This window comes from Harpia harpyja, chromosome 2 (assembly GCF_026419915.1).
Source record: "Harpia harpyja isolate bHarHar1 chromosome 2, bHarHar1 primary haplotype, whole genome shotgun sequence".
Taxonomy (NCBI): domain Eukaryota; kingdom Metazoa; phylum Chordata; class Aves; order Accipitriformes; family Accipitridae; genus Harpia; species Harpia harpyja.
Genome location: NC_068941.1, coordinates 90,396,267 through 90,457,782, shown reverse-complemented (window position 1 = coordinate 90,457,782; position 61,516 = coordinate 90,396,267). Strand labels below are relative to the sequence as shown.

General features: G+C 71.2%; 11 protein-coding genes across 25 annotated transcripts; 6 read left to right on the top strand and 5 right to left on the bottom strand.

Annotated features, from left to right (window-relative positions):
• Positions 1-1,844: 1,844 nt before the first annotated feature.
• On the bottom strand, positions 1,845-11,774 carry TTC31 (tetratricopeptide repeat domain 31). 12 transcript variants are annotated; one of them, XM_052780968.1, is made up of 17 exons: positions 7,201-7,367; positions 6,304-6,365; positions 6,138-6,186; positions 5,777-6,037; positions 5,471-5,554; positions 5,166-5,234; positions 4,829-4,996; positions 4,602-4,733; positions 4,372-4,513; positions 3,945-4,035; positions 3,725-3,866; positions 3,497-3,598; positions 3,331-3,421; positions 3,025-3,157; positions 2,760-2,834; positions 2,441-2,543; positions 1,845-2,310 (listed from the first exon to the last, which is right to left on the bottom strand). In XM_052780968.1, exons 4-17 carry the CDS (start codon positions 5,984-5,986, stop codon positions 1,984-1,986), a joined length of 1,869 nt encoding a protein of 622 aa, XP_052636928.1. In that variant the 5' UTR covers positions 5,987-6,037; positions 6,138-6,186; positions 6,304-6,365; positions 7,201-7,367; the 3' UTR covers positions 1,845-1,983. The 12 variants fall into 12 exon arrangements, with proteins under 12 accessions (XP_052636928.1, XP_052636922.1, XP_052636918.1 ...); XM_052780962.1 differs by lacking the exon at positions 7,201-7,367 and adding an exon at positions 7,015-7,141; XM_052780958.1 differs by lacking the exon at positions 7,201-7,367 and adding an exon at positions 6,627-6,976 and having other exon boundaries at positions 4,372-4,474.
• On the top strand, positions 7,029-11,815 carry CCDC142 (coiled-coil domain containing 142). Of its 3 annotated transcripts, XM_052780954.1 has the most exons (11): positions 7,035-7,153; positions 7,507-7,621; positions 8,079-9,533; positions 9,642-9,728; positions 9,813-9,977; positions 10,078-10,235; positions 10,330-10,482; positions 10,628-10,742; positions 10,831-11,008; positions 11,092-11,303; positions 11,520-11,815. In XM_052780954.1, the coding sequence occupies exons 1-11, from the start codon at positions 7,106-7,108 to the stop codon at positions 11,777-11,779; spliced, it is 2,946 nt and encodes a 981-aa protein (XP_052636914.1). In that variant the 5' UTR covers positions 7,035-7,105; the 3' UTR covers positions 11,780-11,815. The 3 variants fall into 3 exon arrangements, with proteins under 3 accessions (XP_052636915.1, XP_052636914.1, XP_052636916.1); XM_052780955.1 differs by lacking the exon at positions 7,507-7,621 and having other exon boundaries at positions 7,029-7,153; XM_052780956.1 differs by lacking the exons at positions 10,831-11,008; positions 11,092-11,303.
• Positions 11,816-12,146: 331 nt separating this feature from the next.
• On the top strand, positions 12,147-15,996 carry LOC128139046 (programmed cell death protein 4-like). Its single transcript, XM_052780953.1, has 11 exons — positions 12,147-12,297; positions 12,606-12,888; positions 13,131-13,228; positions 13,357-13,470; positions 14,020-14,241; positions 14,480-14,577; positions 14,641-14,755; positions 15,107-15,214; positions 15,293-15,403; positions 15,489-15,628; positions 15,714-15,996. The coding sequence occupies exons 1-11, from the start codon at positions 12,244-12,246 to the stop codon at positions 15,763-15,765; spliced, it is 1,395 nt and encodes a 464-aa protein (XP_052636913.1). The 5' UTR covers positions 12,147-12,243; the 3' UTR covers positions 15,766-15,996.
• Positions 15,997-16,182: 186 nt separating this feature from the next.
• Positions 16,183-19,131, top strand: MOGS (mannosyl-oligosaccharide glucosidase). Its single transcript, XM_052780952.1, has 4 exons — positions 16,183-16,570; positions 16,717-16,937; positions 17,028-17,221; positions 17,302-19,131. Exons 1-4 carry the CDS (start codon positions 16,222-16,224, stop codon positions 19,007-19,009), a joined length of 2,472 nt encoding a protein of 823 aa, XP_052636912.1. The 5' UTR covers positions 16,183-16,221; the 3' UTR covers positions 19,010-19,131.
• Positions 19,132-19,779: 648 nt separating this feature from the next.
• On the bottom strand, positions 19,780-21,405 carry WBP1 (WW domain binding protein 1). The gene is made up of 4 exons (XM_052780950.1): positions 21,212-21,405; positions 20,979-21,081; positions 20,723-20,884; positions 19,780-20,584 (listed from the first exon to the last, which is right to left on the bottom strand). The coding sequence occupies exons 1-4, from the start codon at positions 21,278-21,280 to the stop codon at positions 19,926-19,928; spliced, it is 993 nt and encodes a 330-aa protein (XP_052636910.1). The 5' UTR covers positions 21,281-21,405; the 3' UTR covers positions 19,780-19,925.
• Positions 21,406-22,048: 643 nt separating this feature from the next.
• Positions 22,049-24,112, bottom strand: INO80B (INO80 complex subunit B). The gene is made up of 5 exons (XM_052780949.1): positions 23,983-24,112; positions 23,642-23,840; positions 23,354-23,472; positions 22,909-23,090; positions 22,049-22,682 (listed from the first exon to the last, which is right to left on the bottom strand). The coding sequence occupies exons 1-5, from the start codon at positions 24,026-24,028 to the stop codon at positions 22,218-22,220; spliced, it is 1,011 nt and encodes a 336-aa protein (XP_052636909.1). The 5' UTR covers positions 24,029-24,112; the 3' UTR covers positions 22,049-22,217.
• A 303-nt stretch (positions 24,113-24,415) lies between these two features.
• RTKN (rhotekin) lies at positions 24,416-33,081 on the top strand. The gene is given in 13 exon segments (XM_052780948.1): positions 24,416-24,787; positions 28,735-28,934; positions 29,041-29,102; positions 29,229-29,282; positions 29,363-29,480; positions 29,651-29,704; positions 29,706-29,876; positions 29,954-30,048; positions 30,352-30,458; positions 30,792-30,923; positions 31,003-31,168; positions 31,274-31,378; positions 32,184-33,081. Coding segments are annotated over 13 exon segments (1,731 nt in total). The 5' UTR covers positions 24,416-24,676; the 3' UTR covers positions 32,540-33,081.
• A 54-nt stretch (positions 33,082-33,135) lies between these two features.
• LOC128139041 (drebrin-like) lies at positions 33,136-40,114 on the bottom strand. The gene is given in 15 exon segments (XM_052780947.1): positions 33,136-33,505; positions 33,588-33,645; positions 34,038-34,156; positions 34,268-34,355; positions 34,357-35,546; positions 35,666-35,786; positions 35,933-36,007; positions 36,082-36,136; positions 36,428-36,579; positions 36,740-36,817; positions 36,986-37,120; positions 37,637-37,711; positions 37,835-37,947; positions 38,028-38,080; positions 39,990-40,114. Coding segments are annotated over 15 exon segments (2,499 nt in total). The 5' UTR covers positions 40,076-40,114; the 3' UTR covers positions 33,136-33,404.
• Positions 40,115-42,946: 2,832 nt separating this feature from the next.
• LOC128139039 (rho-related BTB domain-containing protein 2-like) lies at positions 42,947-49,091 on the top strand. 2 transcript variants are annotated; one of them, XM_052780944.1, is made up of 9 exons: positions 42,947-43,249; positions 43,369-43,472; positions 45,227-45,412; positions 45,522-46,450; positions 46,824-46,942; positions 47,262-47,412; positions 47,650-47,738; positions 47,870-47,975; positions 48,075-49,091. In XM_052780944.1, exons 1-9 carry the CDS (start codon positions 43,058-43,060, stop codon positions 48,242-48,244), a joined length of 2,046 nt encoding a protein of 681 aa, XP_052636904.1. In that variant the 5' UTR covers positions 42,947-43,057; the 3' UTR covers positions 48,245-49,091. The 2 variants fall into 2 exon arrangements, with proteins under 2 accessions (XP_052636904.1, XP_052636905.1); XM_052780945.1 differs by lacking the exon at positions 43,369-43,472 and having other exon boundaries at positions 43,177-43,249.
• Positions 49,092-50,473: 1,382 nt separating this feature from the next.
• WDR54 (WD repeat domain 54) lies at positions 50,474-56,956 on the bottom strand. Its single transcript, XM_052780946.1, is given in 11 exon segments — positions 50,474-50,705; positions 51,031-51,105; positions 51,282-51,326; positions 51,328-51,445; positions 51,635-51,735; positions 53,760-53,887; positions 54,208-54,264; positions 54,661-54,727; positions 54,962-55,024; positions 55,954-56,173; positions 56,899-56,956. Coding segments are annotated over 11 exon segments (1,026 nt in total). The 5' UTR covers positions 56,919-56,956; the 3' UTR covers positions 50,474-50,573.
• Positions 56,957-57,466: 510 nt separating this feature from the next.
• C2H2orf81 (chromosome 2 C2orf81 homolog) lies at positions 57,467-60,254 on the top strand. Its single transcript, XM_052811359.1, has 3 exons — positions 57,467-58,066; positions 58,223-58,429; positions 58,935-60,254. Exons 1-3 carry the CDS (start codon positions 57,524-57,526, stop codon positions 59,844-59,846), a joined length of 1,662 nt encoding a protein of 553 aa, XP_052667319.1. The 5' UTR covers positions 57,467-57,523; the 3' UTR covers positions 59,847-60,254.
• The last annotated feature ends 1,262 nt before the right edge of the window (positions 60,255-61,516 follow it).

The window sequence follows — 61,516 nt, the reverse complement described above, 5'->3', positions numbered from 1 at the left end:
CACCCTACGGGCCCACCCAGGGCAGGGATGGGCGAACTGGCTTGTTGGAAGGGGCTCAGACCCCCGGGATCTTGTCCCGTCCCCGCAGTGCGAGCCAGTCCCAGCACCTCCGTCCCCTCTCGGTGCAGGGCGGCTGAGGGACACTGAGTTCCCTGGCGCAGCACCCTCACCATGGCCTCTGGGCTGCTGCCCCCCCCAGCCCCGGCTCCACCACCCCCTCCTGCCCCGTGCCAGCCCCTCCTGGGCAGCTAATCGCGGGTGGAAGCGTCAGCCTGGCCGGGCAGTGTCTGGCGTCGCCGCCGGCCGCCCCACGGGAGGTTTTGCTGCGGGAGATGGTGCAGGCGCCGGGCACGCTGCCACCGCCAGCCCCGTGTCCTGCCAGTTCCCACCGCTCCGCACGGCCACACAGCGAGGCCTGCCGGGACCACCGTTGGCACGGCCAGCCCACCCGCACCGCTGGCACAGGCACCGTGCAGGGGACACGCGGACACATGCATGTGGACAGACACCAGGACATGCACACACAGGAGCCTGGGGCTGTGAGGCACCGCATGCGGGTGCAGGAGCACCCACAGCAGAAGCACCCATGGTGGCCACATGTCCCCCCCCAGCCAGCACCCGCCGCGGTTCCCTGGGGACCACTGACCCCTGCCCGGGGGGAATCGGCCCCCAGAGAGGTTCGCCCCGGCTCAGCGGCCTCGGGGCAGCGACCTGCCGGACCCCAGGGCAGGCCGTGCCCATCACCGGGGCCTCGGGGCGGCTCCCACGGCGGTGGGCGCTGCTGGTGCCCGGGGCTCTGTCAGGCTCAGCCCCCCGCCTCTCCCCTCCCCACGCACGCTCGTCTTTTTCCTCTTCCAATTTTCTGGATGATTAACTCGACTGCTGTTTCCTGACAACCTCTGCTGTTGGTATTAATTTCTTTTAACTAGTGATTAATTACTTGCTGTCTCCCGCGCTCCTTCTCCCTGTTGCCTATTTGCATATTAATCAAATTCTACTTGATGGCCTGCCTGTCACCTCCCTGCCACGGCCCCTGCGACTCCCGTCACCTGCAGATGACATTACAGCGGGGCCGGGGGCCCAGGGCGGAGGCACCGGGCTCCGTCCCCCCCCAGGGCCGCGGCACAGGGCGGCAGGAAGGACGTGCCGCGGCTATCACCGTTGCCTCGGAGCTGGCCCAGCCCCGCAGCCCGGGTACCGGCCCTGCCTGGCCCCCAGCCGAGCCCCGGGAGCCCCCGCGGCCGCGGAGCTGGGGGTCCCCGTTACTCCCCGGGCTAAGGCAGCCCCCGGAGCGGTCCCCGGGCAGACCCGGGTTCTGTCCCCCCCCCCGTGCCCCGAGCGCACTGTGGGGCTGCTACGGCCCCGTGGGAGGGCGGACGGGTGCAGAGGGCTGGGGGGGTGGGAGATGAGAGGTGTCCCGGGGGCGTTCTGCACTGGGAAGGGGGGGGAGTTACTGCACAGCCGGTGCTGGGGCTCCGGTACCGGCGCCCGGGGCTGCCCTGGGGCACCGCGGGGAGCCCTGTCGGGGCCGGTGGCGGGGGGAGGCAGCCCCGTCGGGGGGGCAGGGGCAGCCCCGGGGGGGGTCGGGGGGGGGGGGGAGCAGCCGCCGCCCAGCTCCGCCCCACACCGGAACCGGCCCCGGGAGCCGCCGCGCGGGCCGAGGCCGCCCCCTGCTGGCCGCCGGTGGGGCAGTGCGGCGGTCCGGGGCGGCGGCACCGGGATGGCGGCGGAGGGAAGGGGGGGGGGGGGAAGGAGCTCCACAGACACCGGACAGTCACCCGGGGGCGGGGGGGGGAAGGACAGACAGCCGGGGGGGACACGGAGGAAGGACAGACAGCCGCCGCTGGCTTTCAGTTTTATTAAGAACCCCAAACCGGGTACAAATCCCTGAAGGAGCCGCAGGGAACGGCCGTCCCCGGGCACAGCCCCGTCCCGCTGCCGGCAGAGGGAAAAGGCACAGGCAGGGCGAAGGCAGGCCCCGGCTCAGCCCCGGTGCCGGGGGGAGCGGGGGTAACCCGCTGCCAGCCCCCCTGCCCAGCAGAAGGCACCCCACAGCGGGTGCCCCGGCTCCTCCCGGGCTGGGCAGCTCAGGTCCCGGGCCCCCCCCGGGGCGGGGGCAGGCAGAGCAGGCAGCCCCAGGCAGGGTCTGGCTCCACTGCCATTAAGCCGAGGAGACCCCCCGGCTACAGGAGCCCCCCGAGGGGGGCACCCACCTTGCCACGGGGCTCTAGGTGCTGCCGGGGGGACGGGGGTGGCGTGGGAGGGGTGCTTGAGCTGCAGCGCCAGCCTGCTTCCCTCCACCTCGGCATCCTGGGGGGGGGGAGAGGGGGGCACAGACAAGGGCAGGGGGGGCTGAGCCCAGGACAGGGCACCACCGGCCCCCTCCTCTGGCCCTGAGGGGCTGCGGGGGCCCAGGGCGCGGTGCCTACCCCCAGCTCACCTGCATGGCGACATAGGCTGCTTCCGCCGCCTTCTTCCGCGTGTAGTTGATGAAGGCGCAGCGTCGCTCCGGCAGCATCCGGATGAAGCGAATCTGCCCAAACCTGGGGGGTGGAGCGTTAGCACCCGCCCCAGAGAGACCCCCCCCCCCCATGCCTCCCTCACAGGGCCAGGAGCACCGGGGAACGGGGACGGGCACAGGGCTGGCAGGGCACCAGGGCGCAGGATTTTGGCACCAGGACGGCGACGCGAGGCAGGACGGGCAGGGGGCTGGCAGGGCACCGGGGGGCTGCGGGGGCTCAGCAGGCAGACACGCTCACCGGCTGAAGGAGCTGTGCAGCACCTTCTCGCTGATCTTGGCAGTGATGTTCCCCACCCAGAGGGGATAGCAGTCCCTGCCAAACCACACCAGCGTCACCAGCAGCCAGCTCTGTCCCACGCACCAGTTTGAGGACCCCGCCCCAGCACCACCAGCTCCATGGGAGCTCTGGGATACACCTGCTCCTGCCCACCACCCCCAGCGAGCACCAGTCACCGTCCCAGAGGGGCACGGGGCCACCCCGGCCCCACCAGCCGCGGCCCTACCTGGCAGGATGGGTCGGAGGCAGCGTCTGCTGGCTGCTGGCCACAGCCCGGCTCTGGCCTCTCGCCTGGCTCCTGGAGCTCCCGACGGTCACGAAGCCACCCGTGTCCCAGCAGCTCCCGCTTGCCCACTCCCCTGCCGAGAAGCAGGGATGGGCTCAGCTGGCTCCGCAGACCGGCGTGGCCCCAGCAGCCCCCCAAGACCTTCTCCAGTCCTGAGACCACCGCCCAGGTCCCCCTGCACCCCGTGGCTGCCAGCTCTGCCAACAGCTCCAAAGCAAAACCGCTGCCGACACCGAGGTCCCTTACCTGAAGGAGGCAGTGGTGGCTCCCCAGCCTCCAGCAGGGACGGGGACAGGGGGATCCCCCCCGGGCTGCGCCGGCCGCGGGAGCTGTTCTGCTGTGGGGCGAGAAAAGGTTCAGGCCCTGCAGTGCGGCAGCTGGGGATGCCGGGGATGCCGGAGCCGGGACTCACCCGCAGCAGGGCCCGGCAGGCCTCCAGCTGGGCGGCCGCATCAGCGTTGGCGCCGTCCAGGCGCAGCAGCTCCTCGAACGTGCTGACGGCCTCGGCGTAGCGCTGGGGCCAGCGGAGAGGGGCTGAGCTTCTGCTGCCCACTCTGGCCCCCCACCCAGCCCTGCTGGCACCCAACGGTCTCCCGTTCAGCCCCACCGGCACCCCATGGCCCCTGCCCAGCCCCGGTACCTTCAGCCCCCGCAGTGCCTTGCCCTTGCGGAAGAAGCCTTTGGGCCAGCCGGGCTGGAGCCCCAGTGACACCTGCGCGTCCCTGAGCGCCTCCTCGTAACGCTGAAGCTTCTCGTAGCAGTAGGAGCGGTTCCCGAAGAGCCTGCAGGGAGACCAGGGTCGCTGCTGCCCGGGACCCGCAGTCCCTGGGGAATGCTGCTCCCCGGCCCCCGTCGCTCACCGGTGCTCCCTGGGGTTCAGCTTCACAGCCTCCGTGAAGGCCTGCACGGCCTCAGCGTAGCGGCCCTTCTGGGCAGCCTCGTTGCCACGGCCTGCAGGGAGAGCATCGGCCGCTGCCGACCCACCGGCCCGGCCAGGGAGCAGAGCTGTGCCCCCGCCCGCAGCGGGGACATGGGCATTTGCTGGGGATGAGCAGAGGGGAGCGGGACGGCGGAGGAGATGGTGGCTCTGCCGTCACCCAGCCATGGGGGAAAGGTGCCTTGGGGACAGGCCAGAGCCACGTCGGCCTGTAAAGAGCCGTGCCGGAGGGGAGCCCTGGCACAAACCTCCCTGGGGCAGACCTACCCACAGAGCCAAGAAGCAGCAGGGCAGAGACCCCATGTGCCCACCCCATTCCCTCGCTACCTGGGGGGGCCTAAGGCACTGACCCGCGATAATCAGGCTCTGCTCCACCACGTTTGTGTCCAAGGGCACAGTCTCGGGCTCGGGTGCCTGCGGGGCGGGCAGGCAGGGCAGCGAGGCCTTGGGTTCCTGTGGGGTGGGCAGGCAGGGCAGCGAGGCTTTGGGTTCCTGTGGGGTGGGCAGGCAGGGCAGCGAGGGCTCAGGTGCCCATGAGGCGGGCAGGTCCCTCCCCAGGCCCCTGTGGGCTCCAACTCACCTTCCCTGGTGCTCTCCTGCCCGGCTCCGCATTGTCCGTCTTGGCTGGCTTCTCTTTCCCAGGTGCCGGCAGCCTCACGCCTGCTTTCTGCCGGGCTTTGAAGACGAAGGTGCAGCTCAAGTCCAGCTCATCCTGGGAGAGGCAGGGTGGGCGAGGCGGGCAGAGCCCCAGGCCGATCCACAGGGCAGACCCCGCACCAGGCTGGCACCCACGCCAGAAGCTCTCACCTCCATCTCCTCGGCCTTGGCCTCCTGGCCTCCTCTCTCCTCTCCTGAGGAGGCTGCGCTGCCCCCGAGGCACGGGGAGCGGCTGGGGTCCGGCCAGCCCTCCTGCTCCTCAGCATTGCTGTTTTGCGGGTGCTCAGCACCTGCAGCGCTGCTCAGGGATGAGGTGCTCTGGAAGGAGAGAGCAGGAGTGAGACAGCAGCTGGGGACAGTGGGGCTCTGCCTGCCCACCCCTCTCCCCACAGCGTCCCGCCTTCAGAGACGTACAGGACCCCTGAAGGCTGCCGCGGCACCCACAGCCAGGCAGGGTCTGGGGTGAGGCATCAGCGCAGTCACTCACCAACTCGGCTTCCTTCTTACTTTTCAGCTCTTGTCCCAATTTCTCTCGTTTCTTCCGGTCTTTCTGCTTCTGGAAACCAGAGAACGAGCCATGAGCAGGTGCCAGGCAGAGCAGCGCAGACCCACCCCCAGTCCCATGCCGCAGCTCTGCCTCAGCGCTGCTACGGGGGTGGGAGCGAGCCCCGGGCTGCCCCCAAGACGCGCTTCCCTCCCAGGGCAACAGCAAGGCTCAGGAGGATGGGAAACGTGGGCAGCTGCCTGCATGCTGTGGGCTGGCAGGGCAGACCCCCCGCGGGGTGCACCCACCTTCTTCTTCAGCTTCTTTTTCTCTGCCTTCCTCTTCATCCGTTCCTCCTCCGCCACCAGCTCCCGCGCATTCCTCTCCGCTTCCTGGGGGAGCGACGCTGTGAGCGCCAGTGCCTGGCACCGTGCCATGGCCAGGAGAGCGGGACGGCCCCGGGTGTGTGACGGCAATGCTGCCAGCCCCCGGCCACCCCCCCAAGGAGATGGCAGAAGAGGGACTAAGGATGCGACAGGGCCGAGGCGGGGGCACCCTGGGGAGCAGAAACAGGCAGCAAACAGGCAGCTCTCGGGCAGGGAGGGGCCCCTCACCTCGGCTGTAAGCTGGTGCCTCCAGGGCGCGGGCAGCCTGTGCATCTTCACCTGGAGAGCGCTTGGCGGGGGGTGAGTGGGCAGAGCCCCCTCGTACAAGAGGGGGCTCTTGAACCCGCAGAAGTTGTAGGGGGGGGTCGCTGTCCTCGCTGGAAACGTCCCAGTGCTGGCTGAAGTCAATCCACTCCTCTTGCTCTTCGTCCTCATCATCCTCCCCGCTGGACTCCTCCAGCCGGCTGGGGTAGTACCAGAAGCCCGGGCCTGCGCAGGGAGAACCGGGGCCGTCAGCGGCAGCTCCCGAGCGCCGGGACCCCCGGCAGCTCCCCCCCCCGCCCCCGCCCGGTGACTCCTCCCGACTCACCGCGGCCGAAGACGGCCCGGGCCCCGGACGCTTCCCCCATCGAGGCGGCCTGCGGCGGCACCGGCAGCTGCAGCGGCGGCGGGGGAGGCGACGCTGCCTCCCGCGGGGCTCCAGCCGCCCCCGGGAGCCGGCCCCCGGCCCCAGCCCCCGCCGGCCCCCCACATACCTGCCGCTGGCTACGCTCGGCCTCGGCGGCGCCGGGCAGGCAGTGCCGGGGGCAGAAGGGCGCTGCGGGGAGCGGAGCCAGCCCTCAGCCGTCGGAAACGAAACCGAAACGCGGCGGCGGGGCGGGGACCGGGCTCCTCCCGCTCCGCCGCCCCTCCTCCCCAACCCCCACCGGCACCGGGCACCCCCGCCCCGCCCCACCGAGCACCGGCCCCGGCGGGCCGGCTCACAGCGCGGCTCCCGTCGCTGCGGGACCCTGTCCCGGCCGTCCCGGGACCCGCCGGTCCTGCCCCCGGATCCCCCGGCCCCCTCCCCGCCCCGTACCGCCGCTCCAGCCGCCGGGGCCGAGCACACAGCCCCAGGGACAGGCGGCGGGGGCGGCCCCCAACCTGGAGGCGCCCAGGCCCAGCCCGGCCGGGTCCCGCGTCCCGCCCGCCCCCCGCATCGCCCCGGGCCGCCGCCGCCGGAAGCGGGGCAGGGCGTAGACCGGAAGTGGGACGGGAGCGGACCGGAAGTGGAGCAGGGCGCCGGCTGAGGCTGCCCGGCCGCCATATTGGGTGTGGGCAGGACGGCGGCCCGCGAGGCCCGCACCCAGCAGCACCGGGGCTCCGCGTCCCCTCCCGCCATCCCCGCCTCCCCTCAAGCCGCGGGCCCGGCCGCCTCCCGCTGCTCAGGACCACCCCCAGCCTCCGCCGGGGACGGCGGCGCTGACCTCGCAGCGGGTCAGCCCTGCCCGTTCCTCCGGATTAGCGCGGGCGCGGCCTAAGCCTATTTCCTCCCACCGCCCCCGGCGATGGCCCAGCATGGAGGACGGCGGCCCTGAGCGTCGCGGCGGGGAGCCCTGCCTGCAGGTGAGGCCCCGAACGGACGAGGAGACCCCCGGGCTCAGGCCGCTCACCGGGGACACTGCCTGGGCCTTGGGCCCGGTGCCGCCGGGCGACGGCACCGGGCCCAAGGCCGCTCTCGGCGTCTCCTTGACAACGGCCCTGTGGGGGCGAGGCCTAACTGGGAGGCGTGGCCCCGGCGAGGCGACTCCGCGGTTGCCAGCGGCGAAGGGCGGGGGCCGCTTTCACCGGACCACGCCTCCCTCACCGCTAGCCCCGCCCCCTTCCCCGCTAACCCCGCCCCTTCGCCGATAGCCCCGCCCCTGCCCCCTCCCGGGGCCGGTTGGGGGGGGTCCTGACCCGTCCGCGGACCCTCGTAGGTGGATGAAGGCGATGGCGCCGGTCTGAGCGGCCTCATCTTCCTCCTCCGGACGGCCCGCCCGCCCCTGCCCCCCCTGGGGGATGGGGCTGCCCGGGGGGAACCCGCCGAGACAGGTGAGGGGCTGGCCCAGAGCTGGGGGGGGGGGACAGAGCCCGGCCGTGGGACCTTCTCCGGTACCGGCCCGGGGGGGCTAATCCCCTCCATCGCCCATGGACCCGTGGCAGCAGGGGGGCTGGAGGGGAAACCCTGATGAGGTACAGCTGCCTGAGAGGGGTGGGCGGCTGCAGGGGGCAGGACAGTGGACAAACGCTGCACAGTTAATGTGTAATTAACGTGTAATTAACGTCTAACACATCCAGAAGTGTCGCTGGCACCTGGCAGCCCGCTGGGACAGGTCCTGTGCCAGGAGGGGCTGGGGGGTCTCAGTACCAGCGCTGGCAGGGCTTGGGTGGCTGCAGAGCGGCGTGGCTGTCCCGCCGTCCCCTCCGGGTACCGGGGCAGAGCCAGGGTGGCCGTGGGAAGGGGCGGCCCCCCCGCCTTGCCCCACACCCAGGGTCCCCGTCCCTGCAGGCAGCAGCTCCCTGGGGGGCCTGGCCCGCTCCCTGCAGAAGGCGGAGGCCATGCTGCGCAGCTGTGTCAGCCCTGGCCTGCGACGCCTGCTGCCCCCGCGGCCCCACCAGCGCAGCTACGACGGCAGCGAGGATGAAGAGGAGGAGGAAGAAACGCTGGCCCTCCTGGCCCCGCTGGAGCAGAGCTTCCAGGGGCTGCGCCGCTGCCTTTGCGTCTGGGAGGACCCCCGCACTGAGACCTTCCGGGGCCACGTGCGGCCCCAGCCCGGCGACGGCACCGCTGCCTTCTCCTACCACCCCGTCCACCCGCGTGTGGCCGAGCGCGGCGCCGCCCTTCACGCCCTGCTGCAGCACCGCCACCACCTCCGCCTCGCCCGCGACTACAGCCGCCGGCTGAAGGCCGCCTCCGACTTTCTCCGCCAGCTCCTGGCACTGGTGGAGCAGCCGGAGCCGCCGGCGGGGGAGCTGGGGGCCACCTGGCCGCTGCAGGGGCTCTGCCAGGAGCTGCGGATGCACGCCGGCCACTGGAGCGGGCTGCGGCGGCGGATGCGCAGCGACCCGTGGCTGCGGCCGCTGCTGCTGCGCAGGCACGAGTCGGTGGCGCACATGCGGCGGGCGCTGCTGCTGCTGGCGCTGCACGCCACGCGGCTGGCTGAGCGCCATGCCGAGGTGCGGCTGCAGGGGCTGGCTCGGGCCAGCCCTGCCGTCGCCCCCTCCCCGGCGCTGCTCTCCGACCTCTTCCAGGGCCTGGAGATCTACAACCAGGTGGTGGGCGACTTGGCCCTGGAGCTGGGCACTGCCAGTCGCCTGCCCGCTGGCGTTGCTGGCTGCCACGGGGTCACGGGGGACCGCTCCCATGCCTTCCCCGCAGCCAGGGTGCTGGGGATACTGGCAGCCGAGCGGGGCTGGCTGGTGGCCGAGCGGCTCCAGCCCCTCCTGCAGCCATGGGATGGTGGCGGCGGGGCAGAACACGTCTGCTGGGAGGATGCCACAGTGCCTTGGCCCCTGGAGCGCAGCACCACGGTGGCGGCGGACACGGGACCCTCTGGGTGGGAGGAGCTGCCGGGCCTCGCTGGGGAGCTGAAGGCACTGTGCAGGGAGGACGAGGAGCTGATGGGCCTCATCCTGGGGGGCCTGGTGGCCTCTGCCGACAGTCTCTGGCACCACGTCCTCCATGGGCCCAAGCAGGAGAAGCCGGCGGCAGCGAGCCCCGAGCCCCTGGAACTGCCAGCATCCAGCACGGGCACGGCCGCCAGGCCAAGCTCTGCCGGCTGGAAGTCGGTGCGGTGGCTGGACGCCTCCCGCGCGCCAGCGGCCAAGGCCCTGCATGCCCAGTACCGCCCGCTCTTCTGGGGGGCTGCCGGTGCCGCGCTGGGTCACCGCCTGGGACTGCCGCACTGCGGGGCCGGCAGGACCGTGGCCGCCGCGAGGGAGCTGAGCCGCACTCTCGCCCAGGGTAGGTGGGGGCCAGAGCGGTGGGGCGGTGGGGGCGAGGAGTAGCTCCCCAGTATCCCTCCAGTGCCACCATGGGGTGCACTGGCCCTCACGCCCCGTTCCCCCACAGCCCGTGTCCCCCGGGAGTGCGAGGAGGAGCTGGGACGGCTCTGCCTGCGCCTGCTCTGCTGGGGCGTCCTCTGGAGCTGGGAGAGAGGTACTGGGCGCAGGGGGGGGGGTACAGGGTGGGGGGTACAGGCAGGAGGGTGGTGGGGGGCTGCTGACTGGTGCCCCCCTGCAGACTTCACCTGCGCCCTGGGCTCGGGTCTGTCCGACAAGTGCTCGGGGGAGCCGGCGCTGGCGGCAGGACCGGTGCGGAGCAGGACGGCATGGTGCCTGCAGCGGCTCTACCCAGCCCTAGCCTTCGCCCTGCGCTGCCTGCGGCCCCTGCCTGCCTGCCTGCCCGGTGAGTGGGGTCTCGTGGGATGGGGACGGGCATCTCCGGGGTCCCCTCTGGGCTCCCCCCCCCGGCCCCTGTGACACCTCTCATCCCCTGCCTCCCCCAGGCTGCCCCCCCGGCTCGCCCTGCCTGCGCCTGCAGGTGCTGGGCCGCTGCCTGGCCACGGCGCAGGCTGCCTGCTCCTGGCTGGTGGGCAGAGCCTGCCGGTACCTGGCGGCCTGGGCCCTGCCCCAGTTCCTGCTCGTCACCCAGGGGGACCTGCAGGTACGCAGGGGACAGGGACCCATGGGTGGGTGCAGAGCCTGCGCTGTGGGGCTGGCTGCTGGGCAGGATTCCTCTCACCTCCTCTTCCCTCCAGCTGCTGAAGATGGAGACAGAGAGGCTGGTGGTGCTGGTGAGTGGGACCTTCCCGGAGCCTGGGGATGCCCCCCCACAGCTGCCCCCGGCCCTGCTGTCCCACCAGGAGCACCAGCTCTGCCAGCAGATTCGCTCCATGGCTGCCAGCATTCAGGTACAGCCCGACCATGGGAGCCGGCTGGAGCCGTGCCGTGCTGTGCCGGGCCCCAGTGGTTCTGGTCCAGCTGGGCACGGCCGGGGGAGCCGCAGGGTGCCCTGGGGCCGCCGTGCCACGCTGGGTCCCCCCGCTCTGCCCCCAGCTCTTTTCAGGGGAGGTGCTGAAGATGTTCTCCACCGACTGCAAGCGGATGTCGGCGGAGATCTTCGACCAGACCATGCCGCTGGGCAAGCACTGGAGGGTCGGCCTCCGCGCCGGTGGGTAGGGGTGCCTCGGTGGCGGGCAGGGCTGCGGGCAGGGCTGCGGGCAGGGCTGAGCGGGTGTCCCGTCCCCCCTGCCCCGCAGACCTGCCCAGCTCCCCCAGCGCGTATGCGGCGGCGGCGGCCCAGGCGGTGCTGGGCCAGGTGCTGCAGGGCGCCCAGCTCCTGCCCCGTGATGCCCAGGCGCCCGCCCTGGCCCGGGTGACCACGGCTTTCCTGGAGGCTTGGATGGATCACATCCTGGCCCAGAGGATCAAGTTCAGGTAGCAGGCGGCGGTGGCGGCGGGGCTGGGCCGGCATGGGCAATGCCGGGGTGGCCGGGCTGAGCGCCGCCGGTACCCCCCAGCCTGCAGGGAGCCTTGCAGCTGCGGCAGGACTTCGAGCTGGTGCGGGAGCTGGTGGGGTCGGAGCGCTACGGGCTGGCCCCCGAGACCCGGCAGTCCCTGCTCTCCCTCCGAGTCTTCCAGCAGATGGACGGGGCCATCCTCTGCCTCCTGCAGCAGCCCGGCGGGGCGGCCGGGGGGGCCCCCCGCCCCTGGCACTCCCTGCGCCGCTGCTGTGAGTCACCGGGGGGGGGACAGTGATGGCCCCCCGCACCTGCCACGCTTGGCTGCCCCACTGGCTGTGGCCGTGCCAGGCCGCGGCAGACAGCAGCGCCGGTTTTGGGGAGCGCGGGCTGGGGGGCAAAAGCTGCTTCTCAGGGCAGCCCCTGCCGGGAGGGAGGATCCAGGATCCCTCGGCCCCCCCCAACTTCCATCTCCTCTCCCTGGCCAGGCTCGGACGACGGTGCCCACCCGCAGGAGCTGGGCGCGGGCAGCCTGCACGGCCTGGAGACCCTGGAAACGCCGGCGGCGGCAGCAGCGGGGACCCCTCCGTCCGCCGCCGGTGCCGAGGTGCCGGCGCGGCTACGGAGCGGCATCCCCGAGTCCTACCTGTCGGGCAGCCAGCAGCAGTGGCTGTCCTTGCGGCTTCACCGGGCCCGACGCTGGCGCGTACCCGGACTGCCCTGCGTCGGCAACAGCCCCGAGTCCTGACCGCGCGCGGTGGCAATAAAGGGGCTGAGCCGGGGGTCCCCGTCTCTGTGTCCGTTCCCATCCCCTTCCCTGTCCCCAGCTACGGGTGGGAGCGCATTCCGGCACCCGGATGGTTCCTGCATCCCCAGCATGGCCGGAGCATCGCTCCAGCTTTCCTGCCTGCAATCACTCCTGCCTGCAGCACGCTCGAACCGGCCCCGGTACGCGGTGGGGTGGGCTTTAACCGGTCCCCGACCCCCTTGCCCGGGCCGCCGGGCTTCGGCAGCGGCCCCGGGGCCGCTGCCGAAGCCCGGCGGCCCGGGCAAGGGGGTCGGGGACCGGTGATACCGGAGCCGCCGGTGTGACTACGGCTCCCATGATGCCGCCGTTCCCGGTCACTTCCGTCACGGGGCGGGGTCCGGCCGAGCTGAGCTCCCCTTCCCGGTCCCGGTCCCGGTCCCGGTGCGGCCCCGGTGCCGCCCGTCATGGCCGTCCCCGCCGCCGAGCTGGGCGCCGCTGACCGCGTCCCCTTCGCTACGGCAAGTAACGGCACCGGGACAGGGACCGGACCGAGCAACCCCCCCCCATACACCCCCTCCCCTGGGGGCTGAGCCCCGCTTGGGACCGGGACCGGTGGGGGCTCTGGGGGGGGGGGGGGGTTATTGATTGGGGTCCCTGGTGGGGCAGTCTGTGGGCTCGGGGGTCCCTGGTGGAGCTGGATGGGGGGGGCTCCCTGGCGTGGCGGGGTTCCCTTGGGGGTCCCGGGGAGAGTGCATGGCGGGGGTCCCATGGGGGGGGGTCGTGTCGCGGTGCCCCGGCACGCGGTGACGGCGCCCACGGTGTGCAGGGCCCCTGCCCGGCGGCTGCGGAGGAGGAGGAGGAGGAGGATGGGGACGAGGAGCTGTTGGGGGCCGGGGGTCCCCGCACCTGGACCCCCCAGGAGAAGCTGCTGCACGAGGCGCGGCTGAAGGCCAAGGCCAAGCGGCGGCTGCGGCGTACCTCCTCCCGGGACTCGGCCCGCGAGTCGCTCTCCGAAGGTGCCGAGCCCGGCCCCGAGCCCGGCAGCCCCAAGGGCAGGACCCACGACCGCAGGTCCCGCATGGGCAAGGGCCGCGGGCTGCCCAAGAAAGGTGAGGGGCGGCAGCGCCCGGCAGGACCCCTCCCGTCCTCCCCAGTGGGGCTGGGACCCCACATAGCTCCGTCGCTCCCCTCCTGACACCCCCATGGAGTTGGGACCCCTCCTGCGTCCCCTGTGGGGCTGAGCTCCCTCCCAGTGCCCCAGGTTTAGTCCCCACCTCGGGGGAGCCCCCACTGGGGGCCTCAGTGCCCCCCGCCACCGAGCCCCCGCTCACCCCGCACGTGCCCGGTGCAGGCGGTGCCGGAGGCAAGGGCGTGTGGGGTGCCCCCGGCGTGGTCTACGGCTACCAGGAGCCTGATGCCCGTGACCCCAACTACGACGAGGTGGCTCAGGTACGGCCCCGGGCTCCCCCCCCTCCCCAGCCCTGCATCGTCCCCCACCCTCGCAGGCAGCCCCAGCGAGGGGCCGGCCGGCTGCAGGCAGTGGTACAGGCAGGGGTGGCATCGTCCCGTGCCCGCAGGGGGACACAGTCTATGCCACCGTGGTGCCTGAGTTGGAGGAGGGGGAGCTGGAGAAGAACGTGCAGCCCATGGTGCTGGAGTACTTCGAGCATGGGGACACCAGCGAGGTCATGGTGCGTCGGGGCAGGGGTCTGCGGGACGGGGTGGGCTGGCATGGGTTGGGGTCCTCGGGGAGGGGACAGGGGCCCCTCAGTGACAAGGACCCTCAGGGACGGGGCAGACTGGGATGGGAAGGGTCCCTTGGGGAGGGGTTGGGGGTCTGTTGCTGATGGGCACCCTTCGGGAAGGGGCAGGGTCCCCTGGGGAGGGGAGTCCCTTGGTGGTGGGGACCTTCAGGGGGGTCAGACTGGTGCAGGGGAGAAAGGGGGTCCTGTGGGAATGGGGAGTGTCCCTGGGGGAGGGAGCAGGGGTCCCTTGGGGACATGGACCCTCAGGGATGGGACAGGCTGGGATGGGGAAGGGTCCCCTGGGGAGGGACTGGGGGTCCATTGCTGATGGGGACATTCAGGGGTGCCAGGCTGGCGTGGGGCAGGGTCCTGGGGGAGAGAAAGGGGGTCCCTTGGGGCTGGGGAGTGTCCCTGGGGGAGGTCAGGGGTCCCCTGAGGAGGGGCTGGGGGTCCCCTGGGGCAGCCGGCGGGGGGTAACTAACGTGCCGGGCACAGGAGCTGCTGCAGGGGCTGAACCTGGGCAGCCGTCGGCATGCGGTGCCCTCGCTGGCGGTGGCCCTGGCGCTGGAGGGCAAGGCCAGCCACCGCGAGCTGACCTCCCGCCTCCTCTCCGACCTGGTGGGCCACGTCGTCACCCCCGAGGACATCGCCTGGGCCTTCGACAAGATGCTGCGGGACCTGCCCGACCTCATCCTCGACACCCCCGAGGCCCCCCAGGTGTCGGCAGACGTGGGGACGGGATGGGGACGTGCCGGGGCGGGGGACGTGGCTGTGCCGGGGGATGCTCTGAGGTGCCGGGGGATGCTCTGAGGGGACGTGGCCATGCTGGGGGATGCTCAGGGGGGCCACGGCCGTGCCGGGGGGGCCGTGGCCGTGCTGGGGGATGCCCGGCGGCTGCAGGATGCAGACGGACGGTGGGACTAGGCAGGGCAGGGTGCTGACGCTCCTTCCCCAGATGCTGGGTCAGTTCATCGCCCGTGCGGTGGCCGACCACGCGCTGCCCCTGGATTTCCTGGAGCGCTACAAGGGGCGCGTGGACTGCGAGCACGCCAGGTAAGCGCCGCCCCGGCCCCCACCGCCCCCGCCGCGTGCCGCCCTCACCCGCCTCTCCCGCAGGGCCGCCCTCGACCGCGCTGCCGTCCTGCTGCGCATCAAGCGCGACGTCAACCGGCTCGACAACGTCTGGGGCGTGGGGGGCGGCCAGCGCCCCGTCAAGCACCTCGTCAAGGAGGTCAGCGCCTGTCCGACCCCCCCCGGTTGCGTCCCACACTGTGTCCCCCAGCCCTGCCGGTGGCCTGGTCCCCCCGGACACATCCCCCTGCTCCATCTGTTGTGCCTGCACCCCCTCGCCTCTGGATCTGCCCCCAGATGTCCCATGGACACCCCCCTGCTATGTTCCTCGGGACGCGACCCTGGCTGTGGCGTCCCCCCAGACACATCCCTGTGCCCACCCAGGGCAGCAGTGACCCCCGGCTGTCCCTGTGCCCTCCCCACGTCAGGACCAAACCCCCCCCAGCCATCCCCGCTCCATGTCCCCACGCCGTCCCCCCCGTGCCCCTACCCCAGCTGCCTCTGTCCCCAGATGAACCTGCTGCTGCGGGAATACCTGCTCTCCGGGGAGGTGTCGGAGGCCGAGCACTGCCTGCGGGAGCTGGAGGTGCCACACTTCCACCACGAGCTGGTGTATGAGGTGAGGGCTGGGGGTCCCAGGGGTCCTGGCCCCCCCCCCCCCCCCCGCCACGGCCCCGCTGACGCCCGCTGCCCGCAGGCGGTGGTGATGGTGCTGGAAGGCTCCGGGGAGGGGCCCGTGGCCATGATGGTGACGCTGCTGAAGGTGCTGTGGGAGACGGGGCTGGTGACGCTGGACCAGATGAACCGGGTGAGCGTGGGGTGTGCATGGGGGGGGGCGGCGGGCAGCCCACCCCCAGGGCTGACGCTGCTGCGTGTGTGTCCCCCCCTCCCAGGGCTTCCAGCGGGTGTACGAGGAGCTGGGGGACATCAGCCTGGACGTGCCGCTGGCCCACAGCCTCCTGGAGCGGCTGGTGGAGCTCTGCTTCGACCGCGGCATCATCACCAGGGCCCTGCGGGACGCCTGCCCCGCCAGGTACCGGTGCCGGGGGAGCTGTGGGGGGGGTGGGGGTCCGTGGGGGTGCTCCCCCCTTCATCCTCCTCCTCCTCCTCCTCCGCAGGGGCCGGAAGCGCTTCGTGAGCGAGGGCGATGGGGGACAGGTCAAGCAGTGAACCGGAGCGCTGCCGGCCATCGGCCCCCCCCAGCGGGCTGGCGGTTTGGGTGGGGTGGGGGGCAGAGCCTGCTGTCCCCCCTCCCTCCGTGGGGCAGGGGCAGCCCCAGCCCCCCGCAGCCACTGCCTTGTGCCCGGGACCCCCGCCCGGCTGTGGGGCTGCCCTGGGACCCCCCCCCCCCCGCCCGGCTGTGGGGCCGACGGAGGGACACAATAAAGCAGCTTCCAAAGACGTGCTGAGTCTGGCCTGTGCGTGTGGCGGGGGGGGACACGGGACGGGTCGCGGGGGGGTCCTTGTCCACTCGGGGCCGGGTTTGACGCGGGGGGGGCAGTGGAGGACCGACCCTGCAGTTTCCCCTCCCGCCCGCCAGGGGGCGCCACCGCCCCCACCAGCGCGCCTCTCTCCCGCCGCCGCCGCCGCGTCGCGCCGTGATGACGCGAACGGCGGGGACGGGTCATGGCGGGCGAGCGGCGCCGACGCGGCGGGGAAGGACCCCGGGAAAGAACCCGGGAACGCGGGACCCGGCGGGAACGGGAAAAGGAACAACAACGGGGACCGAGACGGGGACGAACAGCGCTGGTGATAGCGGCGGCGGCGGCTGCGGCGGCGTTGGCCCTGGGCCTGGCGGCGGCTGAATGGAAACGGTGGAACGCGGCCGCTCTCCTCGTTACCCCCCACCCCGCTCCCCCCGCTCTTCCCCCCGGTTCTACCGGGCCTCTAGCCTCGCCCCAACGTTTTTGGGGCACTTACCGGCCTCACGTTTACTTCGGGATGAAGACACGCAGCCCACGGGCTCTCATTACCGGTGAGGGATAGGGGCGGGAGCAGGGGCAGGCCGAGCCCCGGGGCAGGGCTTTGCCCTGCCCCGGGGCTCGGCCTGCCCCCGCTCCCACCCGGAGAACCGAGGCTGAACCCCTGAACCCCCCCCCTCCACCTCCCCGGTATCCCCAGGACTCATGTGGCTTCAGCAACGCGAAGGAGGCGGCAGCTTACGTCACACCTGCGAGCAGAGCGACGGTTTGTCGCGGTACGGCTGGTTGATGCACGACGGGGAAAATTTCGGGGTGCAGGAGATCCGTGACAAAGGATTGTTCTTGAAAACCGAATTCGTTAAACGACCGGGTGGGGAACACGGAGGGGATTGGAGTTGGCGCGTCACCGCACGGATGGAGGTGAGGGGAAGAAGCGGAGGGGCCGCACCTGACGGGAGAACAGCCAGGCAGCCCCCTTCCTCATGTCTCTCTCCTCTTCTTCCTCCGCAGGGCGTGGGCGGCCCGGCCCCACTCCTCTCCCTCTTCTTCTACGTCGCCACAGACGAGCAGGGGACGCTGGAGCCGCACCTGGAGAACAGGACGCGGCTGGCCGCCGTGACGGGGACAACGGAGGAGCTGGGACGCTTCACCCTCACCTTCCTCCGACCCAAGGCGGAGAGCGGGGAGGACCCCAAATACGCCAGGTGCTTCGCCGCGGCGGCCCCGTCCCCCCCCACCCCTCCACCCGTGTCCCCATCCCCTGACGCCCTCTCTCCCTCCGCAGCTACAACTACCTGGAAGCGGCGAGCCCGGGGCTGCACCGCCTGACCGAGGTGGTGCGGAGCAGCCTGAGCGACCGCTTCGTCTTTGCCCCGCCAGGAGGGCCGCGCCGCCGCTTCTTCGCCGTCGACGCCTTTCGGGGGCTGCCGGGGGAGCCCCCGCGCGGGCGCCTGCTGCTGCACCAGGTGACGCTGGAGCCGCCCGCTACGGTGGAGGTGACCTTCGAGTCGGGCAGCGCGGCGGGCCGGCCCGGGCGGCTGGCGGGTGGGGCGCTGTCAGCGGCGCTGGCGCGGCACGCGGCCGCCTTCGAGCGGCGCTTCGAGGAGACCTTCGGGCTGGCCCGCAAGGGCTTCCCCCCGCCGCAGCGACGCTTCGCCCAGGCCGCCCTCAGCGACCTGCTGGGGGGAATGGGCTACTTCCACGGGCGCTCGCTGGTGCAGTCCCCGCTGCAGGAGCGCCCCGTGCCCGCCCCCGAGGCCGCCCTCTTCACCGCCGTCCCCTCCCGCTCCTTCTTCCCCCGCGGCTTCCTCTGGGACGAGGGCTTCCACCAGCTCCTGCTGGCGCGCTGGGACCCGGCCCTGAGCCGCGAGGTGATCGCCCACTGGCTGGACCTGATGAACGCCGAGGGCTGGATCCCCCGCGAGCAGATCCTGGGGGAGGAGGCGCGGGCCAAGGTGCCCCCCGAGTTCCTCCTGCAGCGCAGCGAGACGGCCAACCCCCCCACCCTGCTGCTGGCACTGCAGCGGCTGCTGCCCGCTGCCCCCCTGCCCTACCTGCGCCGCCTCTTCCCCCGCCTGCGCGCCTGGTACGACTGGTACAACCGGACGCAGGCCGGACCCCTGCCCCTCACCTTCCGCTGGCGCGGCCGCGACCCCCAGCTCGAGCGCTTCCTCAACCCCAAGACGCTGGCCTCGGGGCTGGACGACTACCCCCGCGCCTCCCACCCCTCGCCCGAGGAGCGGCACCTGGACCTGCGCTGCTGGATGGCGCTGGCCTCCCGGGTGCTGGCGGAGGTGGCCGAGCGGCTGGGGGAGCCGGCCGGGCCCTACCGGGAGATGGAAGAGGCGCTGAGCGACAACGGCCTGCTCGAGCAGCTGCACTGGGCCCCGGAGCTGGGCGCCTTCGCCGACTACGGCAACCACAGCGCGGCGGTGGGGCTGCGCTGGCAGCGGGCGGCGCCGGCGGCCCCGGGACAGCCCCCCCCGGCCCCCCGGCTGGTGCGGGAGGTGCGGGAGGCGCCGCGGCCCCGTTTCGTGGGGGCCCTGGGCTACGTCAGCCTCTTCCCACTGCTGCTGCAGCTCCTGCGCCCTGACTCGCCGCGGCTGCCCGCCATGCTGGCCGCCATGCGCAGCGAGCAGCAGCTCTGGACGCCCTTCGGGCTGCGCTCCCTGGCCCGTGACAGCCCCCTCTACATGCAGCGCAACACCCAGCACGACCCCCCATACTGGCGCGGCTCCATCTGGGTCAACGTCAACTACCTGGCCCTGCGGGCGCTGCGTGGCTACGCCGACGCCGAGGGGCCGCAGCGGGAGCGGGCAGCAGAACTCTACCACGAGCTGCGCCACAACCTCGTGGCCAACCTGTACCGGCAGTACGCCGAGAGTGGCTTCCTCTGGGAGCACTACAGCGACAGCACCGGCCGCGGCCAGGGCTGCCACCCTTTTGCTGGCTGGTCTGCGCTGGTCGTGCTGGTGATGGCTGAGGACTACTAGGGCCGCCGGGGCCAGCCGCGGTGTGGGCAGCTGCCTGCGCCACCGGCCCTGCCCGTCTTTCTCAGGTGCGGGTGGAGGCGCAGAGCCTACCTCCTCCCCCAAAATAAACCTCCACCACCATGGCCTGTTGCTGCCTCTGTCGGGGGGGGGGGGGGGGGTCACGGCTCCAGCCACCCCCCCTTCCTCCCCTCCCTGGCCTGGCACCAGGCTGGGGCAGCATCCCCCAGGCCAGGGTGGGGGCCCATGCCCCCTTGCTGTGGAGCTGGGGGGGCCCAGCTCAGCCCTGGTGCCCGCTCCCCCCGCCCCACGGTGTCCCCCAGCAGGCGCAGGGCTGCCGTACTTCCACATCTCTTTAATGGTGAGAGAACGCTACGTGAACCGCCTGGCCCGTGGCGGAGATGGGCCCCCTCGCCCCGGCAGCAGCACTGGCCCCAGGGCCCACGGCACTGGCAGCACTGGGACGGGACGGGGTGGGCACAGGGCCCCCAGCAGCTGCAGCCCCCTGGAAGCAGTTCAGAGGGGAGGGGGCTCCGGCGGGACCACGCCGAGAGTGGGGCCACCCCCTCAGGGCCCAGCTGTGCCCCACGAGGTACTGGACATGATGGGGCACAGGGCGGGGGGGGGGTCAGTTGGGGCGAGGGGCCCCCGGGGGCTCCGTGTTAAGAGTCCAGACCCCGGGGCAGCACCGGGAGCAGGAGGGAGAAGGCAGCCCCCACCGGAGCACTGCCTGTCCTGCTCCACCCCACACCAGGCACCCTCTGAGCGGGGGGGGGGGGGGGGGGGAAGTCACCCCTGCCGCATCCATCCCCCCCCCCAGCTGCTCCAAGGCGGGGACGGGGGGGGAGCAGGCAGCAGGACGGGGCCAGGCAAGCGAGCAGGCAGCGGGGAGGGCAGGGCACAGCCGGCGAGTGCCAGCTCAGACAGGCAGGGCGGGCGAGCTGGGCCCCTCGCCGCCCCCCTGGCCCGGCAGCCCGCAGCGGGAGGGGGGCGCGGGGCCGGCCTTGCCCAGGAGGTGGGTGCCCTCACCCTCGCCCTCCTCCTCCTCCTGGCAGCGCCCCACCTCGATGCCCGAGTCCCCCGTCAGGCGCCGGTGCCGGAAATGCTCGCCGCCGCTGCCACCTTCCTCCCGGGCCGCGCCGCCCTCCTCCTCCTCGCCCTCCTCGATGTCGGAGCAGGGGTGGCAATCGGCCTCGAAGAAGTCCACGGTGGAGGAGAAGAGGGCGTGCTTGTGCGGGGCCCCGCGGGCTGGTGCCTCCTCGGGGGGCAGATCCCAGCTGGCGCCGGTACCGGTGCTGCTGGTGCCACCCTCCTCGCTGGGCGTGCTGGCCTGGCTACGTTCCGTCTCGTCCGTCACCTGCACCGAGAGCGAGGTGCTGCTGGGGGACGTGGCGCAGCTCGACTCGCAGGAGCAGCTGGTGTAGTTCTCCGAGCTGGGCGAGAGGGTGAGGCTGCTGGAGCCCAGGCGGCCGCGGGGCCCGCTCAGCTGGGCCAGGATGGCGCTGTACGGCGGCGGCGGCGTGCTGGGCCGGTGGGCCACCTCCTCGTAGGCAGGCAGCTTGAAGGAAGCCAGCATCCCTGCGAGGGGGGAGCAGGGGGGTGCATGGGTCAGGGCAGCCCCCCAGGGCCTGCGTTGCCACTGGGACCCTTCCTCAGAGGGAGCCTGGGGGGGGGGACACGGGGAGGGGGACACACACGGGGGGGCCCCTCACTCACTGAGGTCCATCATGGAGGCGGGGTAGTTGCAGGCACCGTGGTAGGCGATGAGGTTGATCTCCCGCTGCCGCTGCTGCTGCTGCAGGCGCAGCTTGGCCCGGCGGTGCCGGTAGGCGCAGCAGCAGCTGAAGAGGATGAGGATGGTCCAGAGGAGCCAGAACCCTGTGGGGAGCAGAGCGGGGTCACCCTCCCCTCGAACCCCCCCCCCCAACCCCGCACGGCGGGGAGCGAGGCCGCAGCCCCCACCCGCACTCACACCACAGCTCGTAGTAGTAGGTGCAGCAGCCGGTCTCCCCGCAGCAGTGCCCGGTCTCGCACACGTAGGGCTGGTTGTTCACCCCCGGGCAGTACTCCCGGGCCTGCGGGCACAGCCACACCGTCACGCCGGCCGGGGAAGGGGGCCGCCACCCCTGCCCCGGGAGTCCGCGTCTCAGCCCGCCGGCAGCGGGGCCGCCCCCCCCCCGGCCCAGGCCCCGGTCCCGGCCGTACCTGCTGGTGCTGCCGGCCCAGCAGCGCGGCCCAGGCCCCCTCGGCGCCGCCGCTCCCGGGCCGCTCCATGGCGCCGCCTACAGCCCGCCGCGGCCCCGCGCCGGCTCGGCCGCCCCGGCCCCGGCCCCCGCCGCCCGCAGCAGCAGCCGCTGCCCCGTCGCCGCCGCCGCCGCCGCCATCCCGGCCGCCTGGCCCGCCGCCGCCTCCCGGGCCGCAGCCTCCGCCGCCGCCATCACGCCCGGGCCGCAGCTCCCGCCCCCTGACGCCGCCGCCGCCGCCCAATCCGACGCCGCCTCGCCGCCGCCAGCCAATCGGCGCCGCCGCCGCCGCCCTGCCCCCGCCAATCGGGCGCCGTCTGCCCGCGCCTCACGCCCAACAACAGAGACAAAGGGACCGAGCCCCGCCCCCGCCGGGATTGGCGGCCGCCGCCGCCAACCGGAGGCGGAGCCCCGCCCACCCGGCGGTGACTGACGGGCGCGCCGGCCAACGGCGGCCTCGCCGCGCGCCGCCGCGCCCGACGGAGGGGCGCAACCACGACCCTGGCGCGTGATTGGCGGAGCGGCCGACCAACCAGCACCGCCGCACTCTGCCCGGCAGAGCCCCAGCCAATGGGCGCTGCGGCAGAGCTCTTCCCGCTGCCCCGCCCCCGGGATCGGCGAGCCGCACCATAACGCAGCCCGTGGAGCGGGGGGGAAGTCGGGCTGTCCCATAGCCCTCCCGGTGGGGGGGGGGGCGGACTGTCCCATAGCCCTCCCGGTGGGGGGGTGGGGGTAGGGGGGGGCAGGGTCTCCCCCCGGCCCGGCGGACCCACACACGGCTCCTTCTCCAACAGCCTTTAATCAGCTCCGCGGCACCAGGCAGCGGCACCACCACGGGACCAGCCCCGGGACCCCCGTCGCTGCCCCGGGACCCCCCCGCCTCAGTCCCCACTGGGGCTGCCCCACAGCCCCGGGCCCCCCTTCTGTCCATGGCGGAGGGGCCGGTGTGTGTGTCCCCTCTCCCCAGCCTATGCCGCAGCCTCCTGCAGCTGGAGGTTCCTCCGGTAGCAGGCCAGGCTGCAGAGTGGCAGGCCGGTGCGGGAGCAGGAGTAACGCTTGTGGTTGGAGCAGCCGGCGACGCCGCAGAGGACCGGGGGGGGCACGGGGGGGGCCGGGGCGGGCAGCAGCGGCAGGGCCATGCCCACCGGGAAGGAGACGGTGATGCGGTCGGTGGCGTTGCAGTAGTGGACGACAGGGCAGGGGGCTTGCTTGGCTTTGCGCTCCCGCAGCGTCTTCACCTTGGCCTTGTTGGTCTTGGTCAGGCGCTCGATGGTCTGGTTCTTGTTCTCCTCCGCCTTCTTGGCCGCCTGCAGGCGCCGCTTGCGGGCCCGCTCCTCCCGCTTCACCAGCATCTCCTCTGTCAGCTCCTTCGCCTTGTAGCCCATGGGCAGCTCCAGCAGCGGCTGGCTCTGCTGCTTGTGCAGGAGGGCTTTCTGCGGGGGCATGGGGGACACCGTCACAACCCCAGACAGGGCCCTCCCTGCCCCTCCGAGGGCTCCGACCTGGCTCCCCACCAGTTCTGGGACCTCCGCAGCACCCCACCTTACCCGAGCGGGCAGCCAAGCCAACACGGTGTTGGGGCCACGAGCCCCACGGCCCCAGCAGGCCGGGCTGCACCCCTCAGCCCTGCCCCAGGTGGCTCCGTGGCCCCCCCCTCACCTGTCGGGCTGTCAGCAGGGACTCATCCACTTCCTTCTTGAGCTCCCCATTGTCATCTAGCTCGCCCTTCTCCAGGGCATCGAGCCAACGCTCTTCCTCCTCCTCCTCCTCCTCACGGGCGGGAAAGCAGCTTTCCGAGTCCAGGTCCGGCAGGGGCGAGGGGTCGAGGTTGCTGTCCTCATCTGGGCCGGGCGGCGGGGAGGAGAAGAGTCACCGGGAGGGGGGATTGTTACCCCCAACGCCGTGACGGCGCGACTCACGCTGTCCCGGGCAGCAGGACCAGCCCGCAGGAACCGTCCCTGCCCCCTCGGAGGGGACCAGGGCGTCCCTGCAGGCTCCTCCTCCTGCCCCAGCCCTCCGAGGCTCCCACCACCCTCCGTTCCAGCCAAACCCCCCCTCGCAGCCCCCCACCCCCTGCATCGGTGCCGCTGCCCCCGGGGCTCACCCAGCCAGGCCCGGTACTGCTCGATGGGCACCCCCTCCGTGGGCTCCTCTTCCTCGTCCACCACCATCAGCGGGGAGGGCGAGCGCGGCGCCTCGGGGACCACCGTGAAGGTGGGCACGCTGCGGAGAGAGAGCGCGGGGGAGCCGGTGAGGCCAGGCCGGGCCAACCGGGACGTGGGGGACCCGACCCCGGCGAGGGTTGGACGTGGGGACACCCGTCCAAGCGAGGACCGCGGTGCCTGTGGGGTGGGGGAGGAGACCGGCCGGGCCCCCCCCCGGCCCCCCTCACCTCTTGGTGCCCAGGATCTGCCCCCCCAGCTTGATCTTGAGCTTGAGCTGGGGCTTGCGCAGGCTGGCAGCGGGCTCGGGGGCCGGGGGGGGGGGCGGCCCCACCGCCTCGTGGTGGTGCTTCTTCTTGTGCTTCTTCTTGTGCTTCTTATGCTTCTTCTTGTGGGAACCGTGCCCGCCGCCCGCCTCGGCCTCTTCCCCTGCCGGGGGGGGGGGGCACAGCCGTTAGCCAGGCCCGGGGGACCCGCCACCGGCCCCGGTCCCGGCGGGGAACGACAAGCGGGGCCGTAGCCGCGGTTCCCTGGCTGCCCCAGCCCCTCCGACCGGACCCGGAGCCCTCACCGTGCTCGCCGCCCTCCATCCTGCCGCGCCGCCAGGCCTTGCTCATCCGGCGTCGCCGGTGCTGGTGTCCCGCCGTGTGGGGGAACCAATTCCGGGCGGACCCACTTCCGCCCGGCCTTACGGAACACGGCCGGTCTGGGCAGGGGAGGGTGTGGCGCCGCCGCCGCCATCTTTGAAGTGGGCAAGGGGGGGGGTGTGGGAGCGCTGCCCGGGCGGAAACCGCCGCCGCGGGCCAAAGGGCCCGCGGCGGCGGTTTCCGCCCGGGCAGCGCGCGCCGCAGGGCTGCCCGTGGGCACGCGCCGCCGGTGCACACGCGTGTGCGCACCCAGCCCGCGCGGCCCTGCGTTAATTAGCACGTGCACAGCCCCCCCCCCCCCTCAACCCCCCCCACCCCACCCCATCCCCACAGCTGCCCGCTCTGACTGGGACCATTGTCCCGCCCGTGCCAGGAGCTGCCCGGTACCGGCTCCGGCACCAGCCCCGGCTCCCGCTGGTCACCCCGGTGCTCCCCGGGGAGCTTTGCAGCCGTGCGGGTCGGTCGGTGGCAGCCGGGATCGGTGGCCCCCCCCCCCCCACCTCCCGCCACTCCGGTGCATCCCGCCCCTGTGCCAGGAGCGGTAAGGCCGGGGAGGGGTTTGCTCCGGGCTTGGAGTCGAGGAAACGTTCCCGCGGCACCGGTACCGGCACCGGCACGATGTTCTGCCGCAACCAGCGGAGCCGGGTGACGGTGGCCCGCGGCTCGGCGCTGGAGATGGAGATCCGCCGCGGCCGCTGCCGGCTCAGCCTCCTGGCCGACTCCGCGCAGGTACGGCACCGGCACCGGCGCCCAGGCCGCGCAGGAAGGCAGGAGGACGGGCAGGGCGGCGGCAGCCGCTCCCCCGCTCCTGGCACCCGTCGCCCTCGTCCCGCCCGTCACGCCGGCAGCACCGGCCGCCACCGGCCCAGCCGGGATTTCCCGCCACACCGGCCGGCTCTCACCCCGGCAGAGCGGGAATCGCCCGTGCCCCCGGCATGGCCGCCCTCGCCACCGGCAGCGTGCCAGGCCGGCGTGGCGGGACCGCGGTCCCGGCACCCCCCGGCTCTCCCGCTGCTGCCCGGACAGGGGGGGCCGGCTGGGGCCCCCGGTTCTGGGGTCCGGTGGGGTGCCGGGGCGGGGGCCTCGGCGGGAGCCCCGCGGGGCCGGGGTCTGGCGTGGCGCGTGGCGACACCGCACGAGGGCCGGATCCGCGCCGGTGCCCCTCGTGGGCTGCGGGGTCCCGGGGAGGGGGCTCCGCTGGCGGGGGGGCTCCGGGCCGAGGGAGAGGACAGGGCTGGGGGAGCGGGACCCTCGCCCACCCCCCCACCGGGCCCGAGGCGCAGGGGGGTCTCGATGCCCGGTGACCCGGTACCGGCTGCATTCGGGGGGGGGGATCTCGATGCACCTGGGGGGGACCAGTCGCCCGTACCGGCCACATATGGGGGGGGGGTCTCCATGCGCCCGGGGGGGCCCTGTCGCCCGGTACCGGCCGCATTCGCAGAGGGGGGATCCCCCCGCCCCGGTATCCCGGAGCCGCCGGTGCCGCCGTGTGTGGGGGCGGGCGGGGGGCGGCCCCTGTAAGCGGAGCCGGCGGAGGAATGGCGGGGAGGGGGGGGCCTGGGGGGGGGGGGGGGCGGGCCGGGGGCGGGCGGCCGCCGCCGCCTTCCTGTGCGCGCCGCGGCGGAGCGGCGGAGCGGGAGCGGCGGAAGGTACCGGGGGGGGGGGGGGGGGGGCACGCGCTGCTGCGCCCACCGGGGCCGGTAGGGGGCGGCGGGCGGCACCGGGACCGGCTCGGGGCGGGGCGGGGGTGTCCCGGTGTCGGGACTCTGTTCCCTCGCCTCCCGTTCTCCCGCCGGTGCCGGTACCGGTACCGGTGTCCCGTTCCCTCCCCGCACCCCGATCCGTCCTCCCGCTCCTCAGCCCGGCCCCCCCCCAGCTCGAACCGGCGCCGGTCTCCCCCAGTCCTGACCCCCCCCCCCCGCCTGCTGCACCCCAACCCCTGCACCCCCTCGTCCTGCACCCCAACCCCTGCACCCCTCTTCCCATCCCTGTGCCCCCCCCCCCCGCACCCCCGATCCCCGCACCCCCCCTCCTGTCCCCTGCACCCCGTCCTGGCTGCTGTCCCCCCTCCCCTGCACCCCCCGCTCTGCACCCCTTGTCCTGTCCCTGTCCCCCCAACCCCTGCACCCCCTGTCCCGTCCCCGCACCCTAACTCTAACCCTTGCCCCCCCTTCCCAGCACCCCTTTTCTCGTCCCCTGCACCCTCCGTCCCATCCCTGCACCCCATCCCCGGCACCCCGTCCCCCTCCCGCTCCCCTTCCCCAGCCCCCCCGTCCCCTGCCCCATCCCGTCCCCCCCGTTCCCTCCCCTTGTCCCATCCCCACACCCCATCTCGTCCCCTGCACCCCATCTCCTGCGCCCCTTCTCCTGCCCTCCGTCCCCCGCGCCCTGTCCGGTCCCCGCACCCCGTCCGCAGCACCCCTTGTCCCATCCCCCGCGCCCTGACCCCAGCACCCCTTGTTCCCGTCCCCCGCACCCCATCCGCAGCACCCCTTGTCCCATCCCCCGCGCCCTGACCCCAGCACCCCTTGTTCCCGTCCCCCGCACCCCATCCCGTCCCCCAACCCCTGCACCCCCTCCTCTGCACCCCGCACCCCGCACCCCGTCCTGCCCACGCACCCCCTCCCCTGCACCCCATCTTGTCCCCCGCACCCCATCCTGTCGCCCGTCCCCTGCACCCCTTATCCCCTCCCTGCACCCCCCCGTTCCTCTCTCCCCCTTCCCTCTTCCCAGCCGCCCCCCCCAGCCGCCCCCGCTGCCCTTTCCCGCACAGTGTCCGGTTGTTCGGCGGGAGGGGGCGGCCGGTGCCCGGTGGGGAGGGGAGGGGATGGGGTGGGGGGGGGCAGCCGGTACCCGGGGGGGGCGATGAAAGGGCCCTTTTCTCTCCGCAGCCGTAGTGGGGGGGGGGGGAGGCAGAAAGACCCGACTCCTGACGGCGCTGGATGCAGTGGGGTCCACGGGTGGGGAGCCGGGGTGGATGCGGGAAACCCCCCCCACCCCCCCCAGCCCCCCCCGAATAACCGGGGGGGTCCCGGTGGTCCCGATGGAGGTGGCGGGGAGGGGGCAACGCCTTCAGATGCAGGAGAAGCTGCGGATCCTGGAAGATCTCAACATGCTCTATATCCGACAGATCGCCATTAGCCTCCAGGTAGGAATCGGGGGCCCCCCCTGGGGCCCCCCGGGACCCCCCGGAGCCCTAGACCCCGAGTTCCCTGGGGTGCGGGGCTCCGGGGGGTCCCGGGGGGTCCCGGAAAGGTAGAGAGCACTCCCCACCGATCCTCTCCTTGGGGGGAGCATCCCCCCATATCCCACCGGGGGGGGTCCTCCAGGTGATGGGGGGGTGGTCCTGGCAGGGTGGGGGGGGAACAAGAGTTCCCGGTTGCTGCCACCCCCCCCTTGCCCGCTGCTCGGGGTTATTTATAGCAGGCGGTGACGTCACTGCGGCTCCATGGGCAGGGGGCCCGGGGGGGTGCAGGCAGCGCGGGGGGTGCAGGCAGCAGCCGGTACCGGAATGGAGCAGCAACCGGTACCGGCGGTGAGTTGGGGGTCTGGGGGGAGTGAGGGGGGGGGGAGCTGGTCGGTGTGTGTGTCCCCCCCTGCGCTGGGGGTGTCTGTGGTGCCCGGGAAGTGTGGCACGTCTGGGGGGGCACGTGGCAAATCTGTGGGGCATGTGGTGCATCCGTGGGGCACGTGGTTCCCCCGTGGGGTGCACGATGTATCCGTGGGGCGCGTGGCACGTCTGGGGGATGCATGGCAAATCTGTGGGGTGCGTGGCACATCCGTGGGGTGCGTGGTGTATTTGTGGGGCGTGCTGTTCCCCCGTGGGGGTTCACGATGTATCTGTGGGGTGCATGGTTCCCCCGTGGGGTACGTGATGTATCCGTGGGGTGCATGGTTCCCCCGTGGGGTACGTGATGTATCTGTGGGGTGCGTGGTTCCGCCGTGGGGTACATGGTGTATCTGTGGGGTGTGTCATTCCCCTGTGGGGCACATGCTGTATCCGTGGGGTGTGTGGTTCCCCCGTGGGGTACGTGATGTATTCGTGGGGTGTGTGGCTCCGCCGTGGGGTACACGCTGTCTCTGTGGGGTGTGTGGCACATCTGTGGGGTGCAGGGTTCCCCCACAGGGTACATGATGTATCCGTGGGGTGCGTGGCACATCTGTGGGGTACGCGCTGTCTCTGTGGGGTGCACGACTCCCCTGTGGGCTGTTGGGGGGCAGTGGGGCTGCAGCCCCCAGGGCTGGGGGCCATTCTGGGGTGGTGGGATGGGGACCCCAGCGGGTGGCTGTGGGGTGCCTGGGGAGGGGGACCCCCAGGAGCCGATGGCTGCGTGGCCCCGGGGGGGCGCAGGGTGTTTATTTGGTGGCTGCAGCGAAGGCTGGTTTGGGGTAGGGGGACCGGCCCCCACCAGTGGGAGCGGAGCTGTGTGGGGGTCCCGGTGTCCCCTCCTGCGCTTGGGGCGCCCCCCGAGCTGAGCTGAGCCAGGGGTGCGCATCTGGGACCCCCCCCCAAACCGTGCAGACCTGGGGGCGGCGGGGTGGCTTCGTGGCCCCCGGGGGGGGACGTGGCAGCCCCAATCCGGACCCGGGGGGAGGGACCCCCCCCCCAACTCCCCTACCAGCCCTGTCCACGCAGCCCCCCCCCCCCCCAGCCCCATTCCCCCCCTCCTCCCCAGGACACGGAGATCCAGCGGAAGATGGAGCGGGAGCTGCGGCTGCGGGAGGGGGCCTGCAAGCTGCTGGCTGCCTGCAGCCGCCGGGAGCAGGCGTTGGAGGCTGCCAAGAGCCTCCTGGTCTGCAACAGCCGCGTCCTGGCGTACATGGCCGAGCTGCAGCGCAGGAAGGAAGCGCAGGTGCTGCGGCGGACGGCCAGGCGGTGAGCATCCCCGGGTGTGTGTGTGGGGGGGGGGGATGACAAGGGGGGGGGATGCTGCTGGGGTGGCTGTCACAGCTCCCACCCTGCTCCCCGCTTCCCCCCGCAGCCCCTCGGATGCCGGCCCCGCGGATGAGCGTCTGCCCTGCCGGGGCACCGTCTGCGTCTCAGGTACGGGGATGGCGGGGGGGGTCCTGGGAGCAGGCAGCCACCGAGGGGCCCTCGGGTGTCCCCATGGGGCCATCCTGGGGGGGCTCAGCCCCCCTCACCACCCATCTTCCCCCCCTCCCTCCCCAGACCTGCGCATCCCGCTGATGTGGAAGGACACGGAGTACTTCAGGAACAAGGGAGGTGAGTGGGGGGTGTGGGGGGGCAGCATCGCCGCCTCCCCCCCCACCCCACTGCCCTGACACCCCCCCGCCGCCCCCCAGAACTGCACCGCTGCGCCGTCTTCTGCCTGCTGCAGCTGGGGGCGGAGATCCACGACACCCCCATGGTGCTGGTGGACCGGACCCTCACCGACATCTGCTTCGAGAGCGCCGTCCTCTTGTGAGTGGGTGCTCCCCGGGGGGACCCCTGCCCTCCCCCGCCTCCCCCCGGGAGGGACCCCCAACCTGTGGGGTGGCACGGAGGGTCCCGGGGTGGGTGGTGGGGCAGGGAGGGGTGTCCCCCCCCACTCCACGGCCACCCCGCTCATCCCGTGCCCCCCCCCCCCCCAGCTCAGAGGCAGGACCTGACTTTGAGCTGAAGGTGGAGCTGTACAGCGCGGGGCTGGCGGGGGGGGGCGGCGCAGGGCAGCACCCCCAGGAAGCTGGCCACCCGCCTCAGCACCTCCCTGGGACGCTCTGCCGGCAAGCGGGTGCGCGCCGCCATGGACGGGGGTCCCGGCAGCCCCCCGGGTAACGGGGCCACCAGCCCCCTCCTGCTGCCGGCCCCCAGCGTGCCGTGAGTACTCGTCCCCCCGCTGTCCCCCCCTCCGTGTCCCCTTATCCCCCCCCTCCCCTCACCCGCCGTCCCCCCAGGGGCCCCAAATTCCATCTGCTGGCACACGCCGTCCTCTCCCTGGCCGAGGTGCAGGACGGCTTCCGCACCCACGACCTCGCCATCACCAGCAACGGTGAGCGTGCGGCGCGGCGCGGCACGGGCGATGGGGCTGGGGGCCTGGCAGGGTGGGGAGGGAGGGGTCTGGGGACTGATGGAGTGCGGGGAGAGGGGTCTGGGGGGTCCCGGGTGGGTTGGAGGGGAGAGGAGTCTGGGGGCCCAGCACGGTGGGGAGAGGGGTCTGGGGGCTTGTCGTGGCGGGGGGTGGGTTTGGTGGGGAGATGGGGCTGGGGTCCCGGCAGGGTTGGGGGGGGGGGGTGTGTGTGTGCAGGTGGGGGGTCCGTGCCCAGGCGCCCCAGGCGAGCGTGCCCCCCCCCAGAGGAGAGCTCCTTCTGGCTGCCCCTCTACGGCAGCATGTGCTGCCGCCTGGCTGCCCAGCCCCGCTGCATGGCCGCCCCGGTGACGAGCGGCTTCCTCCGGCTGCAGGTGAGCGCGGGACAGGGATGGGAATGGGACAGGGATGGGGACGGGGACACGGACAGGGATGGGGACAGGGGCGGGATGGGGACGGGGACAGGTGGTGGCACGAGCCCGCTGGGTCTCGGCCGTCCCTGCCGGTGGGCTCTGGACCGGGGTGGGGACGGAGAACGGGGGATCCCTGTGCCGGGGAGGGGGCTGCCTCCGTCCCCCCGCGCCGGGCAGGGGATGGGGCGCGGTGGGTCTGGGGGTCCCGGTAGGGCTGGGGATGACCCCGGGGGGCTGGGGTGGCACGGTGCCCGCCGGTGCCCGCCGCGCTGACGGTGCCGTCTCCGCGGGCAGCAGCCGGGGGCCGAGGCGCAGAGCGGGGCCCGTCTGTACTGCGTCCTGCGCGGCACCGACCTCCTCTGCTACCGCGGTCCCGGCGAGGCCGAGGCCGGGCTGGAGCCGGCGCTCACCATCGCCGTCAACAAGGTACAGCCGGGGCGGCGGGGGGGCTATGGGGGCCACGGGGGGCCGCAGGGTCTAAGGGCTGCCGCCGCCGCCACCACAGGAGACCCGCATCCGCGCGACGGAGCGGGAGGGCCGCGGGCAGCCCCACGGCATGGCCGTCACCAACCGCTACGGCGGCGAGGAGGTGACCCACACGCTGCTGGCCGAGAGCCGGGCCGAGGCGCAGCGATGGATGGAAGCCTTCTGGCAGCACTTCTACGACATGAGTGAGCGCGGACGGGGGCGGCGCGGTGGGACCCCCCAACCCGGCGGGACCCCCAACCCAACAGGACCCGGTCCCGGCGGTGCTGACCCCCACCCCGTGCCCCCAGGTCAGTGGAAGCAGTGCTGTGACGAGCTGATGAGGATCGAGGTGCCGCCGCCGCGCCGGCCGCCCGCCATGCTGCCCCGGCAGGGCTCGCTCTACCACGAGATGGGTGAGCGCCGGGGCCGGGGGGGGGACTGGGGGGGCTCTGCCTCTGTCTCCCTCCTGTCTGCTCTCCGCTAACCTTCCGCCGGGCGGCCCCGTCCTCGCCGCCCTGGCATCTCCCTAATGTCACTGTTCTCTCCACTGCCTCTCTGTCCCCACCATCTCTCTGTCCCCCCCCCCATCTCTCCGTGTCCCCGCTCCTGCCTTCCTCTGTCCTCTCCTGCCTTCCTCTGTGCCTGCTGTCTCTCTGTCCCCCCCCCCATCTCTCCGTCCCCCCCGTCTCCGGTGGCTCCAGCCCTGCCCGGCCCGGCCGTGCCCCCCTCCGCCTGCGAAGGGCTCCTGCTGCAGGATAACGCCGTCTCGGCGGAGATCCGAGCTCTGCTCTCCTCCTATTACAGCGACAGGTGACGGGCGGGGGGCCGGCGGGGTGAGCCCACCGTGCCACGGCCCGCGGCACCGCTGGGGACGGCCGTGGGGATGGCCCGGCCACGGGGCACGTCCTGGCCATCTTGGCCACGTCCCATGTCCCGCTTGCCCTGGCTCCGGCGCATGTCCCAGCCACAGGGCACATCCCGGCCATCCCGGGCCACGTCCCAGCCGTGGGGCAAATCCCGGCCGCCTTGGCCACGGAGCGTGTCCCGGCCGCCCCGGCTCCGGTGCACGTCCCGGCCGTGGGACGCATCCACCGGCCGTGGGGCACGTCTCTGCCGTGGGGCCGCCCCGTCCTGGCCATTGGCGGGTCCCGTCCCCACGGCGCAGGAGGAGGACGGGGGTCCGGGGGGAGTCCGGCTGACCCCCGCTCTTCCCCACAGCTATTGATCCGGCCGACGACATCGAGGCGGTGACGGACATCCTGACGCGGCGGGCGGGGGGACGGGTGCCGGGGACCCCCCCGTGGCTCTCCCTCTTCGAGGGGCCCCCCCCGCACGCCCCTCGCTCCGGCCGGGCGGGCAGCCCCAGCCCCCCTGCCCGCCGCCCCTGGGGCCGTCCCCGCACCCTCTCCCTCGACGCCAAGCTCAGCACCCTGAAGGGACGGGGGTCCCGGCAGGCAGCCCACCCCCCACGGCCCTCGCCCCCCAGCTCCGGTTCCTCCAGCAGCGGCAGCAGCAGCCCGGTCACGGACCATAACCCCCCCACGCCCCCCAGCCCCCTCCAGTCCCAGGTCTGAGCCTGGGGACCTGCAGGACCCTGGGAGGGGGGCACAACCCCCACCCTCCAGCCCCCAGGGTGGCTGTGCAGGGGTGACACTGCAGGGGGTCGTCCTCTGGGGTGGGGGGGTCAGGGGCTCCCAGCTTCTTTTCTTGGGGAGAAACTGGAATTTCTGCCACCCTGTGCTGGGGGGGGTGGGGGGGCCAACACCGCCATTGCAGGGTGACCTCAGGGCTGAACCCCCCCAGAATTGGGGGAGGGCTGTTCCCCCCCAGCATGGGTGCTGGGGGCTGACCCCCTCCCATTGCAGTGTGGGTGCTGGGGTCCCCTGGGCGGGGGGTGCTCAGGGCAAACCCCCATGTACAGTGGGTGCGGGTCTAACCCTGGGGGGGGGCATGTGCAGGGACCCCCCCCAGCTCTGCTTTCCCTCACCTCTAACCCTGGGGGCCACCCCTCCTGGGAGGGGGGGGCAGAGTCCCCTGGCAGGGACCAGCCCTGGCCCCCCCAGGCCAGGGACCCAAAGCTGCCACCTCATTAATATGCATTAAAATTTATTTAACAGCTGCTGTGTCTGATTGGGGGTGGCTGGGGGTAGTGTGGAGGGGGTGTCTGTGCCCCCCCACCCTGTGCTGCCACCAGTGAGGTGGGGGGTGGGGGCACCAGCTCCCCCCCCAAAGCTGCTTACTGGGGTGCAAACCAGGGGGTGTGGGGGGGGGCTGCAGCTGCAGCCCCAGTGCTGGGGGTGAGCAGGGGTGACTGTGTTGGGGGGGGGTATGGGAAGGGGCTGTGATGTGTGGGGAGGGGGCTCCAGGGGGGCACAGGACTGGTGGCCGTGGTGCCATACAGATGATTCCCCCGAGTGGCTGCCGGCCCCCCCCCCCCCACTACACGGTGTGGGGGGAGAGGTCCTCGTCCTCGGCGGGGGGGCTTGTGCCCCCGGGCAGCTGCGGGTGGGGGGTGTCTCGGGCCAGCAGCAGGGCGAAGCCTGGGCAGAGAGAGGGATGGGGGCTGAGCCGGGCAGAGGGGTACTGGGGGGGTATGGGGGGGGGTATGGGGTTGGGGGGTACCTGGCTTGGCTTTATGCAGGGGCTGCGGCAGGAGGATGCTGTCGCTGTCCTCGTCTCCCTGCAAGACAAGGGGGCCCTGAGGGGTCCCCAGGATGCCCAGCCATGCCTGTGCCTGTCCCCCCGCCCAGGGGACCCCCCCCCCCCAGCCCCACCACCCAGCCCTGCCCCTGCCTCCAGCCTCATCCTGCCCCCCCCCCCCCAGCCTTGTCCCCCACACCCTGCTCCCCAACTTCAGCCTCCAGTCCTGTCCCATCTCCCTCAGCCCCATCCCGACCCCAGGAACGAACCCCCCAGCCTTGTCCCCCACCTGCCCCCTCCCAGCCATCGCCCCCAGTCCCAAAACCATCCTCCCCCATCCTCAGCCCCCAGCCCTGTCCCCCCTCAGCCCCACGCCACCCCCAGCCCCGTCCCATCACCCCCAGCCCCACGCCGCCCCAACCGGTGCCGTACCTGCCTCGGGGGGGGGTCCTGCTCCCAGGGGGCCGGCCAGCCCCCCTGCTCTTGGCCCCCGATGCCGTTGTGCCCTGAGTCACCCCAGGCCGGCTCCTGCCCCTGCTGCCCCACAGGCCCTATGGGGAGAGGGGCAGGCTGAGCCCCACGCCAGCCCCCACGCCTGGGCAGGGGTCTGGGATGCAGGAATCCCCCCCCCCCGACCCATACGGGGGTCCCCGGCCACCCACCTGGCTGCGGTTCCTGGGGTGCCAGGCAGGGAAGGGCTGGATCCTGCGGCAGGCTGGGGGGGCTGGGGCTGCGCAGCGGGGGTCCCGGTGTGGGGCATCGGGGCAGGTGTCAGCCCGGGTAAGGGGGACCCCCCCCGGGGGCTCGGGACCCCCTCGCCTGGCCCCGCCAGCAACCCCAGAGATACCCATGCGGGGGGGCTGGGGAGGGCGTAGGTGTCCAGGGGGGGTCCATCCTCATCCTGGGAGGTGCCGGGGGGGCTGAGGGGAGGCAGAGTCACAGCCTCCTTGATGCCCAGAGGGGGCTGCCAGGGGGGGCTGCCGGGGGGCCCCAGCCCGGGAGTGCTGTGGGGGGGCAGTGGCTCTGCCTCACAAGTGCTGTCAGGGGACCCTGGCCCAAGAGGGCCGGGGGGGCACCCCATCCTGGGGGGACCGGTGGGGAGCAGGGACCCTGGCCCAGGCACATCAGGGGGGGACCCTGCCCCTGCTGGGCTGGGGGCCCCCCAGGTGGCACAGAGAGCGGGGGGGGCTGTCCCTATGGGGCTGGCCAGAGGGGGGGGTCCTGTCCCCACAGGGCTGGGGGGGGTCCCCATGGTGGCACAGGGAGGGAGCTTTGTCCCTGTGGGGCTGGTAGCATGGGGGGGCCCTGCCCTGGCTGGGCTGGGGGGGCTCCCCAGGGTGGCACAGGGAGGGGTCCCCCTCCCCACAGGGCTTGTGGGGCTCCCAGTGAGGGCACAGGGAGGGGTCCCCCTCGCTGTGGGGCTGGTGGGGGTCCCAGTGGTGGCACATTGAGGCATCCCTGTCCCCATGGGGCTGGGGGGGCTCCCCGGGGTCGCACAAGGAGGGGTCCCTGTCCCCACGGGGCTGGCGGGGGTCCCAGTGGGGGCACAGGGAGGGGTCCCCCTCCCTATGGGGCTGGTGGGGGTCCCAGTGGTGGCACACTGAGGCGTCCCTGTCCCCATGGGGCTGGGGGGGCTCCCCAGGGTGGCACAAGGAGGGGTCCCCCTCCCTATGGGGCTGGCAGGGGTCCCAGTGGTGGCACACTGGGGCGTCCCTGTCCCCATGGGGCTGAGGGGGCTCCTCGGGGTCGCACAAGGAGGGGTCCCCCTCCCTATGGGGCTGGTGGGGAGGGGAGGCTGGGGCCGGTGGGGGCTGGGGGGGGGTGCAGCCCTGAATGCCCCAGGGTGGAGGGGTCCGGGTGAGGGTGGGGGGTCCGGCCGGCGGAAGATGAAGGCTGACTCCGTCAGGCTGCGCTGGTACCGCAGGAATGGCCGACGGGCACCTGGGGCACGGGGCAGGGGTCAGCAGCCGGCCCTGCCCGCCCGGGGGGCAGCGACCCCCCAACTGCCGCCCCGCACCCCCGGCCCCGGCCTCGTCACCTCCCGCCACGGGGGCACCTACCGGGCCTGGTGCCAACGGGGGATGCTGGCAGCGGGGTGCCAGAGGTGGACCCCGAGCGTTCCCGTTGCCGGAAGAAATCCCGGGGATTCTGCGAGCGCTGGGAGACCAGGACGGCCGCCTCCTGCCGGCACGCAGACCCGTCAGCGGGGCCACGGCACGGCCGTGCGGCACCACGGCACGGCTGGCGGGGTGCTCAGCCTGCGGCACAGCCCGTGGCACGGCTGGGGGCATACGGGGCAGGACGGGGCGCTCGGCCCCGGCACTCACGGCCGCCTTCTCGATGGACTCGCTGCGCCGGCCGCGGTCCCGCATGGCCTCCTCGTGCTCCCGCTGCTGCTGCTCCTGCGGGCACGGAGCACGGTCGGGCAGCCCACGTTCCCCCCCCCCGGCCCCCCCAGCCCGGCTGCCTCGCTCACCCATCGTGCCTTCTCCTTCCTCCGCTCCTCCGCCTCCAGCCGTGCCTGCTCCTTCCTGCGAGGGCAGGGAGCGTCAGAGGGGGCACGGGGGGGGGGGGGAGCAGCCGTGGGGCGCAGGAGCCTCTGGGTCCTGCTGTGGGTCTCCGTGCTCGGAGCCACGTGGGACTGGGGGCACTGGGATGGGGAAGCTGGGGGTGCGGGGGGCTGGGGGTCCCACCATGGGCACCCATGGCGAGAGTGCTGATGGGGCTGGGGGCACTGTGGGGTGCAGGGGGCTGTGGGTCCCACCATGGGCACGCGTGCCAGGGCCAGGCTCGTGGGTCCCGTCCCGTGCCCCTGCCCTCACCGCTGCTCCTCGATCATCCGCTCCTTCTCCCTGAAGCGGAGCTCGCGCTCGGCCGCCTCCCGCCTCTCCTCTTCCATCCGCTCCCGCTCCCAGCGCTTGCGCTCCTCCAGTGCCCGCCGCCGCTCCTCCTCCTTGCGCTGCTCTTCCTCGCGCTGCGGCCGCACCGCGCTCAGCACCGGGACCCCCGCCGGGCTCAGCCCCCGGCACCCTCATGGCCTGAGCCAGCAGCCGGGACCCTGGTCCCGGAGATGCCGGGGGGGGTCTCAGGGATGCACCCATGCCCCCCCCCCCCCCATGCCCCCTGCCCCTCACCTCAGCCTGGGCCCAGAAGGAGTCCCGCTTGGTCCGGTGGATCTCCAGCGCCGGGTTGGTCTTGCGGTAGTTGGTGCCCTGCGGGGACCGAGCCGGGGTCTCAGGGCAGGAGCCCCAGGGCCCCCCCCCCCCAGCCACAGACCCCCCAAGGGAGGGCGAGAGCCCCATCACCCCACCAGGTGCCCTCCTGGCTGGTCCCCATCCCCATGCGCACCTCACCCCCCCCGCCTGGGACCCCCAACTCACCACCAGCTCCTGGGCATCTGGGGGGGGCACCCTCCTGGCGGGGGCGGCGGCAGGGGCCATATGTGCCAGCGCTCGGCTCAGCCCCTCCTGCGTCACCTCCTCGGTGCGGCGGGCACTCAGCACCACGCTGGCCTCCTTCCGCCAAGACGGGACAGCGTCATCCCCCGCCCCGAGCACCCATGGCCCCCCCCCATGCTCTACTCCCCCCCCGGGACAGATTTGCAGCCTCCCCGGGGAATCCTGGCGCCATTCCCTTGCCCGCGCTCGCCGGCTTCAGATGTGGGGCTGGATCCAGATGTGGGAGCCGGATCCAGATGTGGGAGCCAGACGGATCTCTGGGGGCTGGGACATGGGAGGAGAAGCAGGGGGGGGGCACAGGATCCCACCAAGCAAGGGCAGGATCCGGCCGGGGCGGGGGGGGGCAGGGAGCCCAACCACAACCCCGGATCGTCGGCCAAGGCTGGGAACTGGGAACAGCAGCGTCTGAGTCAGCAGAGCCAGGAATGCACCCGGCGCAGCAAGCAAAGGTCGGGGCTGGCTGGGATGGGGGGGGGACAACACACAAGGGGGCACGGGACCCAGTTCCCAGCCCCGGTGCCCCCTTTGGGGGCCGGGGCTGGGAACTGGGTCCCATGCCCCCCATAAACTCACCCTAAAGAAAGCTCTGATGGCGGGCAGATGCCCGGCACACGCCTTTCGTTGGGACTCCGGTGCCTTCTCCCCGACCTGGCACCGGCATGCACTGCTTAGGCTGGAACCTCGTGCCATGTCCCTGTCCCCCGGGATCCCGGGTGGAGGGGTAGGATGTTCTGAGCACCGACTCCCCCCCCCCCAAGCCCTGCTACTCACCCAATTGATGAGGACGATGCGGTGAGCGCCGGTGCTGGGGTCTTGGATGCGGCACAGCCCGTACATGATGCTGGTGACGGAGAATTTTTCGGCCAGCTCATCCGGACCCCCGGCTACAAGGAGGAGGTGGTCAGGGGGGATGGACACAGTGGGACCCCCCAGTACCCACCCCAGCCACATCGGTTCCCGTTACCTCCGGAGTCCAGGAGCTTGAGGTCATGGTGCTTCTCGTAGGCAAAGACGGCCCTGAGGGGGGACAGGGGGGGTCGGGGTGGGGGTTGCAGTGGAGCAGCACGGGCAGCTGCCCTTGTCCTGGCAAGGTCACCTGTGGCCAGCAGCATGGCCACCTGGACGTCCCCGGCTGCGGCAGGCGGTGGCCACCGACCTGCTCCGGGCAGCACCGGACGGCGGGTGCCCCCCCCAGGGCAGCGTGGCCGGTGGCAGCGGCTTTCCTGGGGGAGGGAGCTGGGAGCTGCCCCGGGGAGAGCTTGGGGGGGGGCCGGGGGGAGGCAGCCTGGGGACCCGCCAGCCCAGGGGCACCCCCCACCCCGTGCCGCCCACCCGGGCTGAATTCGTGGAAGTGCCGCCGGCAGCATCCGCCCCGGGGACAATGGGGCCGCGGGAAGTGCCGCAGCAGCACGGGCCCCCCCGGCCCCCCCCCACGCTGCCCCTGGCCCAAGCCCCTGAGGGCGATGCTGGTGTCACCCAGCACCGGCGCTGGCACCTCGCAGGATGCCCGGGACCCCTCCCCACCGGCCAGGCAGACCCCGACCCGCCGGCCCCGTCCTCCCCTTGCCTGCCCAGAGAGGGGGGGAGCAGCCCTGGCCCCCCGGCTGTGCCGGGACCCCCTGCCCGGGGCTGAGGCCGGGGGGGGGCTCTGCGGCCAGGGACCCCTCGCTGGCGGAGGCCCCGGCCGGGCATTCCCCGTCAGCTCTGCCGCCTCTTTGTCTCCGCGTGGCTCCGATTACACGCGCATGTGGCGGCACGCCGCGCGCCGTGCCGGCTGGGACACGGCCCTGATCTGGGAGCACACGTGCAGCATGGCACGAAATGGCATGGCACGGCACGGCACGAAATGGCACGACAGGGCAGGGCACGGCGTGGCAGGGCACGGCACACAATGGCACGACAGGCCACGGCACGCTGGCCGCACGCGGCGGGCCTGTCCGGCGGCAGGCACGGGTGCCGGAGCTGGGCCAGCCGAGGTCCGGCGCGGCGGCACGCCGCCCGGGATGGCGGTTTGGGGTCAGAGGGCAGCGCCCGGGCGGCCCGGGGGCCGAGCGAGCCCGGTGTGCCGCCGCGGGGCGAGGGGCGGCTGCGGGGTCCGGTGCAGCCCCGCGGCCGTCGCCCCCCGCCCCGATGTCAGCCCGGTGGGGAGAGGCCCCCCCCGGCCCCGGCCGCCGTGCCGGGTGGCGGGAGGAGGCCGGCTCCAGCCCCGTGCCCGCGGCACCGGCCCGGGACCCCCGGGGGCGGGAGCCCGCTCCCCCTCTCTTCCCCCCCGGGGGGCTGCCCGGGCAGGGTGGGGGGTGCAGACGGGCGGGGCGCCCCGACCGCCCCGGGCACCCCCGGGTGCCCCCCCGGTCCCTTCCCCAGTCCCGGCCCGCCGGGCACCGGCGGCAGGAGCCGGTGCCCGGCCGCAACCCCCCCCGCCCCGGCAGTGCCCCCGGTGCGGTCCCGTCCCCCCCCCGCCTCCGGGCCGGGCCGGGCCGTGCCCCGGGCGGCGGCGCCGCTCCCAGCCCGGCGGCGGCGGGGCCGGGCGGGGCGGGGCGGGACCGGGCGCCCGGTTCCCAGCGCGGCTCGGCGGGCGCAGCGGCGGTCGGGGCTCAGCCCCGGGACCGCGGGCCCGTCCCGGTACCCCCTACCCCGGCACCCCCCGCCCCGCGTCCCGACCGGGACCCCGCGGCGTCCCGAACCGCCGCCCCCCCCACCCCCCCCCGTCCCGGTGCCGGTGCCTGTGCCTGTGCCCGGTGTGTCTCGGAGCCCCCCACCCCGTGCCGGTACCCGGTGGCCGCTCCCGGTGGCCGGTGGCCGTTCCCGGTGGCCGGTGCCCATTCCCGGTGGCCCGTGCCGGTGGCCGGTGCCCATTCCCGGTGGCCCGTGCCGGTGGCCGGTCCCGGTGACCAGTGCCTGTTGCCGGTCCCGTCCCCAGTCTCACCAGTTGGTCCCGGCCCGGGGGTTGCCCACGTCCTCCTTGGCCGCCAGCAGCGCCAGCCGGTGCCGCTCCAGCCCCGGGGCCGCCATCCCGCGCCCGCCGCCCCTGCGCCCGCCCCGCCCCCGCCCCGCCGCCCACGGGCGGGACCGGGCGGCACCGGGCGGGGCGGGGGGCGGCGGCGGCGGCGGCGGCGCCGGGCGGGCGGGCGGGGCGGGGGACCGCTGCCCGGGGGCAACCGGGACACCCGGCACCGGGAGGCGGGCGCTGTGCCAGGGTCCCACACCGGGACAGAGGTGCTGTGCCGGGGTCCTGCGCTGGGACACGGGTGCAGGTCTCAAGGTCCCACGCCAAGACATGGGTGCAGTGCAGGATCCTGCACCGGGACGTGGGTGCTGTGCCAGGGTCCTGCACTAGGATGAGGGTCCCACACTGGGATGTGGGTGCTGCGCCAGGGTCCTGCGCTGGGACATGGGTGCAGGTGTCAAGGTCGCACACCAGGACGTGTGTGCTGTGCCAGGGTCCCACAGCAGGACATGGGTGCTGTGCAGGGTCCTGCACCAGGACGTGTGTGCTGTGCCAGGGTCCTGCGCTGGGACATGGGTCCAGGCCCCAGAGTCCCACACTGGGATGCGGGTGCAGTGCAGGATCCCACACTGTGATGTGGGTGCTGTGCAGGGTCCCACACCGGGACGTGGGTGCTCTGCCCAGGATCCCACACTGGGATATGTGTGCAGTACCAGGGTCCTATGCTGAGACATGGATGCTGTGCCAGGATCCAGCACTGGGAAGTGGGTCCCACTGGGATGTGAGTGCTGTGCAGGGTCCTGCACAAGGACGTGGGTGCTGTGCCAGGGTCCTGTGCTGGAACACAAGTGCAGGTCCCAGGGTCCCACACTGGAATGTGGGTGCTGTGCCAGGGTCCCATGCGGGGACACGGATGCTGTGCAGGATCCTGCACTGGGATGCTGGTGCCGTGCCAGGGTCCTGCACTGGGATCAGGGTCTGACACTGGGACAGGGGTGCTGTGCAGGGTCCCACACCGGGATGTGGGTGCTGCATCAGGGTCCTGCACTGGGACGTGGGTGCAGGTGTCAAGGTCCCACAGCAAGACATGGGTGCAGTGTAGGATCCTGCACTGGGACATGGGCGCTGTGCCAGAGTCCTGTGCTGGGACATGGGTGCTGTGCAGGGTCCCACACTGGGATATGGGTGCTGTGCAAGGTCCCATGCTGGGACATGGATGCTGTGCCAGGATCCAGCACTGGAAAGCGGGTCCCACTGGGACGTGGGTGCTGTGCAGGTCCCAGAGGGACAGCATGCGGGACTGCGGGCAGGGCTGTGCGGGCAAGCCGGGGTGCAGGATGCTCAGCCCGGGCTGGGGCTGGCGTTGGGGGGGTCCCCGTCCCCCGTCCCCCCATCGGGCACCAGCGGCCCCGTCCTGGCGAAGTTGCGCTCGGCCCGTTCCCTTATTTGGTCACCGCGGCCTCCAAACCCTAAAGCCCCAGAGAGGGAAAATATTCACCGTGGCTGGAAAATGGGGCCTTGGGGCTGGGGGCGTCCCCGGGCTCCCCCTGCCCACGAATGTGAGCAGGGGGGGCCCGGGGACGCCCCCAGCCCAAGGCCAGGTCCCATGTGCCTCAGCCCCCCCCCCAAGCAAGGGGACCCCTCTGCTGCAGCCACCAACCCAAGGCCACCAGCCCATAGCAGCCACTAACCCTCCGTGACCCCCCCCCCCCCCCGCCGTGGCCCCCTGCCCAGGGCCTGCGCCCACCCTGCCGCCCGTCCTGGGGGTCCCGGTGGGTCCTGGGGGTCCCAGCGGAGGGTCACGGGTGCTGGGGTGGCAGGACCGGCACGGTGCTGGTGCGGGGGGAGCCGCGGGAACCTGGCAGCGTGTCAGGGTGGGGAGGGCAGGATTGGACCCATGGTGGGCACAGCCCGGCTCCCACCCTGGGCCCTGGGACGAGTGGGGGGCCATGGGGCTGGGAGTGGTGCTGGGGACACGGGGCAGTGCTGGGGGGACATGGGGCAGTGTTGGGGACACAGGGCAGTGCTGGAGACTGGTGCTGTTCCCGGTGTCGCTGGTGTGTACTGAGCACTCTGGTGTCACTCTTTCCAGTCGTGCGTACTGGTACTGGTGGTTCATGCTGGTGTGCACTGGTGAGAGGTGGGCGCTGGCTGTACCGGGAGTCTGGTCTGCGGGGGGTGAACGGTGTCACTGGCGCCGCTGGTGTCGCTGGTGTCACTGCTGTCACCAGTGTCGCTGCTGTCGCTGCTGTCACCAGTGTCGCCGGTGTCGCTGCTGCTGTCGCTGCTGTCACTGGTGTTGCTGGTGTCGCTAGCGTTCCTGGTATCACTGCTGTGACCAGTGTCGCCGGTGTCGCTGGTGTCCCTGGTGTTATTGGTGTCACTGCTGTCGCCGGTGTCGCCAGCGTCGCTGCTGTCACTGGTGTTGCTGCTGTCGCTGCTGCCACTGGTGTCACTGCTGTCACTGGTGCTGCTGGTGTCGCTGCTGTCGCCGGTGTCACTGCTGTCGCCGCTGTCGCCGGTGCCGCCGGTGCCCCCGCTCTCTCCCGCGGGTGGGCGGGGCGTGGGAGAGGGGCGTGCCCCCCGACCCCGCCCCTCGCGAGGGGCGTGGCCGCCGATGGCAGCCGGCCGCGGAGGGGGGCGGGGGGGCGTGTCCGGGGGCTGGCGGGGCGGGGGGGGTTGCTGGGGGGGGGGGCAGTCACGTGTGGCGCGGCGCCCCCTGGCGGCGCTCCTTTGTCCGCGCGCGGGCGGGGCCGCGGCGGGGCGGTCGCGGATTGGCGGCGGCGGGGCGGGGCGGGGCGGGGCGAGGCGGGCGGCCCGGTCTCGGATTGGCGACGGCGGCGGGGCGGGGCCGGCGGGGAGGGGCGGAGCGGCGGGACGGGCGCGGATTGGCGGCGGGGCGGGGCGGGGCGGGGTAACGGGCCCGGGCGGCGGCGGGCGGCGGGCGGCGGAGCGGCGGAGCGGCGCGGGCATGGGCGGGGGGCGGCGCTGAGCGCGGCCGCTCCGTGCGGGGCCGCTGCCCGGGGCCCGGCGTCCCCGCGGCGCCCATGGACCTGGACGTGGACTACGAGCGCCCCAACGTCGAGACCATCAAGTGCGTGGTGGTGGGCGACAACGCCGTGGGGAAGACGCGGCTGATCTGCGCCCGCGCCTGCAACGCCACGCTCAGCCAGTACCAGCTGCTGGCCACGCACGTCCCCACCGTCTGGGCCATCGACCAGTACCGCGTCTGCCAGGAGGTGCGGGGCACTGGGGCGCGGGGGGGGGGCGGGGGCGCCGGGGGGCGCGCCGGGGGGGGGGGGGCGGCTCCGGGGCTCCGGGGCCGGGGCCGTGACGGCGGCGGTCCCTGTCCGGGCAGGTGCTGGAGCGCTCCCGGGACGTGGTGGACGAGGTCAGCGTCTCCCTGCGCCTCTGGGACACCTTCGGGGACCACCACAAGGACCGGCGCTTCGCCTATGGCAGGTGGGACCGCGGGTGCCCCGACGCCCGCCACCGGCACCCCAAACCACCACCGGCACCCCGAGCCCCGCCACCGGCACCCCAAACCACCACCGGCACCCCGAGCCCCGCCACCGGCACCCCAAACCACTGCCAGCGCCCCATCCCACCACCGGCACCCTCGCCCACCACCCGCACCCCAAACCACCGCCAGCACCCCGCCCCCGCCCCAGCCCTGCCTTCCCTGGGGGGATGTGGAGCCGAAGGGGCCCCCATGGCTCCTGCCAACACCCAGAGAGCAGCTTTGGCACCCCAAACCCTCAGGGGGAGCCGGGCGTGCCCCCAAGCCCCCGGCCAGGGGCTGCTCTCAGCACCCTGGGGGCACCATGGCCCACGGCTCGGACAGCAGCAGGGCTGTGGGCCCCGACAGCCCCCCACCCCGGGCAGGGAGATGCCGGTGCTCGTGGCTTCCCCGGGGGGCAGCCGGCACCAGGCACGCCGGGGTTGACCTGTTTGGGGAGGGGGGGGCGGCTCTGGGGTGCTGGTTGGGGTGCTGGGACCCTTCCCTTGGGAGTGCTGGCCTGGCAGCAGGAGATGCCCCTGGGCCGTGGCTGAATGGTCACCACCCCCCCAGCCCCCCCACGCTCCCTGTGCTGTAAACACCCCCCTTCCTCGTGGCCACTGGCACGTCCAGGCTCTTATCGCCTGCCACACCGTGCCAGCGCGGCTTGGCACACTCTAACCTCCCGTCCGCACTGCCCGGGGCCAGGGGCCGCGGCACTGGCCGCAGGGTGGGGGCACCCCTGGCTGGGGGGGGATGTGGGGGGCTGCCCCAGCCACGAGTGCCCGAGGTGCTCGGTGTTGCCTGCCCCGCTGGGACTGCTGGCTTCGACCCTGCAGGGCGGTGGGTGCCGGGTCCCAGCCCGGGCCGACATCACCTGCGGGTGAGCGGCGGCTCCTGTGCTGGCCGGGGGCCCGCGGAAGGCGGCGGGTGGCATCTATCTTGGTCCCTGACACGGGCCCGGCTCCAAACGCGCCTCCTGGTCACGTCTCGGCAAGGCGCAGACTAAAAACAAACCAGGTCTGGGGCCACGTGGCTGCTCCCGGCCGCCTTATAAGGCCCCGGGGGCTGCGGGGACCTGGGTGCTGCTGGCACCTCCCGCGTGTCCCCTGTCACCTTGCCCGGGGAGGCTCCCCCGAGCCACTGGCAGTGCCGGCGCAGGGCTGGGACGACGGCGGTGGTGTGACAGCCCCATGCCAGGCACAGGGAAGGGGCTCGGGGCGTCCAGGCAGGGTCAGTCCCTGCAGCCCTGCCTATGCCAGGGGCCGGCACACGCTCCGGCACTCACCGGGCCGCTCTCCGTGGGCCCCTCCTTGCACCCGCTTGTGCTTGGCTGCTGCCCCGGTGCTCTGCAGGGTGTTTCTGGGGCCAGGACAAGCCCTGTGCTATACCCGAGCTGGGGCAGCCCTTGGCTTGGCCGACCGTGGTGACCTAGAGCCGGGTGCCCTCACCTCCCTCCTCGGTCTTGGCTGCTCCCGTGCACAGCCATGGGGCTCTCGGGGGCCGTCGGGCTCCCCGGGTCTGTGGGGCAGAGCTCTGCCGGGGTAGGTGGGGGGTCCCAGGCTGCGTGTCCCTGGACAGGTATGGGACCCCAGTGCCATTCCCCGAGCAAGGCGGGGTGCAGAGGGTGGCTTGGGGATGCAGGGTGACAGTGGGTCGCACAGGGACAGGGCTGCCCTCACCCTCTTCTTCCTCCTCCTCCTCCTCCTGGCTGCAGGTCGGATGTGGTCGTGCTCTGCTTCTCGCTGGCGAACCCCAACTCCCTGCGCCATGTGAAGACGATGTGGTACCCTGAGATCAAGCACTTCTGCCCCCGGACGCCCATCGTGCTGGTGGGGTGCCAGCTGGACCTGCGCTATGCCGACCTGGAGGCCGTCAACCGGGCCCGGCGCCCCTTGGCCAAGTGAGGCTGCCGCGCCAGGCGGGTGGGGGGTGGCGGGGCCGGGGGGCCGGCCGGGGACCAGGGCCACTCTGTGCGCGGTGACACAGCCCCACTCTGTCCCCCCCCCCAGGCCCATCAAGCCCACGGACATCCTGCCCCCGGAGCGGGGCCACGAGGTGGCCAAGGAGCTGGGGGTACCCTACTACGAGACCAGCGTGGTGGCCCAGTTCGGCATCAAGGACGTCTTCGACAACGCCATCCGGGCCGCCCTCATCTCCCGCCGGCACCTCCAGTTCTGGAAGTCCCACCTGAAGAAGATGCAGCGGCCGCTGCTGCAGGCCCCCTTCCTGCCTCCCAAGCCCCCGCCGCCTGTCATCCAGGTCCCCGACCCGCCGGCCAGCCGCGGCTGGGGCCCCGCCGCCCTCTTCTGCACCCCGCTCTGCGCCGACGTCGTCTTCCAGCTGCAGGGCGGCCAGCGGGTCTTCGCCCACCGCGTCTACCTGGCCACCTCCTGCTCCAAGTTCTACGACCTCTTCACCCTGGAGGGGCCGCGGGGGGGGGCCAAGGAGCCGGCCACCCGCACCAAGAGCCTGGACGGGGAGCGGGGGGCCCTGGCCGAGGGGGCGCGCGCCCCGCTGCGGACTTCGCAGAGCGACGATGCCCTGCGGCCGACGGCGGGGGACGGCGCGGCCCCCGGCAGCGGCGGCCGTGACCTGTCGGGCTGGGGCCGCGGCTTCGTCAGCATGCGCTGGGAGCTGGTGGCGGACCCGGTGGCCGGGCGGGAGAAGCGGATGGCGGTGGTGTGCATGGACCGGCGGGTGCAGGCGGAACCCTTCCGCGCCGTGCTGGAGTACCTCTACACCGGGCGGCTGGACCAGGCCCGCGGGGACCTGATGCAGGTGGCCACCATCGCTGAGCTGCTGGAGGTCTTCGACCTGCGCATGATGGTGGCCAACGTGCTCAACAAGGAGAGCTTCATGAACCAGGAGATCACCAAGGCTTTCCACGTCCGCCGCGCGAACCGCATCAAGGAGTGCCTGGGGAAGGGGGTCTTCGCAGGTAGGGGGGTCCCTGGCCGGGGAGAGGGCAGAGCGGGGGCTGCTCTGGCCGGGGACATCACCCGGCTCCTTCCCCTCCAGCCGAGTGTCCCGGCTCCCACGGTGCCCTGCATGGACCCGGGGCTCCCGGCCACCCCGATCCCCCTCCCTCCACCGAGGCCATTGTGGTCTGGGGTCCTGGAGCCCTCGTCCCTTCACCGTGCCGTCCCCGGTACCCAGGTGGCAGTGCCACATTCCCCGGGCTGGGTCAGCCATAGCTGGGGGGGGGCTGCAGGCGTTGCCTGGGGTGTGTGTCCCTGGGCCAGCCGTGTCAGGGGCTGGGGTGGCCGAGGGGTGACCGTCCCTGCACTGAGGCCGTCCCCTTGCCGTCCCAGACGTGGTTTTCCGTGTGGATGACGGGGCCGTGCCGGCACACAAGCCCCTGCTCATCGCTGGCTGCGACTGGATGATGGCCATGTTCCGGGGGGCTTTCCGGGAGAGCTACGCTGCCGAGGTGAGGGGCCGTGGGGGGACGAGGACAGTGGGAGGGGTGTCACTGCTGGCTCTGCCATGGGGCTGCTGGGAGGACGGGCTTCTCTTGGCAGCGCCGGCTCTGCTGGAGGCTGGCTCGGACCCCCGGCCCTGGCACACACGAGTCCTGCTTTCCTCTTGCTGGAGAGAAAGCAGGGGCCTGTGCCCGGGGTGCGGGGCGGGCTGTGCCGTGGCAGGCGCTGCCGGTGGCCGGGCAGGGTCCGTCCTTCCCGCTGAGCCTGTCCCGCTGCCGGCGGCGGCTCTGCGTGCCGGGCCCCCCCCCCAGACCCCCTGTCCCACAGGTCTCCCTGCCCGGCACCAACTGCGCCTGCCTGCGCGCCGTCCTTGACTTCCTCTACACCGGCGTCTTCACCCCCACGCCCGACCTGGATGCGATGGAGCTCCTCATCCTCACCAACCGCCTCTGCCTGCCCCGGCTGCAGGCGCTCACAGGTGAGGCCCGGGTGCCCCCGGCCCCCCCCGCCCCGGCCCCCGTTGACGTCACCTGCCAATACAATTACGGAACTGCTGGGATGGGGATCGATGCGTCCCCAGTGTGTCATTAATGGTCCTTATGTAAGAGCCGGACGAGCCCGGCTTAGCCCCGGGGTGCAGCCCGGCTGCTGGGGCGCACGTCCCCGGCGTGCGCGGCCCCCCCCAGCGCTGACAGCCCCCCCTCTCCGCCCCCAGAGCAGTACGCCGTGGACGAGCTGCTGCGAGCCTTCATGCAGCGGGTGGAGATCGACGAGCAGGTCATCATCTACCTGGAGATGACGCAGGTACGTGGTGGGGCTGCTGCGGCTGTGGCTTGGCGGGGGGGGATGCAAATCCCCACGGGGCAGGCGGTGGCGGGGTGTGGGCAGCTGCCTGCGGCGTCTTGTGCCCCGCTCAGCCCCGTCTCTGCCCGCAGTTCCACAACGCCCGGCAGCTGGCCGCCTGGTGCCTGCACTACATCTGCACCAACTACAACAGCGTCTGCCGCCGCTTTCCCCGGGAGATGAAGTTCATGTCCGCAGGTACGGCGCGGGGGGGGACGCGAGGGCAGGAACGCCGTCGGGACGGGGACTGTGCCGTGCCGTGCCGTGCCCTGACGCGCCGGTGCCGTGCCCCTGCAGAGAACCAGGCGCACTTTGAGCGGCACCGCTGGCCGCCGGTCTGGTACCTGAAGGAGGAGGACCTGTACCTGCGCTCCAAGAAGGAGCGGGAGCGGGAGGAGCAGCTGCAGCGCAAGCAGCACACCCGCAGCAAGTGGTGCTTCTGGCGGCCCTCGCCCCACGTCTCCTGAGCCGAGGGGGGGGCACGGCCGGGCTGGGGGCCGCCCGCTCGGACCCTCTCCCCTCCGAGGGCTGCTGTCCCCCCCCCTCCGCCGGCCGCTGCCCGTTTACACCCCCCCCATCCCGGCTGTTTACAGGCGCTGCTCGCCGTTGCCGCTCGCTGGGTTGTGGCCCGTTCTCCCCGCCGTGCCTTTTCCTGGCACGGGAGCGGGGCCGGCCATGCCGAGCTGTGCCGTGCCGTGCCGTGCCGTGCCGTGCCGGCAAGGCCCCCTCCGCCCCGGCCAACGCTGGTGCTACCTCTGACCGAGCAGTATTGTCGGGCTGGGGGCAGGCAGGGAGCGGGGGCTCTGCCGGCCTCCTCCTCCTCCTCCTCCCGGGGGGGTCCCCCAGCCCATGCCAGGTGCTCCCCCAGGCAGGGCTCTCCGGTGCTGTATTTTCTTCCCCCCCCACCCCCCGACAGAGGCGGGGGGGGGGGGGCCAAGCTGTGAGCGGGGCAGGAGGGTGGGATGGGCGCGGGGGTCCCTGGGGTCCCTGGGTGCTTGTGTGGCTGTAAGAGCTGCTCCTGCCCGGGGGGGAGGGTGGCCCGGCCCCCCCCAGCTCATCTCTGTGCCTTGGACAGGCCCCTGCAGGGCCACGGGCTGTGTCTCTGTGGTGGGGGCCATCGTCCCTGGCCCGGGTGTCCCGGGGTCCCTGGGCTGAACTGCACAACCGTTTTTACACTTTTTTAACCCCTGCCCCACGAGCACACCGGCCCTCGGGCCCCCCCCCCCGCCCCGGCTGCCCTAGCACTGTGAGCGGGGCTGCCCACGCCTCTCAGCATCGGCTGTTTTAACCTTTAATAAAGCCTTTTGTAACGGGCCTGGACTCAGCTCTTGCCCCCCCACGCAGGAAGGAGAGACACAGAGCAGACGCTTCATTCAGGTGCATTTATCATGGGTGGGGGGTACACAGCACATGGGGTGGGTGGGGAACAGGAGCATGGGGTCTTGACCCATAGCTGGGGGAGATACAGCACACAGGGTGGGGGCGGTTAGCGCATGGAGGGGACTGACCTCTATCTGAGGGGGTTACAGCTCATAGGTGGTGTGTGTTTGGGGGGAAAAAAAGGACTGGGGTACATGGGGGGGGGGGTGTCTGTGCCCCATAGCTGGATTCCTGGCTGCAGCCCTCACCCCAGTGTGGCAGGAGGGGCTGGGGGCTGTGGTGGGGGCCCGGCTCTGGCTGGGAGCTCTCCCCTGCCCTGCTCAGGGCTGAGCTTGCCCCACAGCACCGGGGCTGGGGCCCTCCATGCACCCGTGGCCCCACAGGGCCCTGGGAGCGGAGCTGGAGACCGAGCTCGTCCCTGGGGTCATGTCAGCTCCTGTGGCCGGGACAGGAGGGCTGGGGCAGGGCAGCCCCCAGGGGAAGGGGCCGAGTGCTGCAGGGGAGGGGGGGGGCTGAGGCAGAGCAGTCTGAGCACAGCATCTGCCCCCCCTGCTTCCAGCACAGCCTGGTTGGGGCAATAGGTAGGGCCAAAGCCAGCTGGGGGGGGGCGCAGGGCAAGAACAGGGGGACAGTATGGTGGCTCTGCTGGCGGGGACCGGCGGGACTGTCCCTGGGGCGTCCTGGCAGGGAGTGCGGTGCAGCTGCCTCTGCCTTTTCCAGCCCAAGAGCACAGCTGCGGCCCCGCACATCTGGCCAGCAGCCGCTGGGATGCAAGGTCCCACAGGGACCCACGGGTCCCCACGGCACCCCGGGCAGGAGAAGAGGCTCCTCTCCTCCTCCCAGGTAACTGTGCCGCCCCGGGGGAGGGCGGCCCCACGGGTGCTGCACCCACGAAGCGCCACCGCCCCGTCTGGGACCGGCTCCCGAGGCTCTCCCGGCCGGAGCAGCGTGTAACACAGGTTTGCCCTGGCTCCTCTCCCGTCTGAACCAGAGCTGCCGCTGGGAAGAAGGGAGCCGGTTCTGCTCCCAGCCATGCTGCCTCCTTCCCTCCAGGAAGGCCGGGGGGGGCAGGCAGGAGGAGAGCACCTGGCCCAGGGACCCGCTCAGGGTCCTGCGTAGCCAGAGCAGCTCCAAGCCCACGTTCGCTGCGCCTGAACACACCACGCCGAGGGCAGTTTTGCTTTGGGAGCGAGGGGGATCCTGGCTCAGCTCCACCTTCCCACAGATTTCCACCACCCCGCTGGGGGCACAGCCCTGTACTGCCACTGCCCAGGCCCCACGGAGCAGAAGTCGGGGGTCTGTGCTGAACCCCCCTTGCTTACGGTGCCTCGGTGCCGATGCACCACGGTGCTGGGGTAGCCCAGCTCTCCTTGCGTGGCCCCAGTGCTGCCCTGGACAGACCCCGCAGCTCGCAGCCTACGCCCGGCCATAGCAGTAGATCTCGCTCAGGTCATAGCCGGTGACGGCGAAGGAGTTTCCCTCGGGGTCGCAGAAGCGGGCACCGCAGACCTGGGTGTCGGTCACACACTCGGCATGGCAGTGCTCGATCTGCAGCGGAGAGAGGAGCCGGAACGGTGGCACAGACTGAATAAAGTACAACCCACCACAGCCGGCTTGTACCTCCGCCAGTCCAGGACAGGACTGGGGATCACAGCAGGAGGAAAGAGGACAACTGTGCCACCCCACGGCAGCTCTGACTGGGCCCGGCTGGGTTTCCACTGAGCAGTGAGCCCCTCTCCGTGGCCATGGTGCCTCACCGGAGGCTGCAGGACAGAGCAGCACCTGCGCCGTGACCCCACGGGGCAGCGACGGCTTGGAGTGCCGCATACTCGCCGCAGGCTCCCCAGCGAGGGCTGCCGCTGCCCAGACTCACCTCGACATCGTCGGTGTCCAGGTTCCTGCTGAGCTTCCAGACATGAACAAAGGAGTCCTCCGCGCCCGACAGCAGCTGCAAAGGGAGCGGGACAGACGCCGTGGGGACCGGGAGGCTGCAGGGATGCCACAGAGGTGGCAGTGCTGTGTGCCGGGGCAAGGGAGCAGTCCCTGCCTGGCCATCCGTGAGCTGCCACGCTCCAGGCCGGCAGGATGCCGGGGTGGGATGCTGCACACAGGCTGAGGCTGTACCTTTCCTGTCTGCGGCGCCACGTCCAGGGCGTAGATCCATCTAGCTGTGAGCGTTGACCTCGGCACGCAGGAGGCCGGTCGCTGCCTCGTACAGCCGAATCTGCCCATTTCCGTAGCCAGCAGCCACGATCCCGTTCCACAGCTTCACAGAGGCGCAGCAGCAGCTGGGCACAGGGGCACGTTTCACCTCCTCCCTTCCCAGCTGCAGACCCACACGCCAGGGGCTGGTGCCGGGCATCGCTCCTGCCACCCTCCCGTCCCTTGTGTGACACCGAGGCGGTCTGCCCAGGGATGCCCGACATCATCCACTGACGGGACGCCGCTGTGTCGCTCCATCCGCCCCTTGGGCTTACCCAAAGGCCGGGATTTTGCTGAGCAGGGTGAACTCCTCTCCCGTGCTCCAGATGCAGAGAGTCCCAGCGTCATCGGCGGTCACCAGGTCACCAGCCCCATCCTATGAAGCCAGAGGCAGGTCAGCCTCTGCCCCGGCACTGCTCGCAGGGCAGCCGGCTCCGCCAGCGGCGCCGAGCAGCTGACTCACACCAGGCAGAAGGTTCTTGCTGCCCCAGTTGCTTGCGCCACTAAAGTTGCTGCAAAGCAAAGCCAGAGCCTGCAGCAGAACAAGCTTAAAGTTTAACAGCTCACAGAAACTGCTGACACATTTTGTGAACAAGCGAGGCTTGGCTGGGATCACTCATCGGCACTGCAGTTCAAACATGTTTGTGTTTGGCAACGCTAATCATACCCAGGATAAATTTCTAGGAAGAATGACTGCATCCCCTCCTTCTGCACCCGAGTCTCGACACTCTTCACCTTACAGGCGCCTGGGATTTCACACACCAGGCTCCATCTCTCGCCCGCTAGGAAGTCTTTAAACAAACCATGGTGCAAAGTCCAAGAGAGGTGCGTTAGAGGACAGTCACCGCAGACAGAGGTAAATGACAGAACAGCTTTCGTGTAAACAAGCTCCTTATCCAGGCTAATTGGGAACTAGTTCTAAGCAATTAATTGTTCAGGGAAGTCCCAAATGCAGAGAAAGTTAAATGTAACTAATTAGAGAAAGTATAAGGAAGTGTCCTCGTTGGGAAGGAAGCAGCCAATAATGAAGCAGCCAATTAGTGCACCTGCAGAGATGTCAACCGGAGTGAGCTGAACTAAAGGAAGCCCCATCCCGGTCCCAGACTGTGCTCTGTAATAGGTAAAGTTATCTCATCTGCCATGAGAAAGGTCACCGGTACTGCTGGCAGCTTGGGTCAGTTATCTCCCTCTGCTGATGAGGGGGGAAAGGCTCGTCCCTTCAGCTAGCCCACGGGCACGGCTCTGCCCTCGGCTTCCTCACACCTGCAGGCACCAACCCCTCCCCGGGCCCGGCTTGGGGAGGAGAAGCAGGGTCCTGTACTGGCATTCAGCACCCTGGGATGGCTCCGGAGACATGGGCAGGACATGTCCCATGCCCTCCTCTCACCGCACTCCCGCAAGGAGGGTCTGCTGTAGTATCTCACTGCTCTGATGGCAGGAGCATAAACTTTAGCATGGGTTAATTCACGGCCAGTTTTTTTGCTCCTTTGCTCTCTTACCACAACTGGCCTTTAGCTTCAACAGCTCTTCTGTGCTCTGGCACTTAGCCCGATGGATCACGGGATACTCTGGGCCAGCAACAAGCTGCGCTCCCGCAGCCACGCTGTGTGTGTGTGGGATCAGCTCCTTCACCACCTTTCTTGCCCTTCTCTGCTTCAGCATTTGTGTTCCCAGAGTCTGGGTGATCAGGACTGAGATTCAGTCAGCTGAGAACATGGAGACCGAGGTGCTAAGAAGGCAGAGATGGGCTGAATGCCGATGGGAACTGGGACAGTGGGATAACTGATGGGGTGGCTGCTCCCAGCTGCCCAGGCAGCAAAGGGAACAGCCCTAAAATACCAGTGTACGACTGCAGTGTTTTAAACTACATTTGACTCCAGTTTGCCTTGCCTTGAGATGCCACACTAAGCCATGGCAGGATGGCTCACAGGCTCTTTGGAGCAGGGGCTGAGGGAAGTGGCAATCCCAAGCTACCTCCTCCCCCAGGCGTATCCTACCCTGACAGGGGAGACCCCCCCTTGTGCAGAGACAGCCAGAAAAGCCAATGTCCCTGGTGAAGGGAGGGATGGCAGAGCCACCCGCTCTCCTGCGCTGTGGAAAGCAGCCAGCTCTGGGGCAGCTCTGCCACATCACAGCCTCCCCAGAGCTCGCCAGCAGCAGGGATTGGGCTGGCCATGGAGAGCACCAGCTCCTGGGGCAAGGGGCTGCACCCTGGGATCAGTTCAGCCATGGCCAGGGCCTGGGTAAACCTCAGCTCCCAGAGCCGGCACCTGTGAGGTGTCCCCAAGACAGCCGTGGGGCCGAGGGGGACCGCTGGAGTCCCCACCTACCCCCCGTCCCAGTGCCAGGGACCCCCACCGGCTCCTCTGGTCCAAGCGGCTGCCGACAGCGCACACGTACCGGAGCCTGGCCCAACTCTGCCGCGATGTCGGTGATGGCATCGTGGTGCTGCTCCAGAACCTCGCTCACCGTGATGTTCGTCCCTTTGGGGGGGATGTCAAACACCAGCACTAGCCCAGAGGACGTCCCTGCGGACAGGCCGGAGGAGGCATCAGCGTGGACTTGTCCCACCCCATCCCGGGACTGAGCCTCCCGCTCTTGCCGTGCCTGCAGCCAGGCTCCTCGCTCCCCCCGAGACCTGCTGCCTCCATGGGGCTGCTCCTCACAGACACCGCTCGCCGACCTGCCCCTCTGTTCAGCACAGACGCTCCCACAGAGCAGCTCCAAGGGCAACCCAGCCCCTTTGGCTGCACCCCACATCGTTACACCGTCCCTGGGCCTCAGTGACACCCACCCCCAGCACCACCCTCCCTTCTCATCCTTCCCCAAACTCCCGGGCTTGGCTCACCCACGCAGATGAAGCGTCCGCCAGCTGCAGCGATCCCTCGAGCAAACACTGCTTGTGCTGAAAGCAAACCAAGAGCCAGTCACGACCTGCGGCACCTCCCAGGATCGGGGAGACCGGTGCAGCGGCATGAGGCACCAGGGTGCCTGTTTGAGTTTCATCTTTAAGGCTAGTCCCATAGCTGCCATACTGGAACCCTTCCGAGCCCCTTTCTGGGCACCCGATGGGCCAGGACAGAGTAGTCAGGGTGACACTATGACCTCTTCCAGACCCTTCTGCTAAACTGCTGTGTCAGACTGTCCTGGCTCAATCCCAGCCGGGTCCAGGAGCAAGGCTGCTGGGGGTCTCTAGGCCAGGAGGAACTGGGCTGCACTACAGGTATCATGCACATCCGGGGAAGGAGAGCGGGCAGAGGGACTGGGGGGCTCCTCACGGCGCTCCCACTGCGGGATTTACCTGGAGTATGTTCTGCGACGTCCAGCGCGTGCCAATAAACCATGATGGAGCCATCGGACTCGTACATCTGGAGAGAGAAAGCGACAAGGTAAGGCCCAAGAGGGTGGGGAAGTTTCTCTTATGGCTTCAGGCTCAACCGCTGCCCTGAGAGGTCTCCAAGCGAGAGTGACAGCCCTCTGGGTGCATGGCAGGACCTCCAGAAGGTTCCCCCGCATCCCCAGGAGCCCAGCTGTCCTCACAGCAAGCTCATCCTCCCGGCGTTATGACTTTGCTTCTCGCCCTCTGTGGAAAACCGCCTCACCTGGATCCCTTTCTGAGAGGTCAGCACCAGCAGGACCCGTGACGGCAGGACGCACCACGCGGCCTGGAAGGAAAGGCAGCTCAGCAGGAGTCCAGGGAGGGGGAAGACGGGGCAAAAGCCCTCCCCACCTGCCAGGGGAGGGACGGTCCGCAGTCGCCCAGAGACGGGTGTGTTTCTGGCTCCTGTCAGGGGTTACAGGAGGTGGGTCCCTACCATCCTCGGGGACCTCTCCAAGGTCTCACAAACCTTCTCAGGAGGCTCCTTCCCTCTCTCCCTCCCTGTAATTAGGACACTGCAGGCTCCTGCTTCTGTCCTGGCAGTTCTACAGCCACGTGCACTCAGCTGGGAAGGCCCTTCCTTCCCCCTCCATAGCTCCACTGTTTCCTCCCTGCACTCAGCAGATGGCCTGTTTGGGCCTTGTGGTCAATGGGTCCCATCCACCCCAGTTAGAGCAGGTTGTCGTTTAAGCGCAGACCTCTGCTAAGGCCAAGGCACCCTACCGAGGTGAGCATCATCCTCATCGGGGCACGGAAACTGAAGCAAACACTGAGAAACGATGTCATGGCAAACCCCAGGCACCCTTTGTCACACTGTGCTGTCCCATCTGGCTCCCACCGGCTCTGGTGAACTTGCCAGCAGCACCGCACTCCTTCCACCCAGCACCTACGCTCTGTGCAGCCATCTGTCCCCACCACCCCCTCCGCAATCCCGTTGGGAGCCGTCTAATCGGTTTACGGGGTTGTTCTGGCTCCACTTTGGAGGCAGCAGGGCACTGCTTACGGCCCAGGCTATGGAACTTGCTTCCCGTTAGGCTGTTGGGGGAGCAGAGCTGTCTAAACAGCTGCTGCGTGTCGCAGCCCCCCCGGTGAGGGCTCTGCTGGAAGGCCGGCAGCTCGCAGGCAGCAGCTAACGAGGCCGGCAGCTCGCTCGCTCTCCCCGAGCTGCACGACCCAGCGCGGAGGACCCCGCGGCCCAAGAAGGGGTGCCTCTACCTGGGTGAGGACGGAGGTGCTGATGGCCATCCCGCCCTCCTTCGCCTGCAGCTGGCGGTGGGAGAAGCCGAGCCCGTCGGCGCTGACCACGCTCAGGCTGGGGCCGTGCACGGCGCTGAAGCAGGCGAGCTGCCGGCCGGGCGGGCGCAGCACGCTGAGGTTGTTGTACAGCGCTGCGCTGCTGCTCTTCAGCTGGATGCTCTTCTCCTTGCGGTACATCCTGCGGGGCAGCACCGGGGCAGCGCCAGGGACACCGGGGCGGCTCCAGGCACACCGGGGCAGCACCGGGGCGGCGTCAGAGACACCGGGGCGGCTCCAGGCACACCGGGGCAGCACCGGGGCAGCGCCAGGGACACCGGAGCGGCTCCAGGCACACCGGGGCAGCACCGGGGCGGCGCCAGGGACACCGGGGCGGCTCCAGGCACACCGGGGCAGCACCGGGGCGGCGCCAGGGACACCGGAGCGGCTCCAGGCACACCGGGGCAGCACCGGGGGCAGCGCCAGGGACACCGGAGCGGCTCCAGGCACACCGGGGCAGCACCGGGGCGGCGCCAGGGACACCGGGGCGGCTCCAGGCACACCGGGGCAGCACCGGGGCGGCGCCAGGGACACCGGAGCGGCTCCAGGCACACCGGGGCAGCACCGGGGCAGCGCCAGGGACACCGGAGCGGCTCCAGGCACACCGGGGCAGCACCGGGGCGGCGTCAGAGACACCGGGGCGGCGTCAGGGCAGTGCCAGGGACACCGGGGCAGCTCCAGGCACACCGGGGCAGCGCCGGGGACACCGGCCGCGCACCCCCCGCGGCAGCGGCCCAGGCAGGGCCGTCCCTGCCCCGGCGCTCTCCCCGTCCCCCGCCTCCCGGGTTTCCCCCCCCCCCCCGGGGACGCTCCCCCCGTCCCCGCTCCCGGGACTCCCGCCGTCCCCGGGACCCCGCGTTCGCTCACTGGGTGTCCGCCGCAGCCATGGAGACGGCGGCGCGGCGTGATGGCGTAGCGGACGGCGTGCAGCTGTGGCGTCACCGTGCGCCGTGCGTCGGGGGCGGGGTCAGCGTTGCCATGGGGACCGGGACGCTGCCCGCTGCGGCGTCGGGGAGGGGAATGGCCGAGGTGAGGGGGGTACGGGCGAGGGGGGCGAGGGGGTGGGTTGGCAGGAGCTGGGGTGTACTGGGGGGTACTGGGGTGTACTGGGGTGTGCTGGGATGAGTTGGGGTGTATTGGGATGTACCGGGATGAGCTGGGGTGTACTGGGATGTGCTGGGGTACCTTGGGGTGTGGTGGGGTGAGCTGGGGCGTACTGGGATGTGCTGGGGTACCTTGGGGTGTGCTGGGGTGAGCTGGGGCGTACTGGGATGTACTGGGGTACCTTGGGGTGTGCTGGGGTGAGCTGGGGTGTACTGGGATGTGCTGGGGTATCTTGGGGTGTGGTGGGATGAGCTGGGGCGTACTGGGATGTACTGGGGTATCTTGGGGTGTGCTGGGGTGTACTGGAGTGTACTGGGATGTGCTGGGGTATCTTGGGGTGTGCTGGGACGAGCTGAGGTACACGGGGGGTGCCAGGGGGGGCACCGGGATGCCATGTCAGAGACACTCCCCCCCCTGCCCTGGGACAGGGCATGGAGGCTCCCCCCCCGCTCCCCCCATAACCCGGTGTCGCTGCCGGGGGCCTGGGGAAGCAGAGACCCCTGGGCCATGTGCGAGGGGGACCTTGTCTCTGGTCCCTCTCAAGCTGAGGGGGGGCCGTATCCGTGGCCAGGAACGCGTGGCCCTGGGGCCGTTCTGCCATTGTCCTGCCCCAGGCTGCAGGTGCCCTGACTGGGGCTCCTCTTGCCCCCCGGGCACCACGCGGAGACGTGGGAGCTGCAAGGGCTGTCGTGCCTCCCTGCAGAAAAAGACCCCCCGGGAGCAGGCGGCCACCTCCAAGTCGCGTGGCGAGAAGTCCCGGCTGCCCACCATCGCCGCTGCCCTAGCCAATGCCGTCCCCGGGCGCCTGCCCGAGGAGGAATGGCTTTCACTGCTCAGGGCTGAACAGAGGGACAGGGACGCCGGGGACATCCTCGCAGAGCTCTTGGGCCGCGTGATGGATGAGTGCACCAAAGCCGATATGGCTCGGCAGGTGAGCGTGCCCAGACCCTGCTTTTGGGGGGATCCCGGGCACCCGGGACGAGTGCAGGTTCCCCACAGCCTCCGCTCCGTGGCGTGGGATGGGGCCCGAGGGCACGGGGTGCTAAGCAGGCCAGAGCGGGGGGCTCATCCCTGCCTCTGCCTGCAGACTGTGGCCTTCACCGTGGGCCAGGCACGGGATGCCCTCCTGCAGATCATCCAGTGGCGCTTCCTGGCGCGGGACGAGGGGGAGACGGACCTCGAGGGAGATAGCAACTGGCAGGAGGACGAGGAGCCCGAGCCCTGCGCCATTGACTCCTGGGCGCAGGGCTCCGTTCCCGTCCTGCGCGTCCATCTGTACCCTGGAGAGGGAGAGGTGAGATGTGCCCCAAACACCCCTGTGGTCCTGAGCGAGCCCCACAGGGAAGGGCCGAGCCTGGGCTGCTCTGGGCCTGTGGGACAGCCGCTGAGCCCCTGGTCCTGGCAGGGGGGTCCTCCGGGTGGTGTTACAGAGCCCCTGCCAAGGCACAGCCTCCCTAAACACCCCCCGAGGAGCCGGGGGCGTCCGTGCTGAGGTGGGCAGGGGGGAGCACGCATGGGCAGGGGGGAAGGGGGAGCTCTGGCTTGTTCGCTGGGGCTGCCCTGGGAGGTGTTTGGTTGTTGCTGGGATGGTTCCCTGCACCGTGATGCCGACGGCCGATCCGTCAGCTCCCATGGGTGAGGAGCAGCGCCCGCACAGCTCCCGTGCACCGAGGGGGCCGGGGCTGCACCCTCTGCCAGTGCTGGCCGGGGGGTCAGCACCGCCGACACCAAGTCACCTCCATCGGGCACCTCGATGCCCCCAGCCCACACCAGGTCCCCCTTTGCTCCCTCCTGGGCAGGTCTCCAGCGTGCGGGCTCCAGGCCAGCACGGAAGGCAGGACCACGCCACGGCAGATGAGGCCGGAGCTCCCCCCGCGCAGACCCTGTGTCCCTGCCAGGTCACCAGCACCAGCACCATCCCGCCCGTGCCAGGGCCGTCCTGCCCAGAGCTGCTGCCGGACGAGGCAGCCATCGCTCCCCGTCTCCCTGAGGGAAAACCTCCCCACACCCGGCCAGCCCCGCTCTGCCTGGCCAGGCCACCAGCCCCCTGCCCGCCCCCAAGCCCGGCCGAGCCCCTGGGGCAGCCGGAGCAGGGACGGTGTCCGCCACGGACCTCCCACGGGGACGTGGAGGGGAGCGGTGCAGCGGTGGTCAGCAGCCACGTGCCACCGCTGCCGCCTCCCTCCTGCACCAGCCTAGTATCAATCCGGTCAGGGAGGCCCCTGCGCAGCATGGGAGCGAAGCGAGAGGGGTCTGGCACCGTCCTGGGGGTCCCCAGGCGGGGTCCCAGCAGCCGGCCTGAGCGCTGGATCAGGCCCCAGGTGGAGGTGCTGGACACGGAGACCAAGCCGCCGGCATGTCCCCAGGGTGCCGGCTGGCGCAGCCGGGGACCAGAGCTGGGCAGCTGGCGGCTGCCCCGGGGGCTGGCCACCGCAGGGAGGGGACGGCTCCAGCCACCCCCCCTGGCATCCCCGCAGCTCCCCGGCCCCATGCCCCGGCAGCTCAGCTCCTTGCTGGACTCCGCTCGGCTGGCCCCCAGTGTGACCGTCAGACGGGACGGCAGCGTGAAGTGCGGGCTCTGCATCCCTGCGCACGGTGAGGAGGAGGAGGAGGAGACGGAGGAGGCCAAGCGGGACCTGAGACCCATCTGCCCCACCGTGCCCTTGCCGGCCATTGCGGCCAGGCAGGTCACGGGCGATGGCGAGTGTTGAAGGCAGCACACCCCCCACACCGCCCCGAGGCCCGTGAGTGGCGTAGGGGGTGAACCCCCTGCTCGGCACCAGCCCCCTCCTGGTCCCCACTGCCCCGGCAGTCCTGCCTGGCTCCTCGCCGTGTCCCATGCGTTTCCCAGGATCAGCTCCGCTGCTCACAGCAGCCCCAGCGTGAGGATGCAGCTGGGTCGGGTTCCCCCGGGCTCCCCATGTGCCGTGTCTCCACTTTGGCAGGGCAGCCGCTGCCCCGGGCAGGAGCCACAGTGCTGTGGGAGGCTGGCGGTGTCCCATGGGCTTCCCCTCCGTCCTCCCCCTCGCACCCCAGGGAGCAGACCTGCCTGATCCCAGAGCTCATCTGCTGGGAAACTGGCTCCAGCAGCTCCGTGGCTGGGTGTTTGGCTGGGTGCTGTTCTCTGTTGACGCGGAAGTCATGGACACTGCACGCAATAAATACGATCAAGCAGATGCCACTTTATTGCCCAAATAGCTCGGTTTATATACTCATCCTGGTTCCCGATCACACGTAAGCTGATTAAAGATTGGTTAGCATGTGCTGTCCACGCGCTTAAAGCAATAGTTTGATTGGATAAGGTTTTCTGATCACGCATATGATTCTCTCCGCCTGTATCCTGTTCTGTGTCCTTCTTTCAGTCACGTATGCCCAACTTTGTTCTGCTTTTTGTGCTTGTTTCATCAAAATTGTAGCAACAATTAACCTTAGCAAAGCGTCCTTGAGGCCTGCTGCCTGCAAAGCATCTTTGGCTCACACATTAATCAGTTCCATTTTGTCTGGATTGTTCACTATGTGTCCATTACTTTCCAAGTATCCCACAAATCCCTCTTTTTGTTTGTGAACAATCCAGACTTTAGCCATTGCATTCTGTACCATCCTTCCTATACAACTAAGTATACAAGGGATAATTAATAACAAGACTAATAATACTAACAAAACAATTCCTAACATTTTTAACAGATCCCTTATCCATCCCATAATTCCGCAACGGGTAAACAGCCTGTCTAACCATCCCAAACCATCACTAACTTGCATCTTTTGAACTTGGTCCTTCATGGTTTGTATGGCTTTATGGATCGATTCAGAGTGATCAGATAAATTCATACAACACATTCCATCTAAATCTTCACAACCGTGACCATGTGCTAGCAATAAAAAATCAATAGCAGCTCGATTCTGCAACGTTGCATGCCGTATGCTATCAACATCGCTAAGCAAACCATTTAAAGCTAGTGAAGTTAAATTACTCTGGCCAGCCAACAACCTAACTTTCGTAGATTCGTTAAAGCACTTGCAACTCCTACTCCTGGGGCTAAAATGCTGGCTGCTGCAATTTCGCTAGATGACCAAAATTCTACCTGATCATTGCATTCTGGTTCAAATGCATGGTGATGAATTTCATGTTTTTGTTTTTCATGCTTCCTTCTATGTTGCCAAATTTGGGTGTTATTGGGAAGTAGTACAGTCAAACGGCCCAAACTGCACAGCCCACCTTGCAAACGAGAAGGTATGCCAGGCCAGGCTCGGTCTCCACAGATCAAAAATACTTCTGGGGGTAACTGTATTGGTGTATTGCTAGATTTCGAATGATTAGGACTAGTATAATTACACCAACCACTTGCATTGTGATACACCGGCAATGTTGCATTGACTATCT

Bases quoted from the DNA above. Each gene is read 5' to 3' on its own strand.
- TTC31 (XM_052780957.1), bottom strand. From the start codon at position 6,929: ATGGCGGGAGGGGACGCGGAGCCCCGGTGCTGCTGGGTGCGGGCCTCG. The intron at 4,036-4,371 runs GTCAGTGCCTTA...CTCTCCCTGCAG, and splicing joins GCAGAGCCTGATTATCGCGG to GCCGTGGCAACGAGGCTGCC. The intron at 3,867-3,944 runs GTGAGCGACGGG...GTCTCCCTGCAG, and splicing joins CTGAACCCCAGGGAGCACCG to GCTCTTCGGGAACCGCTCCT.
- CCDC142 (XM_052780954.1), top strand. From the start codon at position 7,106: ATGGAGGACGGCGGCCCTGAGCGTCGCGGCGGGGAGCCCTGCCTGCAG. The intron at 7,154-7,506 runs GTGAGGCCCCGA...GGACCCTCGTAG, and splicing joins GCGGGGAGCCCTGCCTGCAG to GTGGATGAAGGCGATGGCGC. The intron at 11,304-11,519 runs GTGAGTCACCGG...CTCCCTGGCCAG, and splicing joins GCACTCCCTGCGCCGCTGCT to GCTCGGACGACGGTGCCCAC.
- LOC128139046 (XM_052780953.1), top strand. From the start codon at position 12,244: ATGGCCGTCCCCGCCGCCGAGCTGGGCGCCGCTGACCGCGTCCCCTTC. The intron at 14,578-14,640 runs GTAAGCGCCGCC...CCTCTCCCGCAG, and splicing joins GTGGACTGCGAGCACGCCAG to GGCCGCCCTCGACCGCGCTG. The intron at 15,404-15,488 runs GTGAGCGTGGGG...CCCCCCTCCCAG, and splicing joins CGCTGGACCAGATGAACCGG to GGCTTCCAGCGGGTGTACGA.
- MOGS (XM_052780952.1), top strand. From the start codon at position 16,222: ATGGCGGGCGAGCGGCGCCGACGCGGCGGGGAAGGACCCCGGGAAAGA. The intron at 16,571-16,716 runs GTGAGGGATAGG...CGGTATCCCCAG, and splicing joins CCCACGGGCTCTCATTACCG to GACTCATGTGGCTTCAGCAA. The intron at 17,222-17,301 runs GTGCTTCGCCGC...CTCCCTCCGCAG, and splicing joins GAGGACCCCAAATACGCCAG to CTACAACTACCTGGAAGCGG.
- WBP1 (XM_052780950.1), bottom strand. From the start codon at position 21,280: ATGGAGCGGCCCGGGAGCGGCGGCGCCGAGGGGGCCTGGGCCGCGCTG. The intron at 20,885-20,978 runs GTGAGTGCGGGT...TGCTCCCCACAG, and splicing joins CTACTACTACGAGCTGTGGT to GGTTCTGGCTCCTCTGGACC. The intron at 20,585-20,722 runs GTGAGTGAGGGG...CCCCCCTCGCAG, and splicing joins CGCCTCCATGATGGACCTCA to GGATGCTGGCTTCCTTCAAG.
- INO80B (XM_052780949.1), bottom strand. From the start codon at position 24,028: ATGAGCAAGGCCTGGCGGCGCGGCAGGATGGAGGGCGGCGAGCACG. The intron at 23,473-23,641 runs GTGAGGGGGGCC...CTCTCTCCGCAG, and splicing joins CAGATCCTGGGCACCAAGAG to CGTGCCCACCTTCACGGTGG. The intron at 22,683-22,908 runs GTGAGGGGGGGG...ATGCCCCCGCAG, and splicing joins CCCTGCTGACAGCCCGACAG to AAAGCCCTCCTGCACAAGCA.
- LOC128139039 (XM_052780944.1), top strand. From the start codon at position 43,058: ATGGACCTGGACGTGGACTACGAGCGCCCCAACGTCGAGACCATCAAG. The intron at 43,250-43,368 runs GTGCGGGGCACT...CTGTCCGGGCAG, and splicing joins AGTACCGCGTCTGCCAGGAG to GTGCTGGAGCGCTCCCGGGA. The intron at 45,413-45,521 runs GTGAGGCTGCCG...CCCCCCCCCCAG, and splicing joins GCCCGGCGCCCCTTGGCCAA to GCCCATCAAGCCCACGGACA.
- C2H2orf81 (XM_052811359.1), top strand. From the start codon at position 57,524: ATGCCATGTCAGAGACACTCCCCCCCCTGCCCTGGGACAGGGCATGGA. The intron at 58,067-58,222 runs GTGAGCGTGCCC...CTCTGCCTGCAG, and splicing joins AAGCCGATATGGCTCGGCAG to ACTGTGGCCTTCACCGTGGG. The intron at 58,430-58,934 runs GTGAGATGTGCC...CCTCCTGGGCAG, and splicing joins TGTACCCTGGAGAGGGAGAG to GTCTCCAGCGTGCGGGCTCC.